Source organism: Pleurodeles waltl, chromosome 1_1 (assembly GCF_031143425.1).
Source record: "Pleurodeles waltl isolate 20211129_DDA chromosome 1_1, aPleWal1.hap1.20221129, whole genome shotgun sequence".
In the NCBI taxonomy this organism is placed as follows: Eukaryota; Metazoa; Chordata; class Amphibia; order Caudata; family Salamandridae; genus Pleurodeles; species Pleurodeles waltl.
This window is the reverse complement of record NC_090436.1, coordinates 223,418,782-223,490,870: the sequence shown is the minus strand read 5'-3', so window position 1 is coordinate 223,490,870 and position 72,089 is coordinate 223,418,782.

The following is a 72,089-nucleotide window of genomic DNA, read 5'->3' as shown; positions in this document are numbered from 1 at the left end:
CTTGGAGAGCACTTTTCAGCAGAGCCAGAGGCTAGCAAGGCAGCAAGGCAACAGCAAGTCATCAGTCCTTCAAAGCAAAGCAGTCCAGGTGAGTCCTTCGGGCAGCCAGGCAGCTCCTCTTGGCAGGTTGCAGCGTCTGGTGCAGAGTATCTGTCCCAGGAAGTGTCCAAGTTGGTAGGGTCAAGGACCCAGTTTATATACCCAAAAGTGCCTTTGAAGTGGGGGAGACTTCAAAGAGTGGTTTTGAAGTGCACAAGGTCCCCTTTCAGTACAACCCTGTCAGCCATGGTCCCAGTAGGGAGTTTGGCAGTCCATTGTGTGAGGGCAGGCCACTATCCTTTGAAATGTAAGTGTCAGGCCCTCCACCCTTCCAGCCCAGGAAGACACATTCAGTAGGCAGATGTGTGCAGGTGTGACTGAGCATCCTGTGTTTGTGGTTGTCTGGGTGAAGTGGACAAGGGAGCTGTCAACCAGCCCAGGCAAGGATTGGAAATAGGCTGTAAGGCACAGAAGGATTTTAAGTGCAGAGAAATGCCCACTTTCTAAAAGTGGAATTTCTAAAATAGTAATATAAAATCCAACCTCACCAGTCAGCAGAATTTTGTGCCTCCATGTTGGCCATACTAAATATGACCTGTCTACTCTTTTTTTATCAGAATCTACCACTCAAACAGTATATGAGGGTAGCCCTAATAATAGCCTATGAAAGGAGCAGGCCTCACAGCAGTGTAAAATGAATGTAGGAGTTTTCCACTACCAGGACATGTAAAAAACACAGGTATATGTCCTGCCTTTTGTCTACACAGCACCCTGCCCTATGGGTTACCTACGGTCTACCTCAGGGGTGACTTATATGTAGATAAAGGGGAGTTTTAAGGCTTGGCAAGTACTTTTAAATGCCAAGTCCAAGTGGCAGTGAAAATGCACACACAAGTCTTGCAATGGCAGGCCTGAGACAAGGTTAAGGGGCTACATATGTGGGTGGCAAAATCAGTGCTGCAGGCCCACTAATAGCATTTCATTTACAGGCCCTGGGCACATGCAGTGCACTTTACAAGGGATGTACAAGTAAATTAAATACGCCAATTGGGTATGAGCCAATGTCCCCATGTTTTGAGGGAGAGAGCATATGCACTTCAGCACTGGTTAGCAGTGGTAAAGTGTGCAGAGCCCTAAAACCAGCAACAATAGTGTCAAAAAGTGGAGGAACGAAGGCAAAAAGTTGGGGTGACCACCCTAAGGCTGTCAGGTCTAAAAATTCTTAAATTAAACTGTACAACAGACAAGTTGTTTAGACTTAGCAAAAATTAAGGAACTGTCCATAGCTAAATTTAACAAATGGCAAAAGATATTAAATGTCACGGAAGAATAGCTCGACGGGTGGGTCCAAAATGCAACATTTAATTTGACACTTTCAGGTCCAAATGGTTGGTTGTTGTGGCCAGTGGACACAAATGGTTGTCATGCGAGTTTTGTAAACTCCATGGGGTTTTAGAGCGAGCTGACCTGACCCTTGTTACACCTCATCACAACACTTCGATATTGTCACCACATATATTGTGGGTAAATTATGTCAACAATGGTTGAAATCTTCCACATTAACAACCATTAAAGATCACCTTAGTCTCCTGTCAGAAAACACAGACTTACAGGAATTCTTGTTAGGTCCAAGAAAACCACTCACAAAGTGCTTCTTATATGCAATATGTAACGAAATATGCAAACTTTCACAAAAAGAAGCTGCCGCCAGGTTAAGGCAAATAGTTCAGGAATACCTAAAGAAAGCTCTAGAAGTTGTAGATAATGGCATGAACATTTTATCTAGCAGCATTTACACTCTAAGTAACATTGTTTCATCTGCAATTAACAGCATACAAAATGACATGTCATTTGTACAACATGCACAGAGTAAGCTTAGGTCCATTTTATGCAGTTAGGCAGGACATTACAAGTTCTGAAAAGTGGTGGTGTGCCCTGACAACACATCAGCTCCAGTGAATTGTTTGCCGCATTTAATTTGACCCTACAGCAACAAATAATGGCTAAGAAAGAAGCAACATATATTTTGTTAAACATCGAAAAGTTCTGAAAGTTGTCATTCACTGTGGCCATCTTCAGTTTGGTTAATACACAAAGTTATTAATCTGACCATTTCAACACTTCAATTAACCTCGTGTTTGAAGCACATTCCTGTTGGCAGATTTGAAAAGCTAGGAGATAGTTATATCTATTAGGTGTGGGATTTTTCCGTACAAATATTTCACTGGCATGAAGGAGGTCTCTTTTAGCGGAAGCAAATGTGAGACTTCTGTAAGTCATTCAATGATTTGTAAACAGCTGTCCTTGCACGGAGCATGTAATGCTTGAGCTGTGAATTTAGCTTATCTGAAGGGGGATCCCGGTCCCTTTGATTTGTCCTGCGTTCCAGGTGCTCCCGAATGAGAGTTATATGATGTTGAACAAAATCAGCTGTTATAGTATGAGAGTCCGAATTGCGTATGTAGTTTTGGTCTCCCAAATTGTTACATGTTGCGAAAATGTGCTTTCCCCCCCAGGTGAGAGATAAAAGTAGCAGACTAAAAGCTTTTTTGTTTAAAAAAACATGTGGTGCTTACAGCTGCCCGTGAGACCTATGCTCTCCAAGTGGCGACGTCATTCACAGAGATACAGTCCCTTTTAAATACACATTTTTCTGAGACATATCGGTGTACTCATAGGTCGCATTTTTAGTGCATCTAACACCACTGGGATTCTTGGGGCGTGGCTAGGCTGACCAGCAAGATGGCCGCCACTCCTTGAGGCTCCGCTGGGCTGGGGACCCGATCTGCTCATTTATCCTGGTGAGTGGCCGCCTGGCTCCTATGACGGGTCGGAATAGGCACCAGCGGCTGTGGGGTAGTCGCGGATCGCTTCGGCGGACCTCCTGGACAGCTGGAGGTGCCCGGCTTTTCAGGGCGGGCCTAGCTGCGCATGAAGTGCCCAGCAGTTGCTGGGTCGTATTGGGTGAGTGCCCCTGGAGCAGCCCGCACTATTGTACTCCTGCAGCTCCTGTTACCTGGAGCTGGGGCCTGGTGGCGGCCTTGTTGGCCCACTTGCACAGCACCCCGTATTCCTCTCCCCTTGGCGGTTGTGTCGGACCGCGGGCTCCCGAGGGAGTTAGGGCCTCATTTTGCGCTGGTGCTGGCCCCTCTGCTTTACCTACCTGCAACGGGGCATTTTTTGGAGGGCTTACCGCTGCCCCGGGGCTATTAGGACGCCGTGATCTGGCACCCTGGATTGGTTTGGGTCCCGGCTGTGGTCTCTTGACGGGCCTACCTGGTGATGGGTCCTGGGTTACTTGGCCCTGGGGTGGATGCCGGGTAGCCGCCCAGGACTGCAGAGACTGGTTATATCCAGCAGTATCAGACCGCGTGGGGCAGACTTTGGGATCTGTCGCCCTACCTCTTCTCCCTGCTGAGACGGCCCATCACTATAGCTCCGGAGTGAGTGATTGCGTGGTGCCATCTGACCTGGTGGACCACTCCTCCCCCGGTGACTGCTATTGGCATGGTACGGCACATTATTCTAGACGCTGGCTTGGTCGACGGAGCTGAGGATGGGGAAGGCCGACCATGAGCAGCCTAAGCTTACTTTTGAAGGGGGCAAGAGGAGGGGTGGCATGACTGGCCCTCCGGTGGAGGATATGCCGCCTGAGGAGGGGTCCCTGGCTTCTTCAGTGAAGGCTATGTTCCTAGACCTTAAAAGTAGCCTCGCTGGCATAGAGCCTAAGCTTGACCACCTGACAGACCAAATGGACCGTATAAAGGAGCGGGTGGATGACCATGATGCCTGTTTTGAGCAGCTGGAAGCACACACGTCGGAGCTGGAGGATAGGCGCCGCGGAGACGGAGAGCACCTGTTGCGTATGGAGCGTGTACTGGAAGTGATCTGCAGCAAAAACGAGGACTTGGAGGCTCAGTCATGCCGTAATAACATTTGCATACTCGGCCTCCCGGAGTCGACAGATAAGGGGCGTATGGAGGACTATGTGGAAACCATGCTGGCTGAGCTTTTCCCTGGTGAGCTCTCCCGGATGCTGATGGTGGAGAGGGCCCACTGATCTCTGGGTTCGCCCGCCACCGGGTACGCCGGCACGCCCTATCATTGTGCAATTCCTGAACTATTGAGATAGGGACACTATACTTAGGCTGGCCAGAGAGCGGAGACCTGTGATCTATAAAAATGCTGAACTGAGCATCTTCCCTGATTATACTCCTGGGGTGCAGGCGACACGTAGAGCTTTCTTACATATCAAGCGAACTCTGAGCCAGACCAACGCTAAATTCTCTCTTATTTACCCTTCTAAACTGTGAGTGCAGCATAAGGGCAAACTGCATTTCTTTACCGATCTGAAACTGGCTGCCAGGTTTGCTAAATCTGTCCCTAAAAAGGTGTAGTTGGAGAGCCAGAGAGACACTGGTGGAGAGAGAGGTGCTCTAAGTGACAATTACTAAATGTTTCTTACTGTTCGGGTCCCCGGTAGCACTTCTTGAGTCTTTATGGAGGGCACCATGTCACTGTTACACTTGTTCATGTTGGCTGCTCTACTATATACCCTGTTAGCGAGTCACCTCACCCCGCCATCCCGTTCGGGATGGTGTTTCGGATGGCCTGGCTCGCGCCCACTGGATGAGTCCTCTCATATTGTGTATTATTGTTTTCTGCGATGTGCATTCTGGGTTGGTTGGGGCTGTAGCTCTGACCCGTTTGAGGGGTCAGCGTGGGTAGGGGATGGCAATGTTCTGCTTCTGGTTCATTATCTCTATTCATCTTCCCCCCTTCATGCTCTTCTACATGCATGCTGCTGACACCTTAACTGAGATGGTTTTGGAGGGTGTGTACCCTGCTTGGATATCGAAATGGCTGTCTTACTTGGAATGAGCGCGGACTGAATAATGGGCACAAGATGAGACTGCTGTCTGCCTATATGCAGCGCTATGCGATTGATATTTGCATGCTGCAGGAGACCCATTTAGCTGAGGAGATCAAAAACCGGATAAAAGCTGGCTGGATTGGAGAGTATCATGTTGCGATGTATTTGCGATACGCTAGAAGGGTGGCGATTTTGCTTCCGAAAGGGCTACAGTGGCGAACCGAAAAGGTAATTGCGGACCCTAATGGCCGTTATGGTATGCTGCACGGCACACTATTGGATAGAACTTGCAGACTAGTATCGATTTACGGCCCTAATACTGATGACCTGAGTTTTTTTGGGGAAGTATGGCGGTTGATTGAATCATTGGGGAATGGGCCTTTGCTCTGGGAGGGGACTTCAATGTGATATTGGACCCTGTGGCGGACCGCGAAAGCCTGGCTCGGCCCCAGCATGTGGCGGCTGCCAAGGTTCTGTCGCATGTGATGGCTGAGGGTGCTTTAGTAGATATATTGAGGGCAAAGCACGGAGCTGCCAGGGAGGGCACCTGTATCAATTATGTTCATAGCAGCTGGTCCCGCATTGATAGATGGCTGGGTACCAGGGATATTGAGCTCTGGATGCAGTCGATTGAACATATAGCGTGTACCTTGTCGGATCATTCGCCGGCCCTGCTGGAGCTAGCTGTACCCGGGGGTCCCGGACATGCCTTTATGTGGAGGCTGGCTCATGGTGCACTGCGTGACCATGTATTTAGGGAAGAGATCCGTGAGGCTATTGTCCATTACTTTGAAGAGAATCGGGGGTAGGTGACCTCGGCTGGAACCCTCTGGGAGGCTTTTAAGGTGGTGATTCGTGGTATATGCCTCTCTAAACAGCATGGTATGCTGAAAATGTTGAGGCGGGATCTGGCGGATCTGGAGGTCAAGCTTGTTGATATGGAAAAACATGTAGTCGAAGACTGGTCTGGGGACCTTTTGGCTGCCCTGAGAAGCACTATGATGCAGTATGAGGATTCAGTGTTACATGAGGTCTGCTTTCTGGGGAGACATGCCACGGCGAGGAGATACGGCGAGGGGGAGAGGGCTGGTCGTACGCTTGCAAACATGCTCCGTAAGCCATGGGCAAGTAATTATATTGTTGAGCTGTCAGATTTGACCTGAGAGCGGTTCACCTGCACTGATGAGATCAGGCATGTCCTCACTGATTTTTACGCAGATTTATATGCGGAACCTCCTGGGTTGGACTACACAGTGGCCAATGACTACTTCTCTTAGATTAGTTTGCTGTGGTTTGAGGAGTCTCATAGGTCATATCTAGATGTCCCTTTTTTGGTGGAAGGTGTGATACAGGCTATTCGAAGTCTGCCAGGCAATAAGGCACCTGGGCTGGACGGCTTGACTCTGTCCTTCTATAAGGAATAATCATATATCCTTGGGCCGCACCTCTTGGAGGTTTATGTGGAATCGCTTGTGACCAGGGTCCTCCTTGCTTCATTGCGAGAGGCTCTGATTGTGACTATTTTAAAGCCCAGAAAGGACCTGTGCAGTTGCGATTTATACCGGCCGCTTTCCTTAATCAATATAGACAATAAGATTCTGGCTAAGATGATAGCTGCTCGTTTACAGCCTTTGCTCCCGACTCTGGTGTTGCCGGATCAATCCGGCTTCGTGCCGGGCCATTCTACCTTGCATAATCTCTGTACGTACTTTGTGGTAGGGAGTACGATTGACCTTGATGACCTTGTGGCGGCGGTGTTTTTAGATGTCACTGAGGCTTTTGACTCCTTGGCATGGTCATACATGTTTGCCATGCTGGCTCGGGTGGGACTAGTTGATCCGCTTGCTGTATTCAGAACCTTCAGCTCGGTTGCATGTAAATGGGCCCATCTCTGACCCCCTTCTGATCACTAGGGGCACTCGTCAGGGATGCCCACCCTCTCCATTGATTTTTGCAATAGCGATGGAGCAGCTGGCGGTGCACTTGAGACAACACCACAACCATAGAGGACTGGCATTTCGACATCGTCCAATATTAATTTCCATGCATGCGGATGACATTGCTTGATATGTCCGCGATCCGCAGCATCACCTCGATACTCTGCTGGATGAAATTGTGTGTTTTGGCCGGTTTTCCGGCATCACTATCAACTGGTCCAAATCGGTAGTGCTGCCTCTCTCTGAGGCTATGGCGCAGTTCTCCTCCGAGTACCTTATTGGCTGGGCTGATGGCCCGGTGCGCTATTTAGGTGTCTGGCTTAGCAGGGACGCGGCGACACTCTGGTCCGCAAATTATGGCAATGATGTGGCTAGAGGACAAGGTGGAGATGTTGCGCTCGCTGCTGCTTTCGCTTAAAGGTCGCATCGCGATAGCCAAAATGGTAATTTTGCCCAAATTCTATATCTGTTTGTAAATTTACCTCTTGTCCTTACAGTGAGCTTTCTACAGAGGCTTTGGTCTGCGCTGATAAAACTGGCTTGGGCTGGGGGGCAGCTCAGAATATTGTGGGAAAAACTGACACTTCCATTCGAGTTGGGAGGTTTAGTTGCTCCAGACTTAGAGCTCTGTTATCACTGTGCGCAGGCACATTTTGTGCATTTCTGGCTCCGTCCCACCAGATACCTGCCACACTTGGCACCTGAAAGTGATGCTGTGTGGTCGGATAGATTATCGTGGGTGCTTGGGAGCCCATTTAGACCCAGACCGTGTGGGGTGGACACTGTGGGGGTCATTCTGACCGCGGCGGTCGGCGCCCGCCAAGCGGTTCCCGCCGAAAGACCGCTCCGCGGTCAAAAGACCGCGGCGGCCATTCTGGCTTTCACGCGGGGCCGGCGGGCGACCGCCAGAAGACCGCCGGCCGGCCCAGCGGGAAAGCCCCTTCAACAATGAAGCCGGCTCGGAATGGAGCCGGCGGAGTTGCAGGGGTGCGACGGGTGCAGTGGCACCCGTCACGATTTTCACTGTCTGCAAAGCAGACAGTGAAAATCTTTGTGGGGCCCTGTTAGGGGGCCCCTGCACTGCCCATGCCAGTGGCATGGGCAGTGCAGGGGCCCCCAGGGGCCCCACGGCACCCGTTCCCGCTATCCTGGTTCTGGCGGTGGACACCGCCAGAAACAGGCTGGCGGGAAGGCGGTCGGAATCCCCATGGCGGTGCTGCAAGCAGCGCCGCCATGGCGGATACCCTGGGCCAGCGGGAAACCGGCGGGAAACCGCCGGCTCCCCTTTTCTGACCGCGGCTTTCCCGCCGCGGTCAGAATCGCCCAGGAAGCACCGCCAGCCTGTTGGCGGTGCTTCCACCGCCCTCCGCCATGGCGGTCATGGACCGCCAGGGTCAGAATGACCCCCTGTGTCTTGTACGGCAAGGGCCAGGACTGCACTGCTGCACCAGACCAATGTGCATGAGCCTTTTGCTCCTGAGATGCCGGTGTTGGATGTTGCAGATATGCAGTTGTCCGAGGATGCCCGTGTGCGTAAATTCCTTCATGAGTCGAACTTAACCACCTTGGCTACTTGGTTTTCTGATGGGCTGTTTATCTCCTCGGAGGCAGCGCTTGGCGATTGGTGAGATACTGCGCTGCACCGGCTATATGTACTTCGAATCAGCGCGATGCTTCGCACTCGTTTCCCCTGCTTTCCTGGGATGCCGCTGGTGTGCCGAGTGCTGGAACTGATGTACCAGGCGCAATCCCCGTGCAGACTTATTACCAAGCTATACACTTGCATGCAGAGCGAGATGCCTGAGACTTAGATTAAAGCTAAGGTGCGCTGGGAGGTGGACATCGGTGAGACCATTCCTGATGAGGTGTGGTGATAATGCTGCGCACATATGAGGGTGCTGTCCCCTAATTACAGACTGCGCCTTATTCATTTTAAGTTTCTACATCGTTTGTATTACACACCCTGTGGCTTGCACGGTATGGGTCTGCATGCTGATGCGTGTTGTGCTAGATGTAAGGCCCGGATGCAGATTTTTTGCATCTCGCGTGGAACTGTGTTGCCTTGCGCGCCTACTGGACAGAGGTGCTCCAGATGATTGAGGCGATGGCTGGTCTGGACCTGCCATACACCCCTAAACTGGCTCTTCTGGGCTATGTGGTGAAGATGCCCTGTGCTCATAGGAGACTAGTGGGCTTGCTGCTGTTACTGGCTAAGCGCAGAGTCACGATGTGCTGGGGACGTAGTCACACTCCCCGTTGTCAGAGTGGCTGCGAGATGCCTCGTTCTGTCAAGAACAACTAATGATATACTGGGAACTGATGCCTGAGGGATCGCAGCCGAGAGACATAGGGCCCCCTGCGCTCATTCTTGGAGTCCGAGATCGGAGGGCTAGGCGTTCTTCCTCGTGAATATAAATTGCTATGCTTCCTTCCATGCTATCGATCACACTCTGCAGATATACTGTAGTTGGACGGCTGCATTGTTTCTATGTGTTTCCCTCTTTCATTGGTATCCTTATTCCCTCCTCTTGTCTATATCTGTCTTCTTTTCTATCGTCATCTTTCTGCTCCTAGCATTCTGCTGTTCTATGTTTATTGCATTCCTTACTGTGCTTACTGGGAGGCCGCAGGATGTCGGTATGTTATGCTGCATTTGGTGAAATCCTGGCTCTACTTATTACTATATTGTATGTTGATGCATACATTTGTTATTGTCTACACCTTATTCAGTGCATAAGATGTAAGCGTTGGCCTCCCAGATGGGATGCAATGGTTGTGTTATTATAAATGCTTAATAAAAAAAAAAATACATTAAAAAAAAAACACTGGGATTTTACACTTATTTAATGGTTTTAGTTCTAGTTTTGTCAGCACTTCTCCATATTTGGCATAATACTTTCAGTCATACACTCTATTTTTCAAGTATCTTTGGAGGAATTCCCTGTTACTTTGGCTTCAATTGACAGCATTATGCTGTTGCTACTTTTCATTTGCAATGGCATACCCATCTCAACAGGGAGGAATGATGGCGCTTCCACCAGCCCAACTCTGTTGTGACCACATGATGCAGTATTTTGGCGCACCACTCTTGGAAGACCTGGAGTCCAACTGATCTTTATCATTCAGACCGGTTCTGAATTGCATGCAGCCAGTCTTTCGATGTTTGTGGTACCCATTCGAACATGCACTGGAAGTGTGTCTTACCATGCAGTGCATACCTTGTTTGGGCGCTGATCTGTTGGTGTTCTCGATGAGTGTTCATTACCAAACATGCACATTGAGATTGCAATTGCTACGGGAAGCTTCCTATGAGCCACTCTTTGTGGATCAAGTGGCTCTTGGTGCTACAACATCTGCCACTGCACGGGAAAACGTCGCCTCGGCTGGACCTATGGCTGTGGCAACAGAACATGAATGCTCTCTTGCTTTCCTTGTCAAGGAACTGGTTACCTTACCATCTGCCGAGTTGGGGTCTTTCCTGGAGTCCATAACAATTGATGATATTGCAATTTTTTGAAAGATCATGATTATTGTTGATTTGCTGACATTTGGCTTTAACAGATGTTCAAGTTTTAGAAATTCTAAATTGACCATTTTAATTTGCCTCAGATTTTGGTCTGTTTTGCTTGTCAGCATGGACATCATGGGCCTCTGTCCGCCAAACTCGTTCCTCCATTAGGCCACCTGTGCTGCCTGAACACCTCCGGCCCTAATTAGAGTTCACGGCAGGGCCGGAGGGTGGAAACAGCGTTTCCTCCCGCCAGTCCTATGGTGAACAGGGCCTTAACATTGGCAATGGAATGCATGGCGGGTCGTGCATTGGGGCCCCTGCCCTGCCGATGCCAAGTGCATGGGCAGTGCAGAGGCCCCCCGACATCCCCATCCTGCCAGCCTTTCCATAGCGGTGTAACTGCCATGGAAAGGCTGGTGGTATGGGGACTCATAATCCCCCAGGGCAGCACTGCTTGTGGATTATAACCACCGGGACCTCCAGGCTGGCGGCAGCCTGGCGGTTTCGGCTGTCATACCATTGCGGCTCCGCCACCATCCTAATAGGACAGTCAGACCCCCCTGTCTGCGGCGGTCCGACCGCCACCGCAAGTGTGGCGGTCTTAAGACCACCACACTCGTAATGAGAGCCTATATCTCATTCAATATATTTAGCTTGCTTTTAGTGATTAATGTAGGAAATGTGATTTTGGTTTTCGGTTTTAATATAGACCTCTGCACCAACAATGAGGAGAGTATTCTGACGTTATTGTTGCATTTACACAGGCACATTATTTAGCCCTGGGGCTGAGGCCTGCACCCTCTCAACAAGGGCTCATTTCACTTTTATTCCTTTTAATATTTTAGCAAAGCTTAATTTTAGCAGAGATGTTTTTCATTCTTTTATCAGTTGCCGTTCCACGCAGAATTTGTTTTTCATTTCTTTGTACGACATTTTTATCCTGTGCTCGACCCAAAGCTGTACATGATATTTACCAGCTATTGCCAGTTCAAAGAGTGCGTTGTTTACAAAACATAGAAAAATATGTTGCTGTGTCAGGGCAGTTCTTGGAATACCGGATATGTTACTTTAAAACATCACACTACCCACACCTTCTTAGAGGGGACGTTCCAGCCAACCTACCATCTCTTGTTGTACATCATCCCAGTTTCTGCTAAAACCCTTTGGTTCCTCTTCGTCTATGTGGGAGGATCCCAACAAACTAAGAACCTCTTCTTCACCTCTGAGCACAGGCATGCAGGTCTTCCTTCCAGGACAGAAGGGCAGATTAGGGTTACCACTGCTACTTGCTCACATGTGGAAACTTAGTAGTGTAGGTAGGGCTGTTAGACACTCTATTGTGACAACATGGTGGGACTCTTCTTGTGTTTCACTTTCCTGGTCACTGTTGTAATACCATGGTTTCATTATCCTTATAATTGCAATTCATGCCTTTTTAGGTAAAATGCAGTTGCTTTCATAAAATATATAATGAACCACAATCCTTCTTCTGTTTGTCTTCGCATGTATGAGACTTGACTAACTGAGAGAAAGGGGTATGATCTGTTCCACTACGATTTCCTGGAGGAGTGTCATGCTATGGGCTGCCACAAATCACTCTTACCTTTGGTGTTGGTGAGGTGCTGCTAGCTAGCTGGAATGGTTAGGTTGACACCTGTCACACATTGTGGGATCAGACTCAGTCTTCCATACTCTGTGGTGCTGCCTCCCAAAGTCCAGCAGTCTTGTTACTACAACGGGAGTCTATGATACCCCCACAAGAATTTGTGTTTTATGGTGTGTCCTTTGGAGTCTATGAACCCGTTAAGGCACCAGTAGTGTAAGTATTCATTAAAGGACTGGACACAGTAATACAAATCTCACACAATCAAAGTAGAAAGTTCAGGATCCATGTGTTCTAGTGCCAAAATTAGATCCTTAAGCTCTGCAAGTTTTGATGTGCAGTCCCCTAGGGTCTGCGTGTAGGTTTGTTGAGGGTGGCATTTACCATCCCTCATCACTCCACAAACAGCTGCGCAAGCCGCAGATTATTGATGTTTGGTACCTACAGCCGATTGAGCTGAACCATTGGTGTAAATGATAATTCGATATTGATCAAGAGGCAGAAAGTTCATACTGAAGGAATTCCTGGGTCTGAAGTTTTGGATCAAAAACATAAATCAACATCAGTGGCAGTCAGGGAGGTAGTCCATTGAAACTAACGTGGATGCTTTCACATTCTGAACCCTTGCTTTGCTGACCCCCTTTGAGGGCCGGTATTGGGATAGTGACAATAATGTGTTTCCCTTGAGCTAGTGGTCTTTACTTTATGACAGCCAGTTGGACAGCAGTCAGTATTTTTTCTGTTGGTGAAAATGCTGTTAGGCATTGGAGTACAAGTGTGATTTAAATGCAATGGGTACAATGCCCCCTTCATTGAATGTGACATAGGTGAACCCGATGGCACCAGTAATTACCCGGATTACCAAGTTTGTTTCATTGTCATATGTGTGCAAGTGTTTTGTTTCAAGTCTGTCAATCTGTAACGCTCTAAGAATTTGTGTGTGTTAATGTGTCCAATGTTTGCTTGAGAAATCTGGACAGATTAAATCATAAAGTGTTTTTTTGCATTGCACATATTCTGAAATGTACTTTCTGCCAAAATTAAAGAAACCCAGCAAAGATGGTAGTTTCTTGATGGTATTTGGAAGTTGTAATTGCATACATTCTCTAGGGACTGTGGTGCCAGGTTCTTTCCCTCATTCGATAGTTCTTGTCCTAAGAATAGGACACTTAGAAAAGTTTTTGTTTTCTTAAAATTTTATTTGAAGCCCTGTGTGGCAAATCCCAAAACAATGCGATCCACCCTGGCTAAATGTGTGCTTAGATCATCATCTGTCAGATAGATGTCATTGACATAAGACAACGCTTCAGGATCAATATCATGCAATATTGATGTTACACAGACTAAGAACAATCCAGGACTGTCCTTATACCCTTTAGGAGTCTACAAAATGTTCTTTAAGGCGCGAGTGCTGAGAAGGCACTTAAGTCCCTGCTTTCAGGCAGGAAATAACCAAGGTTGTTTTGTATTTTTTGCACACTATGTTGTTGATAAGTGTTGTACTATGTGAATTTTGTACTGCAAATATGTGTGTGTGACTGTTTAAATGTCTGTAATCTAAGCCTATTCTATATGAATGGTCTGGCTTAGCTACAGGAAAAAAGGGTTATTCATAGTTGAGACAAGGTTCAATTACTCCCTGGTGCTCAAGTTGTGGGATAATTTTCCTCACTGGTGCCTCATGTTTAATGGGATATTTAAATTGGATCTGTGGCGTGGATCTTATTGGTACAACGTGGTGAGGGAATCCCAATCTCAAACCACTTGGTTGCGGAACAGCGCTGGTGCCTGCTCTAAAGCACAATCTGTGGTGCAAGCTTCTTTTGCTGTGTCTGGAACAAAGACTGAGAAAGAAGGGAAAATGACATCTTCCCATTGTGGGAGAATATGGACAAATTCAGGAGGCTAATCTTGTTCTGTCAATAGTATGTTGTAACTTAGTGTTAATGTTCCCCAGAAGATCACTTTCATGGTGCACTCAATGTCCCCTTCAATTTGAATTTATAGTTTCTAAACCCTGTCGGGTGGGGAGACGTCACTGTCCTCAGTTTCATCTTCAAGGAAGTTGTTAGTTGGTGTCACATCTAGAAGTTCTATTTTACCTTCTGTTACACTGTCTAACAGAGTCACTACCCACACCATTTTCTTCAGTAATGTTCTCTATATGTGTAGCATGTTTAGCCAAAATTGTTCCAACTTTTTTCTTTTTGAACTGGGGTTTTTGTTGTGGAAGTTTCTCTTTCTTTTTGACTCAAATCTCTGAAGAGCGTTGACACTCCTTTCTCGGTTTCACATACTTGTTTCAGTGGCTGATCTGACCTCTGTCCTCTCTCACGGTGTTTGTCGGGTGAGTCCTGAAAGGCACGAGATGGGAGAGCATCAGTATACTGATATCTGTCAGGAGTTTTTAAAGTTTCCCTATTTCTCATTTGTAACATTTTTTTCAGGTCTTCAAACGGAGAGATTCTTCTTTTTGCTTTTGTTTGTCCTTGTTATTTTCCTGTTTAGCCCAGTATTTTTTAGAACTCTCTTGTGTGTGTTTGGTGTTATCCTTACTGGACTTACCTTGTAATTGTTGTTACCTGGTCTGGCACCCAGAATATCTCGACCTGTACTAATATAAGTCGCAATAATCTTAGGCAGTTTGCAATCCTGTTCCTGTTGAGGAACATCCCAGAGCTGCTGGTGTACTGTAAATGCTACTGCTTCCGCTTTAAGATTACTTAATATAAGTTAGGACACTGTGGCAAAATTGCCCATTAATTGATTCCCCAAATCCAGGGCAGATGCTCTCCCGTATTCATCTTGAATTTGTTTTAACACTTCCGGAAGATGTGCAAGTGTTAGTGTACCGTGTGCGGTAGTGTGAATTGCAGAAAGTACTGTACCCCCAATATAGTACAGTTATCTACTGAGGGAATCATTCCAAAGGTCAAGCACATTCTGAGAAGTCTATGTTTGTCTTGGAGACCTGTGTGGGGAAACACTGCTTTCAGCGTGTTTACTTTTTTGTGCTGACCTAAACGGAATTTCTTCACAATTGGTGGGTACCTTACCCGCTATTGAAAGCACGGTTGCAGGATTTATCACAGTTGTAGCCAAATGAGGTGCTACCGGAGCAGCCCTCGCTGGGGCGGTATTTAAAGTCCACATTGCAAATTGTATTAAGCGTCTCTAAATATATGTAACTATTAAATTATTATATAAGCCACATATGTCAGTTTCTGGCATATTTGCTACATAGGGATGTGGTGTATATGTGGCTAATTCAGGACATGTAGGTCCTTCATTACTTAAGGGACCCTATCTAATGTTTTGTATAAAGTGTGGTAGGGTGCATGTAGGAAAATACCCTCTTTTTGGCATGGTTACCCCCCACCTTTTGCCTGCTGTCAGTGTGTTTTGACTGTGTTCACTGGGATCCTGCTAACCAGGACCCCAGTGACTGTGCTCTCTCCCTCTAAATTTGGTTGCTTGGGACTATACTCACCCCACAATTGTGCCACCATATAAGTCCCTAGTATATGGTACTTAGGTTCCCAGGGCATTGGGGTACCAGGGGTTCCCCTATGGGCTGCAGTACTTATTGTGCCACTCATAGGTGCCCCTGCAAAATGTGTCTGTATGCCTGCCATTGCAGCCTGCGTGAAAAAGTGGATGCATCCTTTCACTACAGGTCACTGCACCAGGTCACTGTAAGTCACCCCTATGGTAGGCCCTCCTAGTCCGGAGGGCAGGGAGCAGGTACCTGTGTGTGAGGGCACCCCTGCATGAGCAGAGGTACCCCTATGAATTCCAGCTTCATTACCCTGGACTTCGTAAGTATGGGGAAGCCATTTTACCCGTGTACTGGACACTACCTGTGCCAGCATCATAATGGTAATTCTGAACCTGGGCATGTTTGGAATCAAACATGTCAGAATCATACCCCAATACTGTTGCCAGTATTGGTTGTATGATTCCAAGCACTCTGGAGGCTCCTTAGAGGAACCCTAGCAATGCTCCTAATTGGTATTCTGGGGTTTTCCGGACAGCCTGCACTGCTGCCACCCTTCAGATAGGTTCTACCCTCCTGCAGCTTGACCAGCTCAGGCAGAGGAAGGCAGAACAAATAATTTCCTGTTGGAGAGGGAGGTAACACCCTCTCCCTTTGAAATAGTGACAACTCCCCTGTCCATCACCACCACAGGGGTGGTGCCCAGAGTTCTCCAGGTGGCCACTAGATTCTGCCATCTTGAACCCAAGGTGGACAGACGCCCCTCGGAGCATTTGAGTGGCCAGGTCAGGCAGGTGACGTCATAGCCCCCTCCAGATAGGTGGTCACCCTGATAGGTGACCAATCTCACTTCCTGGGCTATTTAGGGTCTCCCTCATGGGTGGGTCCTCAGATTCAACGTGCAAAATTCCAGCAGGACACCTCTGCATCATTTACTTCATCTTCTGACCACCAGCCTGCAACTGCACCCTCCAGGAACGGACAATCTGCAACTTTAGCGATGACTCCGCTCTGCAACTTTGCTTCTCCAGCTCCTTCCAGCAACCTCAACTGTTCCATTGCTGTACATCCTCTGAGGGTGCCAAGTCTTCAGCCTGCACATCAAGCAAGAAGAAATCTCCCTTGGAGTCAAGGAGTCACTCCCCTGCATCCGCAGGCACCAACTGCAACAACGTCCTGCTGCATGGATCCTCTCTCCTGCAGAACTGGGTGAATCCTGCAACACAGGTGGGGGTCTGGAGTGGTCCCCTTGGTCCTCTTAACCAGCTTTCCAACTTGGGAGACAGTGAGCCCTTGCCTCTCCTTGCAGGACAGTGCCCCTGTGCACCTTGTCTCTTGCAGCTACCGAGGCTTGTTGGCTTCTCTTTCAAGAGATCTTAAGGCTCCCTGTAGCCCCGGCCTCCAGCACTCTTCTCTGCAAAGCACAGTCTCCTTTCTGCTGCTCGAGCAACGTGGATTCCTCTCCAGGTGTGCTGAGTGGGCCTCACTGCGACTCCTGTGCCTGCTGCCTGTGAGGGCTGCATCCTCATCTTTTGACTCTCTTTACTGCCGAGGATCTCCTGGGACTCCCCTCTGTGGGTTGAGTCCCCCTGGACCTTGCTGGTCCCTGGCAGCTCTGCAACACTTCATCTGCGACTTTTGCCTTTGCCAAGGCTTATTGGTGGTTTTCCAACACCACTGACTAACTGCAACTCTTCTTCCATTGTGGTAGATCACAAGCATCACTTCTGGAACTCCTCTCCTGCTCTGGTGCTGCACAGCTGACTCCTTGTTTCCACTGTCAACCTGGTCCTGTATCCTCCGAAGATAGGTTGTGGCTCCTGCCACAACCGGACACTCCAATGTGAAGTAGACTTGGTCCCCTTTTTGTGCAGGACCTCTCCTGTCAGGATCCACCTTTGGTTTCTTCCAGTCTTGTTTGGGTCTTGATGTATAGAAAACATTATGTGGCGCACACAAATATACAAGTAATTCATTGTCTGAGTCGATGGATTCAAAGGATCTATAGTCAATTCAATATGACAAATTTTCATTTGTGCACAAAACATTAAGTAAGTCATACAACTAGTATGTGGCAAATATTCAATAAGAAAAAAGAAACTTTAATGTACAAATAACAATTATAATACAGGTTGCCTCCCTTGTAAGCAGATCAATCCCCAACGTTAAAAGCCAACCTGTTTAAACCAAAAACTCCATATTTAAATCCTAGAACACATATACCAAATATAAAGAAACAAAGTAAAAGTAAACAATTGAGTCCAAAGTAAATTCATCCAAGAGCATTCATGCTTGTAACTGTGAAATTCAGTCAAATAGACAATTGAGTCCAAGGTAAGTTCATCCAAGAGCATTCATGCTTGTGACTGTGAAATTCAGCCGACACATGTTTCGTCCTGATGCGGACTTCCTCAAGGCTATTTGAGGATGATTTAGGTCCAAAAAGTTTCACAGGGTCACTAAATAAATAGACTTAGCTATATAACAAATGTTCTCCATGTCCATGCCCACAATGTTTCAATCATGAAGAAAGATCAGCTCTTCCAATAGTCTTCCAGTCTCTCAAATGAGACCCCCCTTGATGAGTTCCAAAGTTTCATAAAGAACCTCCGGCATGCCCGATAACTGCCAAACCAGGGTCTTGCACGGTCCTTTTCCAAAGTTCACCTGTGGGTTGTGTGGAAAACACAGGTACCTACCTCTTCTCTCCTGGTCGCTGGGGGGAACCCTGGTACTTACCTTTTGGGGTTCCTAGTTCCTCCAGCTCCCCTCTACTGATCGCATTTCCGTGGGTGTGGGACTGCCTTTCGCATTACACTTAGTATATGGTTTGGTCTCCCCCAGGGCCTTCACTATTTTCTATTGTGTTCACTATTTGCTATTGCTTTCTATGCTAATGTGCACATAATAGTGTACTTCTAATGTACATAATAATAGACTTCTAATGTGTACATAATAGTGTGTTTACTTACCTTCTATTGTAGTATTGCCTATTCAGTATTTTATTATTTGTGTTACCATAATAAAGTACCTTTATTTTTGTAACACTGTGTGGTTCTTTCATGTGTGTATGTGCTGTGACACTGTAATGGTGTTGCATAAGCTTTGCATGTCTCCTAGATAATTCTTCGCTGCTCATCCACAGCTCCCTCTAGAGAGCCTTAGCTCCCTAGACACTGACTTCACCTCACTAATAGGGGATACTTGGACCTGGTATAAGGTGATAACACCATAGGTTCTCACCACACACCAGGCCAGCTTCCTACAGGGCATTTAAACCAATTTTTATGTTCTTGTTAAGAAAGAGGTATTTCTAAATATGCATAAGCCCTGTATTGTGCAGGTGTATTTGCCATGGTGTAATTGTGGAAAAAAGTTTGTATTTCCATCCGCTGCTGGAAAGGTGACACAGGAATAGAAATGTTCATGTACCTCTACCACGAACGTAACATCCCCACCTTCATCTATGAGTCCATGAGCTAAAAGATGTTGTGTGAGAGGTTGTCCCATATTTACTGGAATTGCTTCCCTTTGAAGGTCTGCCATATTTTGGAACGGTAAGTACAGAGATAGAAACACCAATTTGGGGAATCCTTTTCAGGTTCAAGGTTGAACAACCTATAGCCTAAGATAAGTACTACCTATGTAGCTGAGGAGGATATTGATCTAATACCACGGATGTCTCCATATAAGGTAATTAGGGTGTCTTTAGTATGTGAGCGATAGAGATACTCAGAAGATCCATTAAATTAGTGCCTGACCATCATTGGTGGCGCCATGTGGTAGGACTCTTACCATGGGGGTAGGACTACTAAGTTTAGGGCGCAGCACCACTGAGCGTGGGTGACTAAGTCAGTCCCACACCGACTGGAAGCTGTTGGCCTGACCTTGTTGGCTAGCTAGCAGCAGCTCATCAAAACCTAGAAAGTAAAGGTGAGTTGTAGCAGCCTAAAAACATGACACTCTGACACCTCAGGTAAGTCATGGTGGAACAGATCATACCTCTTTCTCTCAGTTGCACAAAGTCTCACACATGCAAAAGACAGACAAGGAAATGCAGGATAAGTTTCAATATCTTTATTGAGGAAACTGCATTCTATGATAAAAAGCATGAGCTGCAATTACCAGGAAGACAAAACATAATACAGTAATGATTGTGACCATTAGAGTGTAACATATAAACAGTCCCAATATCCTGACATAATCATAAGTCTAAGAATTCCTAACTACATCCTAGCATCTAACATGAAACCATAGCAGTATTAGCCATTCTGCAAGTCCCGGTTTTATGGAATGAGCCCGACCCCAAACCTGAAATGAAGGCAAGGGTCTGCCTGTTGTTCTGCTGGCAGTCGTCCCAACTGGCTGGAAAAACAAGGCCAAGATCAACTAAGCTGTTGACGAAGTGGCATACAGCAGAAGATGGCTGGCTGGAATGTCCCCTCTACCCTTCTTCGGCCTGTGTGGTGTTTATATAACAAAACATTTTGTGTTCTGAGAATAGGCCTGATGTGATAATACGTCTTTGGTTAGAAGGTTGACTCAGTAACTCTTAAATAGGCAATACCCGGTAAACTATCTTGCACAGCCTTGAATGGGGCACAGAATGAAATGTGTGCAAAGGACAGATAAATGTGGAACAAGAACAAGCATGTTTTCTAATAAAAGCAGCTGATAAAATATAAAACAACAAACTAAAGGTAAGGAGTGCTAAAATGTAATAAAATGAAATAAAGCGGATAAAATGTGTTTGTTTTTCAAAGGCACAGGATATGGGCCTAAGAGCTAAAATATGGGTTCCCAATTTAGGTGCTGAAAGGAACCCAGGATAGTAGGAGGGAAGCTTTGCTACAGGAGTTTGATACCTCCTGAAATTATCAACAGTCCTGAGAGGTAGCTTGGTCTGCCAGTATGAAGTGCTTTATAGATAATGCATCCAATTTTCAACTTAATCCATGTTCTAATGGAAGCCAGTTTGGTCATTCAGTATGCGTGAGATGTGGTCAAATTTGTTTTGTCTGAGACAAGGCGTGCTGCAGTTGAGTGGAGAATCACTTTCAGTGGGCGGAGAGCGTTTGCTAGTAGCCCAGAAATTATGGCTTTTCCCCATCAATTATGGAGGCCACTAAGGCTTGGGCAGCAGTTTTCAGTTACTCGCTGGAGACATGATGTTTTATTCTTTTTAGTTGTCTTATGTGGACTGTTTGGCTAGTTTACACATGTGAGGTTCGAGAGAGAGCTTGCTGTCTGAGAATTGACCAAAGGAGCTGGTGAAGGTGGGCATCCATAGTCTGTCAGGAAGGAGCTAAGCAGGGGATCTATTTGGTTGGTTGATTTGCATGAAAGGAGAATGAACTCCGTTTTTTGGGGGGTACAGCTTCAGGGAATTCGCAGATGCCCAAACGAAGACTGAATCCAGGCCATCTTTAAATACGTTGAGATCTTTAGGAGAAGAGATTTTAGGTAGATTTGAGTATCGTCTGCATTTTGGTGTAGTTTGATATTAAGCTTTCCAAAAGTAAGGCTGATAGTTCGATATAAAGCTTAAAAAGGACAGGTGAGAGTATTGATCCTTGGGGGATGCCACATGTCATCTTTTCCCATCTGAAAACATTGGAGCCTACTTTGACTAGGTTAGAATGATCCTTGAGGAAAGACTTGAACCATTTTACAACTGTATCTTTTATGCTCATTTTGAATTTGAGTCAGTCTTTAGTAGCATTTTGTAGTCCACTGTGTCTACCACTGCTGAAAGCCAAGAAGATTCGAAAGGCAAGAATTGCCTTTGTCCGTCATTTTCAGAAGGTCATCTAGAACTTTATAATTGTGTTTCTGTGCCATGACCCATTGTAAATCCTGAATGGCTGGGTGCTAGAAGTTGATTGTTTTCTATGAATTTGTTGAGGTTTGAAGCAACACATTTTTCAATAGTTTTACTAAGTCAGGGCAAATTGGTTATTGGTCTGTAATTATCAAGTACATCACAGTCATATTAGTTTTTTTAGATTTGGTGAGATTTGCCTGACTTTAAGGATGCTTGGGAGTGTACCTTGGTGTAAGCAAGAGTTGAGGAGGAGCCAGAAGGGGTGCAAGAATGTGAAAGCTGGCTTGTATTATGTTACCTCAACCCCGTAGATAGTGTCAACCATAAAGGTGGCACCCTCCTTACAAAACTTTCTAAATCTGCAGAAGATTGGAATAACCCTGGACTCTATATCTGTGACCTGAGAGGAGCCCCGAGGACTCAACCTGCTCACTTTTGTACCTAGGACATGGATGTTGACTAGAAGGGTCAGTTGGCTGACATCCTATGTTGTTAAGGGACAAAACAAGCTGCAGGAGGCTTTTTCCTGGATGTACCTGGTCTGGACTTTGCTGTGAGCCTCTACCTGACACCCCAAGAGTCTCAAAGTGCCCTCCAAGTAGCTCCAGTCAAACAACCTGCTTCAAGTATCCAGCCTACAGTTCCATGGCAGCTGCTACAAGTTCAGCAGCAGCCCTGGTAGGGAGGTTTTCTGTCTCAAAAAGAGACAAAGTTAATTTCTGCATTTTGACTCATACAGTTTTTTTTTTTTTAAACTGTTTTGACTTCCAGACTTTCACTGAGACTAATCCAGATCCCCTTGTTGTATTTGACTAGGGTTCCATTGAGATTTGCCTCAAATCACTCGTACGTCCCGGTCCATAGACAAATATTGGCTTCTTGTGCTTTTTGGCACTAATTTGGTGTTTTATGTGACTCGTGTACTGTGTATGCACTGCTTAAATCCTTTTCAAACTGCTTTTGGTATAAGCCTGATTGCTTTGTTTCCCTTTATCAAGAATTGAGTACGGGTTTATTTTATTTAATTTGTGTGACATCTAGCAGGTGGTAGCCTTATCTTTTGAGGCAGACACTTGTTCACCTCAAATAATAATCCACTTTCCTACAGTATGATTCTGTCAACATGCCACCTACGAAAGGAATTCCAGTGTCACACATGCTTTATAAAGTCAGCGGCCTCTGGGACTGCTTCAACCATGAGGATAAGCCAAACTTTCGTAATTCAAAATGGCACCAGAGAGTCAGCATCTTTGCCTTTCCTTTTTTTGATCTTGGCAAACTTACAAGGGCAGAGGAGAAATGGTGTTCATTCAGGGAACCACACGTTGGCAAATCCAGAAAAAAAAATACACTTAAACCCAAGAATCAAAACAAGCATTGGCAAAGCCAATAGGTTTCGCCTGTGCAAGATCTGTTGGCTTTGTCAATGTTTTTTTTACATCTTATACAGCAGCGTGAGCCACTGTGCATCATGGCTTAAAGGAAAAAAAATCTGCTATGCAGGGAAAACCTAACAAGAACATATAATCCTATCACACATAGAATTCCCAAAAAACATCCTCACTGAGGTACAAGCATCCATAATGTATGCCAATGTTAAGACAGTGACTGACCTAAAGCATGCTATCAATTTGACCATGGTAAATAGTTATTTCAGTAACTTTCTTTGCATATGAAGCTCTATTCCTTGACCCTTATTCCTACAACTCTAGCAATTCATCCAGCTAGCTCTTCATGATCTTGGTTAGGCCATGGAAGCACCCCAATATTCATCAGCTCCCTTGGCAATATTTGGTATATGATTGAAAGCGTGTTGTAGAGTGACATAGGAGGGAAAAATTGGGTGCAGTGTGGTAGGTTTTGTGTATTTGCATTAGCAGCTGTGTTGGTCATGTATATAACTCGTAAATGCCTTAAACTGGATATTGACCTTTATTGAGTATGTTAACTAATGTGTTAGGTTGTACTGGAAAACAAGAATCACATCCCTCCCCTCCTCCAAGTACTACTTTGCTGCTTGACCACACCATTGGAGTGTCAAGGAGACTGAGGGAGCCCTGGTAACCTTTGTAAGCCACACTGTCCCCTTATTTTGCTAGTGAGGATCCCAGACAGTTTCACCTCTGAACCTGGCCAGTTCTCCCTTAAAAATCACGATTTGGAACCAATCTACACAAATATCTCAGCTCTGTGTAGATCACTACCACCTGGGTTTGTTGGTCACTACATGGTTTAACAGTGCCCTTGCCAGGATTGGAGGTGCCCTCTTCTGGGTTTCTGGGGCCATATATAGAGGTTAATGTCTGTGTCTAGGTTTCAGGATGCACTACCTTCACTCAAGGCCTTTGCCTGAGTTTATGGTCCCTCACCTGGTTTCATGACAATCTGAGCTGTATTTGCAGCACACTTATTCTGGTTTGGAAGTACCTAGTCGGGGTCTGGAAGCAAAGACAAGGTACTTTCTGTTGGATCCCAATACTTCATAGGATCCAGGTGTTGTTGCCCTAGTTGAGGACACTTTTTTTAAGGTACAGGATGTCGTAGTTTGGGTCTGGGCTGCATATTCACCAAGTTTCCCAGGTCAATGTGCGATGTGCTGCTCCACTCCAGGTTTTTTCATTGGAAGGACAAAGAATAGCAGGAGGTAGGGGAGGGCTTTGAGATAGAGTATAGAACACGGGCGCAATGCCTAACAAATCAAGGGCTGCCAATGCAGAGCATTTGCTGAAAGGAAATCGTTCTTTTTCATTACCTCAAAAAGAAAACTCAGCAAAAAATTTCAAAAAAGTCAAAACCGGGTCTAAACCTAATCAACATTCAAATGTGATGGACCTAAGTATGTAGGAGTAAAGGGAAGACATTGGGCCATAGGCAGCCAGAATGAGAGCAACGTTACGCTAAGATGAGAAGGGCGCTACTGTTAGCATAAACTTAATGCACACAGATCCATGCACCCTTCTAAATATTGGCGCCCTGTGCCTGGGCCCAGATCGCCCATACTAAAGGCAAGCCCTGGTGTGAACAGTCAATACTTAAATCTGACACAGAACTAGCAATTTTCTATATCAAACATCCGCAATTTACAAATTCTACTGATCCCATCATTCATTCATAACAGCTAGCTTGGCAGAAAGCACCTAAACTCATGAATATTCATAATCGCTTACATTTCCATGCGCCACACATTGTTCATAAAGGAGATGAGTTCAACTGGCCCCTTTGGGCCAAATATAAAATAAACCAAGTTAATAATTTATTCATGCCACAACACTCTTTAAAGCCATTCTCACAAATACAACAAGAATTTGGACTCCCTTATTTACAATTCAATAGATGTATTCAGCTTACAGGGGCCATTTCATCAAAAATGTCGCAAAATCAGGACATAACCTTCCAATCCTCAATTGCACAGTACATCCAAAAATGGAACATTTTCAGGGCAATAATCTCTGGTCTCTATGTCATCTTAATTGAATACTCTATCTCTACAGATACCTCTTCCTCTCCGTTGGTGGTCTTCATGACTAAGGCCCTGATTACGAGTTTGGCGGATGGGAACACAGGGTGGCTGCCACTGTGGTGGAGACCTCCACGCCCGCCCCATTAAGACTTTCCCATTGGGGCACCAACACCCTCATAATGTGCACTCTATGCACAGCTGTTCCTTCCCAGGCTGGTGAAAACCAGGTTGTAATCAGCAGGGCTGCGCCGCGCTGGCTGATTGCAACCTGCACCCCCCATCAGCATCATAGAGGGGGAGACGGCAGTCCCCTGGTCGTCAGAGCGCCAGACGCATAATTAGGCCTTAAATGTAAAATTATCGGGCAAGGGTTGGGGTGCCTTTCTCGAAAACTGCAATAGAGGACTCAGAGATTCCTGCCTTAAATTTAGTCATTTAAACATACTACATCACTGGCACTGGAACTTAGTACCAATTCCCTTGGATAGAGACACCAAGAACCTGATTGCGATATAGTTCATATACTGTGGGAATGTAATTTTTTTTGTTCTTTTTGGTTCCCGATTGTGAATTATTTGAAAGAATATTCTACAGTTACTTTTTCCTTAACAGCACCAATAGAACTTTTGTGTAATGTTTCAGACATACCCACATGTCCATACACACATTTAAATGGCTTTCCACAGCACTGGATCTAGCCAAAGCCATATATTACGTTTTGGAAGACAGATGTACTTTCAATAAGTCCATCCTAGCTGGAGGATCTATACGAGGGCAAAATGTGAGAAATTGATTTATAACCTAAATTATAATTTGCTACAACTTCATTGTATTTCGGGGTCCTTTTCTAGATCTCCAATAGTTTTAAGTTTGTCACCCCATATATATTCAGGAATATAACTGCCTAGGATGTTTAGTTCACTGAAGTGTTATTTTCCATATTCATAGGGTATGTTGAGACCATTGATCTCATATACCTGTAACTGACATACTTGATTGTTCTTTGTTCTCCCCTTTTCTTACTTGGATTATCTTCACATATAATTTGCATTTTATACATGATGATACTTATATGCTCAATATATACTGTTTCCTTTTGAAATGGCAATAAAAAAATGGAGAAAAACTAGATTCCATGAACATCCAAAATGGAGAACAGCAGGATGGTGACCCCAAGCTGGTGAACCTCCAACTTAGAGAACAGAATTTCCAAAATGTGGGAATTTCACTTTCATAAAAAAATTAAAGACTGTTTAGGAAAAACAAATACCAGAAATAGGATAGAATCTCCGGAATATATTTGAATAAAAATCAAATCATTTTGCAATTCCTAAAATAGAAAGACATTCACAAACACTGTTTATTACACTTAAGCCTGACTGACTGGCTTTGCCTATACTGGGAAAAAGCAGCAAAAAAGGTTTCTTTGTTTTCTGACTAGAATGCATATAGGAAATAAAGAACTGAATGTGACAGAGTGATGACTGGGTGTAATTTTCAGGGGCAAAATAGTCACTCACACACAAGTACTTCCTGGAAGGAGGAACAATACACCAAACAGCCAAAATGATGAAGTGAGAGAGTAATAATCTCGTTGGTAGACCCAAAGTTCACTCTAACTACATGTTAAAGAAATAGTAATAATATGTCTTACATATAGTTGTGCTATCAAGCTAAACGTAAAATGGGTAAAGATCTATATCTATTGAGGGCAAGATGAGAAACAGTGCAAAAGGCCAAGCTTTAAGAGACAAAAGACAACAAACAAGAAGTGAAAACGGTAGGTAAAAATAAAAGCTATGGGAAGACAAAAAAGATATATGTGAAAAGGTAGCATGGCACAAAACAAACAAGGAGGGGGCAACAGAGGTAGGATAAAAGAAGCAATGCAGAATGAAATACAAAGGACTTTGTATGGGGGGAACCCTCAAAATATTCTCATAAAATGGCAATAAAAGAAGAAGGGGTCTGGGTGAACGGGGCAGACCAAAAACACCTACCCAACAAGAAGAGCTTTCACCAGGATGGGTTCATAAGTCTGCTGTACATCATGTGTGGTGTAAAATCCAAGAAAATGTGTTCAACAAAAAGAAGTCACATTCATTTTTACCACTTTTCTCTTTGAATACGTTAACAACCACATCTCAACCCAAAAACCCAAAATTCAAGCCTGAAACACAGCTCTGTCAGTGCTTTGGACCAGCATGGACAATGTGTAATCGTTCAAACAACTTGAGAAGTCCTGAAGGTGGATGAAATATAATAGTGATAACAGGTTAGCTAAAAGAAATGGAAAAATTGTAAGATGCTTTGTGGCCTGGCATGAATGTTTAGGAAACACTCTCACATTCTAGCTTTCAAACACCAGAATGTTTGCATGTTATTGGTCTCCCATTAATCGGCAACTTCATGGAATAAGAAGTTGGCACCATCATTGTTTCTATGTTAAAAACGGTCCTCGCACATTTATTGTACACTGGAAAAGAAAGAGATTTGCATATGTTTTTAGTCTAGGGAATAACACTTCCATTGTGAGAATAATTTTCAATATTTGATAGCAAATTGTATCACAAGTACAAAAATGCGTACCTTTTATTTGAAGGTTCTATACACTGCCCCACACAACAAAATACTTGAAACGTTACCAAGTACAATATAGGTGAGGGGAGTAAATTCCCAGTGTCACTGTAGAAAACACATGAATATTTCACATAAGAATATGATTTTTTTATGTTGCATTATTAAACCACTTATGCATGTTATGTGCATGCAAATATTTGAATCTCAAAGTGTTTTGGTAGTATAAAACAGACTTATACCTTTTCAGATATAAAGTATCATATTTATAATTTCTCTTTGAGGCTTGACTTGTCTGCCAAAGGTGTCATGGAACTAGTGAATTTCTGAAGTACACTTCTAGAGGTACACCACTAGTTTTCTTGTCTGTCCATCCATTTTCTCTTTAACTCCACTTCCATAGGTGGAGGAAGTCCCTGCGGTCAACCCCCTTCAAGCTCCAAACCCCGCACCAAACACGGGTGAATGGGTTTGGAGCTTAAAGTGGGCTACATTAAATATATATATATTTAGGGGTGCTGCACGGGCCACCGGGGACCTGGGCACCACCACCTCCCCGGGGATACATAATAAAACGATTAGGGGGGCTGGGCAGACACCTCCCCACCAGGTCCCGGGAATCACCACCTCCCCTGAACATAAACAAAATATATGGAGGGGGCCGCACGGCCGCACGGACAGTCTGGCCCCCCTGGGACGACCACATCCTCAGGGCTTCACAATAAAAAAACAATCGGTGGAGGACACACAGACCTCCCTGGGTCCTGGGCCCACCACCTCCCTGTGAAAAAATAAAAAAAATATATGAGGCGGACCACATGGCCCCACCCCCCGGGCCCAGGGACCACCACCTTTCTGGGGCTACATTTTAAAAGTACATGGGAGGGACACACAGACCCCCACCTCCTCGGGGCTACTTAAAAATATATTTATAAGGGGGGTGCAAGGATCCCCTCCCCCCCAGGGACCACCACCTCCTTGGGGCTACTTAAAAAAATATTTATAGGGGGAGGCGCAAGGATCCCCTCCTCCCAGGGAGTGTCACCTCCCCGGGGTCAAATGCTTTTTTTCACAAAGGGAGGGGGCCATGGCCCTCCCTCCCTTGGCCTATTTGGGCCCTGGGGGCCCCATCTTCAGGGTCCGTCAATATATGCAATGATGCCCAGTGCACCCTTAACAACCTGGGGACTGCCTAGGGAGCCTCCATAATGCTCCCGACATCTGGCCCACCCATGGGTCACAACATTTTGAAAATTTAAATGCAAGAGACCATGTTTTTTTTTTCATTTACAGTGAAATTCGTAAATATTTGCCATGAATTTAAAAGAAAAATGCTTTTTTGCCCTAGGGTCCCAGGGGTACCCCTGCAGGATGCTAGGGGGGTTAGAGTTACTGTAACATTTACCTTTTCTTTTTTTTATTAATTTGTGTTTGAGACTCGGCTAAAGTCAAGTTGCAAAATGGCTCGCAACACTTCCTGGTTTAAGTGTTGGCAGCCAATTAGATCTCTGCACGAGATTGGCAGTATTTGTGAAGTTGTAGCAACCCTATATATGCAAAATTGGATTTCCTTTAATTTCTCTTACACTACTGAACTGATATACACCTAATAATAAAAAAGATCATCTGCAGGTCAAAAGCTACTGCCAAATTTGGTGTAATTCCGTCCAGCGGTTCATGCTGCAGGCGTGTCTAAAAAGCCTATAGGAAATTAACATGGGAAACACACTCTTTTACCCCCCCTTTTTCTCAGCTCCCGCTTGACGAATCACTCTGAAATGTTCCATGCACAACAAGACCCTAGAAGGCATTTTTTGGGGAAAATTGTGTGCAGATCCGTCAAGTGGTGTCAAAGATATAGTCAAGTCAAAAATGCTTTTTCTATGACAACAAGTTCCTAACTATACCTACCTACTGGCAACCACCAGCAATATCTTGAGCTGCTTTCGGTAGCCCTTAAGAGAAGTGGTTGTGTGCAGGGGGAGGTTGTTCCAGGATTTGGGGGTGAGGTGGGAGAAGGAGCGCCCTCCAAAGGGTTTGCAGAGGATGTGGGTAACGTAGTCCTGGATGAGGGTGGCTGAGTGGAATTCTCTGGTCGTTCAATGGAAGGTGAGACAGTAGTTGATATAGGTGTGTCCAGCGGTGTGGAGGGCGTTGTGAGCATGCATGAGGAGTTTGGAGAGGCATCTTTGCTGTATGAGGAGCCAGTGGAGGGCCCTGAGGTGGTGAGTGATGCTGGTTCTTCTGAGGAGGTTCAGAATGAGTCTTGCTGCAGCACTCTGGATGGTTTGGAGATGGTTCAAGAGCTGTTTCGTGGTTCTGGGGTACAGTGTGTTGCCGCAGGCAAGGCAGCTGGAGATGAGGGCCTGGGTGACTGTCTTCCTGGTGGAGTTGGGCATCCATCGGAAAGCCTAGCAGAGCATGCAGAGAATATGGAAGCAGACAGAGGGGACGCTTTTGTTGCTTCATGGTCAGTTGGGTGTCCAGGATGATCCTGAGGTTGCATGCACAGGTGGGGGACCAAAGGCGACAGGCCACCACGAGGGATGGCTTTGTTTCCAAAGATGAGGATCTCTGTTTTGTCTGAGTTTAGCTTCAGGCAGTTGGTCCTCATCCAGGAAACAATGTTGGTCATGGTGTTTTGGAAACTGGCTCGTATGGTGGTGGCATTGTCTGTGAGGGAGAGGAGGAGCTTGGTGTTGTCGGTGTAGGAGATGATGTTGAGTCTGTGGGTGCATGCAACATCCACTAGAGGAGTCATGTAGGCATTGAAGAGGGTGTAGCTGAGGGAGGAGCCCTGGGGGATGCCACGAATTATGTCTTTGGGGTTGGAGAAGAAGGGTGGGAGGAAGATCCTTTGTGTTCGTCCAGAGAGACAAGAGGAGATCCAGTCGAGTGCGATGTCTTGGATGCCGATGCTGTGGAGTCTGGTGATGAGAGTGTGGTGGAAGATGGTGTTGAAAGCTGCAGATAGGTCAAGGAGGATGAGGGCATTGTCCCCTCAAGGTCGAGGAGGCATCTAATTTCATCAGTTGCTGGGATCAGGGCAGTTTTGATGCTGTGGTGTGGCCGGAAGCCGGAATGGGATGGGTCGAGCAAGTTGTTGTGCTCGAGGGAGTCCGCAAGCTGGCAGTTGATGGCCTTTTCCAATACATGGGCGAGAAATGGGAGAGGCGAGGTGGGGGCGATAGTTTTTGAGCTTATTGGGATCGACTGAGGGTTTCTTCAGAAGAGGCTTGACCTTGGCGTGTTTCCAGGTGTTGGGGACAGTGGCTCTGGCGATGGAGGTGTTAAGGATTTCTGTGAGGGATGCTCCAATTACTTCTTTTCCTGGGTTGCAGAAGTGATGCGAGCATGGGTCCACGGGGACACAGAGTGGCTGGAGGTCATAATGGCAATGGTGTCTTCAGTAGAGCACTGATTCCATTCAGTGATCTTGTGGGGGTGGGTTAGTGTGCAGGTACTAGGTTGTGGACTGGGGGTCAAAGTTACTGTAGATATCAGAGATCTTGTGGTGGAAGTAGTCTGATAGCTTGTGGCAGGGGGCTTGGATGTGGTGGATCATGTTCTCAGTGGCGGAGGGGCAGTAGAATTCTCTAACGATGCTGAGGAGTTCTCTGGAGCGGCTGGCGCTTGCCTCGATGTGGGTGGTGAGTGCTTATTTCTTGGTCTCCCTGAGTCGATAGTGGTATATGGTGAGGGCGGACCTGAAGGAATCGAGGTTGGCAGGTGTCTTGTCAGAGCGCCAGTGTCTCTTTATGAGGGTCTGAAGTTCTGTGGTGAACCATGTGGCTTGCTCGGTGGGTTTGCTGCAGGTGATGCTCTTCAAGGGGGCAACAGTGTGGGTGGCAGATGAAAGGAAGTTGGAGAGGTTTTGGACGCAGAGCTCGAGGGTGTCTGCAGGACTGAGGGTGGTGATCCAGGAAGTTTCTGTGACTTTGCCCCAGTTGTGGTGCGGGATGGAGGTGGCTCCCATTGAGGCATCATGCAGTTGATCAATGGTGAAGTGTACAATGTAGTGGTTGGTCCATGTTACCTCGGTGGTGTGGGAGAATTTAGCTGTGTCGCTCATGGAGAAAATGGGGTCCAGTGTGTGTCCTGCGCTGTGGGTGGGGGCAGTGCTCAACTGGGAAAGGCCAATGATGCTTGTCTTTTCGAAGAGTGAGGTGAAGTTGGTGTCGTTAGGGTCCTCTAGGTGGAGGTTCTGGTCTCCCAGGAAGATGTAGTGGTTGGAGTCATTTGCCAAGGGGGTGATGAAGTCCAAAATAGAGTTGCAGAAGTTTAGGTGGGCCCCAGGGGTCTGTAGGCGAGGGTTCCTTTGATGTTGGTATTTGCGTCAGGTTTGATCTGGAAGTTGAGGTGTACCATGATCTCTGTTGTGTCATCGTCTGAGGCAGTGCAGTGGAGGGCGTACTTGTGGATGACAGCGATGCATCCGCCATGTCTGTTGAGGCAGTCATGGTGGATCACCTTGAATCCGGGGGATGGAGTCACGGTGGTGATGCCTGGTGTGGATGCTGGGGAGAGCCAGATTTCAGTGATGAACATTATGTCGGGAGCGAGGGTGGTACTGATGTTCCAGATTTCTATGCGTGCTTGGAGAGGGATTGGACTTTTATTAGAGCACAGTGGAGTTGTGGTTTATGGCTTGGGGTCCGCTGTGTGGGGGTTGTGGTGGTTCCTATGTCTCAGGAGAAGTGGCAGTTGTGGCAGGAGAAGGGGCCTTCAGTGGACCAAAGTGTGGCAATGCTGCAGTTGGTGTTCTGGGTCTTCGTCCTGAGGTTTCTGATCTCGTCAGAGGTGTACCGGTATTGGGCAGTAGATCCAGGGGACTTGGAGATGGACGCGGTCCAGGCGCAGGTGGGCTTGCCTTTGGCACAGCAGCAACACAAATTATGAAAGTCCTGGGAAGGGCGGGGCGCAGTTCCTCTCAGCTGGGGCCCATTGGTGGGTGAGGGGCCCGGTTACTTACAAACACTGTCTGACACAGCACAGAGTGGAGTTGCGTACTCCGGTGTGAATAAATCCAACACTTTTCAAATGTATTAATGTGGAGAGAGAGAGAGAGAGAGAGAGAGAGAGAGAGAGAGAGAGAGAGAGAGAGAGAGAGAGAGAGAGAGAGAGAGAGAGAGAGAGAGAGAGAGAGAGAGAGAGAGAGAGAGAGAGAGAGAGAGAGAGAGAGAGAGAGAGAGAGAGATTCAAATAATACTTACCAACTAACGTGGGAAGTTATGGCAGTCCCAATATAAATGATGTACTTACTGATGTAACGGCTAGTGAAATAACAACTGCTATTAGCTAGATTCCTCAGTTTTCTTGCTGAAATGCATCCTCTTAAAATTAGCTGTTCCCAAAATTCCATCTGTTCCCAAGGTGAACTCCATCTGGCTCGTTTGCTAGACTCTTCTTCCATGGCCTGAGAGGAAGCGGCTCTGTCAAAACTGGTGCACTGCAAAGTGGAGGGCAGCAATTGTTTATAGATATGTTTTAAACAGTTATAATGTTCCATAGGAGCAGAAGTCGGTGAAAGTCCATGTTGATTGTTATTTTTGATAACATTCAATAAGAAGCCTGATCTTTTCAAAACAGTGTGGAGGAGTAGTTAAGCTAAATAGGAACAAGTGGTAAAGAGAGGAATCTTCACGCGTCATGAAGTTGACAGGTTGGGCTCGCACAGACAGGAGCTGTAAAACCTCTATGAAGACCACCATCAGGAATCTCAGGCTTCCAGACAGGGCTGGGACTGGGCCATTAGCTCTCTTCATATGGAACAGTATCGCCATTATTCCACCAAGGTATGCAGGAGAAAGGCAAGGCCACCTAGAAAACAAATACATTTAGAGGCAAGTAGAAGAGGTGGGCTGGAGAACAAATGCAAACAAGACCAAAATTACCATAATAATGTCACAACTCTTTCTAATACTCTGTTTATTAGCCGCAATTGTTTCCACTAGTTTGTTTGTTTTTGTAGTCACTACTATACACATTGTAAGCACTAACAATAAGTACTCCTGTGAGTCTCACCGGACTGATTATTGCCCAGAGCGCATCAACCTCATGTAATGTGCAGGTGGTTTGTGGGTTACAGTCCACTGAGTTCTCTGTCCCAAACTGGTATTCTCACTAAGTCTCCGCTGCCAGTGGCCCTAGAGATCCCAAAGCTCCGGCGGCATTCTGAATAGGTATCAATTCCTGGGACCAAAACAACTGTTCTGCGACCTCAGAGAGCAGCAGACAGGCTACTGCATTGATACTAGTCACCAGCTGAGACTGAAGCGAATTCTGATTCAGAAAACTTTGGGTGGCCTCAGATGAATTATAAATTTAGAGGATTGGAACACATTTGTAATCTGAATATCCTTCAGGATGAGATCACTTCAATCACTAGTATCCAATTCACCGTGCTGACTATTTAGCTTCCATGGACGCACAGGAAACCTATGTACCCATGCCAGTATAAGCAGATTCACGGAGGTTTCTATGGTTTCTTGTCAGGAAGTGGAATTTCAGTCCCACCACCTGCCTTTTGATCTGTGTGCATCGCCAAGAGTGCTTTAAAGTTGTTTGAAAAATTATTGTCTTACTATATAAAGAAGGTCTTCAGGTTTTGCTGAATTTAGGCAGAGGAAATTGTCCAATAGGAGTGCAGGACCTTGAATTAAGATTTTTAGATTTTCAATCAATTTTTCTCGAAGTCCAAACGCCAAAATCAAGCCTTTGAATCAATTTGTTCTTGCTCTATTTTGTGAAATCTGGCAAAGTGTTTGTACGTACGCAAAATTGCCACCTGCCCTCTACTTCACTTTGCATCAGCTAAAAGGGAACATTTTTGATGAATACCAAAGGTGGCTGTAGCTCTAGGGCTTCTGCAACCCGACCTTGTACAGTTCCACGGTAACAGAGCTCAAAAGTAGCAAAGTGTTAAATGCTTCCTAATGCTTCCAATAAGAGCATGGACTTGGTGCTAGTTATGTTTTTGGATTCAATATTGTATTAGTAAAAAAATCAGAGCAATTTGATGGGTTTTATGTGCATACATCAAGATAGCGGTGCAGAATAGTTTGTACATAACTGAACATGTTTATAAACATTAATTTCAGGGCAGCTGGACGGGACATTTGGGTACTTAAGTATTTCCTTGGTAGGCTACAAGCTAGACAGCTGCTTTCAGGAATGGATAGTCTGTCATGTGGCTTCATGCTTACCTAATATACCTGAAAAACTGTGCTGCTATTTGGACTCTTTTATTTTATGACGTTTTGGGGGCAACACTCCCTACGCACACTCACAACCACCAGGGACAGATTTCCTTGCTGCACTCACTTGTATGAAGCAATGTGGGACTGATCTGAACATTTTTGCCTGGGCTGATTTTGGTTCCCAGTCGGGGCATGAATTTTATTAAGACACAAAATAGGGAATAAAGACTGGAAGGTTAAGGGCAAGATTCAGTATGGATTTCCATTCACACATGTCAATCACTGAGCTGTACATCTCCAAGTGCCTAGATTAAATTCATAGGAGGCAATAGCATGGAGTCTGCACATTTCAGTGCCTATTGCAGTCCTATAGAGACTACTACTACTTTTTTCTTGTTCCCCTTGCTAGTGCAACTGTACTAGAAATGTGCAGCAAGTAATGTATTTACATTTGATCATACAATCTACATTTTTGTAGTTTACATGTTTTGCTTTAGTTTATGCTCACTAAAGCCTAATTCCAACCAGAGTTGCCAAATTACGAATGTTCCCAAAGACAAGCACTGTCAAAGCAGGCTCTGGGCAGCTTCCTGGCCCTTACCCAAGCTGGAGCTGTACCCTTCGGTTTGGGTAAGCAGGTCAGTGGGAGGAGCCATTTTCTGTTAAAGAGGCAGATGTAGGAGGCTGGCCCTCAATGTAGTGTGCAAACTAGGCGCATTGTGTAGGGAGTCCAAGCAACCACATGTTGGTTTCCAGAGGCAAAAAGTAGATCATCGAATCCTCTAATTTTTTAGGTAGCTTGGTTGAGCAGTTAGGCTAATCTTGGATACGTGCTGAGCATTTATTGTACTCACAGTATCAATCAGATTTTTGTAACATTTTTAAGACCAAGATACTTTTTGAGTTATGATTTTTCAAAGTTTTAATAAAGTTAGTCTTTCTGTGCATAATCACGCACCATAGGAATCAATAGGCAGTCACTTTTAAAACTGCATTAAAATCTTAGAGTTGGTTTACCACTCTCTTCTTTTGCAGGATGGTTGAAGCAGTTGGTGGGCATCTTGAGTCAGCCTGAGAACCTCAGACGGCTCCCGGTTCCGGCAGGAGCAGAACTGGAATGTCCCTTGGCACAGGGCCACTTGGAGGGCCTCCTGGAAAAGGAGATGGTTTGCAAACTTAAATGTGGTGCCTTGGGGTCCCCTTGAGCTGTCAAGGTCACAAGGGGTTAGGGAGCTGTGGAGCACACCTGGTTCCTCTTTGCAAGGCACACAGCAGCCGGAATCAGGGTGAGTTGGTTATCCAGGAACTGTGTGCAATGAAGCCCTTTGGAGCTGGAGGTAAGGTTCTTTGAGGGTGGCTGTTAGAAATGGGGTCTCTAGTTGGCAGTCGGTTTGCACCCTGTAGGGACCCTCACTCCAGTCAGGATAAGGGAGATACCCGCTCAGATAACCACTGCTCACCCCCTTGGTAGCTTGGCACGAGCAATCAGGCTTATCTCAGAAGCAATGTGTTAAGCATTTGCATATAACACACAGTAATAAGTGAAAACACTACAAAAGGATACCATACCAGTTTTAGAAAAATAGCCAATATTTATCTATATAAAACAAGGCCAAATACAATAAAAATCCAACATACAGTAAGAAAGATATGAATTCTGCAAGATTTACTCAAAACTACAGTTCCTTGAAGTCGATAGCTCCACCTGGGGCTATCACGGCGTCATGATCAACAAAACCAACAGTTCAGGCCGGCCGCGGTGTTGCGGGCCAGCTACGGTGTCGGGAAGACCCGCAACCAGTACCTTGGATTTGCAGGGCGTTGTGATCCTCGCGGTGAGCTCCGGAGAGCGTCGTCACTGACGTCGCGGTGTCGGTTCCGGACTCGTTGCAGGAGTCGTCGGGCCCTTGAGGTCACACGTGTTGCAGATCGAACTCCAGGCTGATGAAGTCAGGTGCGCCGGCGTGGATGGCGTCGGGGCTGCGGTGCGAAGTGGGGCGATGCGATGTGTGGTGTCCACAGGTCACGGTGCAGGCAGCGGCTTGGTGACAGCATCCAGTGGCGTCGGTGAGACCAGGGCTGCGGTGTGAAGCGGGGCGATGCGATGTGCGGTGTCCACAGGTCACGGTGCAGGCAGCGGCGTCATCGTTGCTGAAGCACTGTCGTCGGTAGGCCCAAGCCAGCGGTGCGGGACGGGACGGTGCTTTGTGACCCTCACGAGCAGTGTCCACAGGCCACGGTGCAGGCAGGATGCCTGGTGACAACACAGGAGTCAATGGTGCTGGCGTCGGTGGATCGGGGCTGTGGAGCGGGATGGGACGGTGCTTCGTGTAACTCACGAGCGGTGTCCACAGGCCACGGTGCAGGCAGCGGCGCCGGTGTCAGCAGGAGCGACGGCGTCAGGGATGCCCAGGCTGTGGTGTGAGCTGGCGATGCCAGAGTGCGGGGCCCATAAGTTGCGGTGCAAGCAGCGGGTCAGTGAAGTCATCCGATGACGCCGTTGGTGAGACCAGGGTCACGGTGCGCAGCAGGGCAATGCGACTCCGTGTGGCGTCGGCAGGTCACGGTGCAGGCCAGCACCATCACTGGCGGCATCGCAGTGGGTTCTCCTCTTCAACAGCACAAAACACACAGTTCACAGTGCTGCAGGTCAAGGAAACTGAAGTTTTTGAGACTTAAAACAGGAGGCAAGCTCTACTCCAAGCCCTTGGAGAATTTTCTCAAGCAGGACACACAGCAAAGTACACCCATTGCACTTTTTTCAGGCAGAAGCAGCAACTGCAGGCCAGTCCAGCAAAGCAACACAGCAAAGGGACAGTACTCCTCCTTCAGCTTTTCTCCTGGGAAGAGGTTCCTCTTGATTCCAGAAAGATTCTAAAAGTCAGGGGTTTTGGGTCTTCTTCTTATACCCAGTTCTGCCTTTGAAGTTGGCAAACTTCAAAGCAAAGTCTCAAGTGTTCGCAAGATCCTTCCTTGTCCAGGCCAGGCCCCAGACACTCACCAGGGGGTCGGAGACGGCATTGTGTGAGGGCAGGCACAGTCCTTTCAGGTGTGAGTGACCACTCCTCCTCTCCCCTCCAGCACAGATGGCTAATCAAGATATGCAGGCTACACCCCAGCCCCCTTTGTGTCACTATCTAGAGGAGAGGTGTGACAGCCCAACTGTCAAACTGACCCATACGGGGAATCCACAAACAGGCAGTCACAGAATGGATTAAGCAAGAAAATGCCTACTTTCTAAAAGTGGCATTTTCAAACTAACAATCTAAAAAACAACTTCACTAAAATATGTATTTTTAAATTGTGAGCTCAGAGACCCTAAACTCCACATTTTTATCTGCTCTCAAAGAGAATTTGTGCTTTAAGGATATTTAAAGGCAGCCCCCATGTTAACCTATGAGAGAGATAGGCCTTGCACAGTGAAAACCGAATTTGGCAGTATTTCACTGTTAGGACATATAAAACACACTAGTATATGTCCTACCTTGAACATACACTGCACCGTGCCCATGGGGCTACCTAGGGCCTACCTTAGGGGTGCCTTACATGTAGTAAAAGGGGAGGTTGAGGCCTGGCAAGTGGGTACACTTGCCAAGTCGAATTGGCAGTTTAAAACTGCACACACAGACACTGCAATGGCAGGTCTGAGTCATGTTTACAGGGCTACTAATGTGGGAGGCACAACCAATGCTGCAGGCCCACTAGTAGCATTTGATTTACAGGCCCTGGGCACCTCTAGTGCACTTTACTAGTAAATCAAATATGCCAATCATGGATAAACCAATCAACAGTACAATTTCTATGGGGAGCACTTGCACTTCAGCACTGATTAGCAGTGGTAAAGTGCGCAGAGATAATACACCAGCAAAAACAGACCTAAAAAAATAGGAGGAAGAAGGCAAAAAGTTGGCGGATAACCCTGCAAAAAGGGCCATTTCCAACAGTGTCTCACAGGACAACAGAGCACTCTGGCGGGAGGGCCAGGGTGTTCGTGAAGTCCCTCGACTGGGGCTTCCTCCTGGTTCAGTTGCATCTCTGGGGGAGCTGTTTTTCTTGGAGTCCTATGTGCACTTGTGCCAGTACCTGGGGCATTGGCACGACTCGGCCACTGGAGAGCACAGTGCCACCAAAGTTGGCAGACTTGTAGGTCTCATCTGGGCTATTGTTGGTGTTTTGTTGGGTCTGGCTGCGACTTCCAGTTGTGGAGATATTGGCCAGTCAGTGAAGTGACTCTCACTGGCTTGTTGATTCTTGCTGCCTTCTTCAGTGGTGCCTCCACTCAGGAGGGAGATCTTGAGCTATTTGGGAAGCCTGGAGGTCCTCTGGGTCTTTTGATGTCAGTCCAGTGGTCAGCTCCTCTGCTGCTGCGATTTTCGGATCCTGGGTGCAGCATGCAGGGTTTGCTGCCTTTTCTTGATGCAACAGGTCCACAGTTCTGTTGCTTTGGATCTTCTTTGGTGCTAGTCTTATTTGTCCTTTTGAATCTGCTTTAACCCCTTCTGTGCCCAGGACGTAATGGTTACGTCCTGAGGCACAGTGCTGCTGTGCCCAGGACGTAACCATTACGTCCTGTGCACAGAGCCCAGAGGGAGCGCTCTCGCTCCCTCTGTGGGGTTCCCCCCCACCCCCCAAGTCAGGGATGGAAGGGGAAGCCCTTCCCCTCCCACCCCCGACCCCCCCAACCCCCCCTGTGACGTCAGCGCGCGAGCGCGCGCTGATTAGTCACAGGGTCTCCCCCATCGCGCTGGAAGCAGAGCTTCCAGCGCGATTGAAAAAGAAATGCTTTTGCATTTCTTTTTCAATCCCATGGGGGAGGCCCCGAGAGGCTTCAAAGGGAAGGAAATGTATTTCCTTCCCTTTGAAGTCTCTCACAGGTTTCAAAAGCCGGATTGCTTGCAATCCGGCTTTTGAAACCCCACTAGACACCAGGGATTTTTTTTTCTTTTCTTGAAATTGGCAAAAGGGAGCGACCCCTTGGGCAAGGGTCGCTCCCAGGGGGGCATTTTTTTAGGAAGGCCTTTTCTGCCCCCCCTGGGGGCAGATTGGCCTATTATTAGGCCGATCTGCCCCCAGGGGGGGTAGAAACCTCTAGGCACCAGGGACCTTTTTTTTTTTTTTTCTTTTTTTTGTGATGAATTCTTTTTTTTTAGGTGGGGAGCGATCCCTTAGGCAAGGGTCGCTCCCCTACGGGGCAATATATATTTAGGCCATTTCTGCCCCCCTTGGGGGCAGATTGGCCTATTTTGATAAGGCCAATCTGCCCCCAAGGGGGGCAGAAACCATTAGACACCAGGGAGTATGTTTTTGCGCGCGAATGTCACGCAACAAAGCGACCCCTTTGGCAAGGGTCGCTCCCAGGGGGGACAATTTTTTGGGAAGGCCTTTTCTGCCCCCCCTGGGGGCAGATCGGCCTATTATTAGGCCGATCTGCCCCCAGGGGGGGAAGAAACCTCTAGGCGCCAGGGCAAATTTTTTTTTGGTGTTTTTTTTTTTTGTTCTTTTTTTTTTTTTAGAGATGGGGAGCGACCCATCAGGCAAGGGTCGCTCCCCTGGGGGGCAAATTGTATTTAGACCATTTCTGCCCCCCTGGGGGCAGATTGGCCGATTTTAGGTCAATCTGCCCCCAAGGGGGCAGAAACCACTAGGCACCGGGGATTTGTTTTTTGGTGCCAATGTCACGCAGGGGGAGCGACCCCGTAGGCAAGGGTCGCTCCCGGGGGGGGGTGTGGGGGTTGGGGGGGCAAATTTATTTTAGGCCATTTCTGCCCCCCCGGGGGACAGATCGGCCTATTATTAGGCCGAACTGCCCCCGGGGGGGGGGGGGGCAGAACACTCTAGGCGCCAGGGCAATTTTTTTTTTGTGTTTTTTTTTTTTTTTGTTTCTTTTTTTTAGAGATGGGGAGCGACCCATCAGGCAAGGGTCGCTCCCCTGGGGGGGCAAATTGTATTTAGACCATTTCTGCCCCCCTGGGGGCAGATTGGCCAATTTTAGGTCAATCTGCCCCCAAGGGGGCAGAAATCACTAGGCACCGGGGATTTGTTTTTTGGCGCCAATGTCATGCAGGGGGAGCGACCCCGTAGGCAAGGGTCGCTCCCGGGGGGGGGGGTGGGGGTTGGGGGGGCAAATTTATTTTAGGCCATTTCTGCCCCCCCGGGGGACAGATCGGCCTATTATTAGGCCGAACTGCCCCCCCGGGGGGGGGCAGAACACTCTAGGCGCCAGGGCAATTTTTTTTTTGTGTTTTTTTTTTTTGTTGTTTCTTTTTTTAGAGATGGGGAGCGACCCATCAGGCAAGGGTCGCTCCCCTGGGGGGGCAAATTGTATTTAGACCATTTCTGCCCCCCTGGGGGCAGATTGGCCAATTTTAGGTCAATCTGCAGAAACCACTAGGCACCGGGGATTTGTTTTTTGGCGCCAATGTCACGCAGGGGGAGCGACCCCGTAGGCAAGGGTCGCTCCGGGGGGGGGGGTGGGTGTTGGGGGGGCAAATTTATTTTAGGGCATTTCTGCCCCCCCCCCCCTGGGGCCGGCTGAGCTACAGGCCAAACACCACAGGTAGGCACCTTGCAAAAAACACCTCTGTTTTCTGTGAAAAAATATGTTGTGTCCACGTTGTGTTTTGGGCCATTTCCTTTTGTGGGCGCTAGGCCTACCCACAGAAGTGATGTACCATTTTTATCGAGAGACTTAGGGGAACGCTGGGTGGAAGGAAATTTGTGGCTCCTCTCAGATTCCAGAACTTTCTGTCACCGAAATGAGAGGAAAAAGTGTTTTTTGGGCCAAATTTTGATGTTTGCAAAGGATTCTGGGTAACATAACCTGGTCAGAGCCCCGCAAGTCACCCCATCTTGGATTCCCCTGGGTTTCTAGTTTTCAAAAATGCACTGGTTTGCTAGGTTTCCTCAGGTGTCGGCTGAGCTACAGGCCAAAATCCACAGGTAGGCACTGCTTTTTATAAAAAAATGTGATGTGTCCACGTTGTGTTTTGGGCCCTTTACTTTCGTGGGCGCTAGTCCTACCCACACAAGTGAGGTATCATTTTTATCGGGAGACTTGGGGGAACGCTGGGTAGAAGGAAATTTGTGGCTCCTCTCAGATTCCAGAACTTTCTGCCACAGAAATGTGAGTAACATGTGTATTTTTAGCCAAATTTTGAGGTTTGCAAAGGATTCTGGGTAACAGAACCTGGTCCGAGCCCCGCAAGTCACCCCTCCTTGGATTCCCCTAGGTCTCTAGTTTTCAGAAATGCACAGGTTTGGTAGGTTTCCCTAGGTGCCGGCTGAGCTAGAGGCCAAAATCTACAGGTAGGCACTTCGCAAAAAACACCTCTGTTTTTTTCCAAAATTTAGGATGTGTCCACGTTGCGCTTTGGGGTGTTTCCTGTCGCCGGCGCTAGGCCTACCCACGCAAGTGAGGTATCATTTTTATCGGGAGACTTGGGGGAACGCTGGGTGGAAGGAAATTTGTAGCTCCTCTCAGATTCCAGAACTTTCTGCCACAGAAATGTGAGGGACATGTGTTTTTTTAGCCAGATTTTGAGGTTTGCAAAGGATTCTGGGTAACAGAACCTGGTCCGAGCCCCGCAAGTCACCCCTCCTTGGATTCCCCTAGGTCTCTAGTTTTCAGAAATGCACAGGTTTGGTAGGTTTCCCTAGGTGCCGGCTGAGCTAGAGGCCAAAATCTACAGGTAGGCACTTCGCAAAAAACACCTCTGTTTTTTTCCAAAATTTAGGATGTGTCCACGTTGCGCTTTGGGGTGATTCCTGTCGCCGGCGCTAGGCCTACCCACGCAACTGAGGTATCATTTTTATCGGGAGACTTGGGGGAACGCTGGGTAGAAGGAAATTTGTGGCTCCTCTCAGATTCCAGAACTTTCTGCCACAGAAATGTGAGTAACATGTGTATTTTTAGCCACATTTTGAGGTTTGCAAAGGATTCTGGGTAACAGAACCTGGTCCGAGCCCCGCAAGTCACCCCCCCTTGGATTCCCCTAGGTCTCTAGTTTTCAGAAATGCACAGGTTTGGTAGGTTTCCCTAGGTGCCGGCCGAGCTAGAGGCCAAAATCTACAGGTAGGCACTTCGCAAAAAACACCTCTGTTTTTTTCCAAAATTTAGGATGTGTCCACGTTGCGCTTTGGGGTGTTTCCTGTCGCCGGCGCTAGGCCTACCCACGCAAGTGAGGTATCATTTTTATCGGGAGACTTGGGGGAACGCTGGGTGGAAGGAAATTTGTAGCTCCTCTCAGATTCCAGAACTTTCTGCCACAGAAATGTGAGGGACATGTGTTTTTTTAGCCAAATTTTGAGGTTTGCAAAGGATTCTGGGTAACAGAACCTGGTCCGAGCCACAAAAGTCACCCCTCCTTGGATTCCCCTAGGTCTCTAGTTTTCAGAAATGTACAGGTTTGGTAGGTTTCCCTAGGTGGCGGCTGAGCTAGAGGCCAAAATCTCCAGGAAGTCACTTTGCTAAAAACAGCTCTGTTTTCTGTGATGTGTCCACGTTGTGTTTTGGGGCATATCCTGTAGCGGGCGCTAGGCCTACCCACACAAGTGAGGTATCATTTTTATCGGGAGACGTGGGGGAACGCTGGGTGGAAGGAAATTTGTGGCTCCTCTCAGATTCCAGAACTTTCTGCCACAGAAATGTGAGGAACATGTGTTTTTTTAGCCAAATTTTGAGGTTTGCAAAGGATTCTGGGTAACAGAACCTGGTCCGAGCCACACAAGTCACCCCTCCTTGGATTCCCCTAGGTCTCTAGTTTTCAGAAATGCACAGGTTTGGTAGGTTTCCCTAGGTGCCGGCTGAGCTAGAGGCCAAAATCTACAGGTAGTCACTTTGCTAAAAACAGCTCTGTTTTCTGTGATATGTCCACGTTGTGTTTTGGGGCATATCCTGTCGCGGGCGCTAGGCCTACCCACACAAGTGAGGTATCATTTTTATCGGGAGACGTGGGGGAACGCTGGGTGGAAGGAAATTTGTGGCTCCTCTCAGATTCCAGAACTTTCTGCCACAGAAATGTGAGGAACATGTGTTTTTTTAGCCAAATTTTGAGATTTGCAAAGGATTCTGGGTAACAGAACCTGGTCCGAGCCCCGCAAGTCACCCCTCCTTGGATTCCCCTAGGTCTCTAGTTTTCAGAAATGCACAGGCTTGGTAGGTTTCCCTAGGTGGCGGCTGAGCTAGAGGCCAAAATCTACAGGTAGTCACTTTGCTAAAAACAGCTCTGTTTTCTGTGATATGTCCACGTTGTGTTTTGGGGCATATCCTGTCGCGGGCGCTAGGCCTACCCACACAAGTGAGGTATCATTTTTATCGGGAGACGTGGGGGAACACTGGGTGGAAGGAAATTTGTGGCTCCTCTCAGATTCCAGAACTTTCTGCCACAGAAATGTGAGGAACATGGGTTTTTTTAGCCAAATTTTGAGGTTTGCAAAGGATTCTGGGTAACAGAACCTGGTCCGAGCCCCGCAAGTCACCCCTCCTTGGATTCCCCTAGGTCTCTAGTTTTCAGAAATGCACAGGTTTGGTAGGTTTCCCTAGGTGGCGGCTGAGCTAGAGGCCAAAATCTACAGGTAGTCACTTTGCTAAAAACAGCTCTGTTTTCTGTGATATGTCCACGTTGTGTTTTGGGGCATATCCTGTCGCGGGCGCTAGGCCTACCCACACAAGTGAGGTATCATTTTTATCGGGAAACATGGGGGAACGCTGGGTGGAAGGAAATTTGTGGCTCCTCTCAGATTCCAGAACTTTCTGCCACAGAAATGTGAGGAACATGTGTTTTTTTAGCCAAATTTTGAGGTTTGCAAAGGATTCTGGGTAACAGAACCTGGTCCGAGCCCCGCAAGTCACCCCTCCTTGGATTCCCCTAGGTCTCTAGTTTTCAGAAATGCACAGGTTTGGTAGGTTTCCCTAGGTGGCAGCTGAGCTAGAGGCCATAATCTACAGGTAGTCACTTTGCTAAAAACAGCTCTGTTTTCTGTGATATGTCCACGTTGTGTTTTGGGGCATATCCTGTCGCGGGCGCTAGGCCTACCCACACAAGTGAGGTATCATTTTTATCAGGAGACGTGTGGGAACGCTGGGTGGAAGGAAATTTGTGGCTCCTCTCAGATTCCAGAACTTTCTGCCACAGAAATGTGAGTAACATGTGTATTTTTAGCCAAATTTTGAGGTTTGCAAAGGATTCTGGGTAACAGAACCTGGTCCGAGCCCCGCAAGTCACCCCTCCTTGGATTCCCCTAGGTCTCTAGTTTTCAGAAATGTACAGGTTTGGTAGGTTTCCCTAGGTGCCGGCCGAGCTAGAGGCCAAAATCTACAGGTAGGCACTTCGCAAAAAACACCTCTGTTTTTTTCCAAAATTTAGGATGTGTCCACGTTGCGCTTTGGGGTGTTTCCTGTCGCCGGCGCTAGGCCTACCCACGCAAGTGAGGTATCATTTTTATCGGGAGACTTGGGGGAACGCTGGGTGGAAGGAAATTTGTAGCTCCTCTCAGATTCCAGAACTTTCTGCCACAGAAATGTGAGGGACATGTGTTTTTTTAGCCAAATTTTGAGGTTTGCAAAGGATTCTGGGTAACAGAACCTGGTCCGAGCCACAAAAGTCACCCCTCCTTGGATTCCCCTAGGTCTCTAGTTTTCAGAAATGTACAGGTTTGGTAGGTTTCCCTAGGTGGCGGCTGAGCTAGAGGCCAAAATCTCCAGGTAGTCACTTTGCTAAAAACAGCTCTGTTTTCTGTGATGTGTCCACGTTGTGTTTTGGGGCATATCCTGTCTCGGGCGCTAGGCCTACCCACACAAGTGAGGTATCATTTTTATCGGGAGACGTGGGGGAACGCTGGGTGGAAGGAAATTTGTGGCTCCTCTCAGATTCCAGAACTTTCTGCCACAGAAATGTGAGGAACATGTGTTTTTTTAGCCAAATTTTGAGGTTTGCAAAGGATTCTGGGTAACAGAACCTGGTCCGAGCCACACAAGTCACCCCTCCTTGGATTCCCCTAGGTCTCTAGTTTTCAGAAATGCACAGGTTTGGTAGGTTTCCCTAGGTGCCGGCTGAGCTAGAGGCCAAAATCTACAGGTAGTCACTTTGCTAAAAACAGCTCTGTTTTCTGTGATATGTCCACGTTGTGTTTTGGGGCATATCCTGTCGCGGGCGCTAGGCCTACCCACACAAGTGAGGTATCATTTTTATCGGGAGACGTGGGGGAACGCTGGGTGGAAGGAAATTTGTGGCTCCTCTCAGATTCCAGAACTTTCTGCCACAGAAATGTGAGGAACATGTGTTTTTTTAGCCAAATTTTGAGATTTGCAAAGGATTCTGGGTAACAGAACCTGGTCCGAGCCCCGCAAGTCACCCCTCGTTGTATTCCCCTAGGTCTCTAGTTTTCAGAAATGCACAGGTTTGGTAGGTTTCCCTAGGTGGCGGCTGAGCTAGAGGCCAAAATCTACAGGTAGTCACTTTGCTAAAAACAGCTCTGTTTTCTGTGATATGTCCACGTTGTGTTTTGGGGCATATCCTGTCGCGGGCGCTAGGCCTACCCACACAAGTGAGGTATCATTTTTATCGGGAGACGTGGGGGAACACTGGGTGGAAGGAAATTTGTGGCTCCTCTCAGATTCCAGAACTTTCTGCCACAGAAATGTGAGGAACATGGGTTTTTTAGCCAAATTTTGAGGTTTGCAAAGGATTCTGGGTAACAGAACCTGGTCCGAGCCCCGCAAGTCACCCCTCCTTGGATTCCCCTAGGTCTCTAGTTTTCAGAAATGCACAGGTTTGGTAGGTTTCCCTAGGTGGCGGCTGAGCTAGAGGCCAAAATCTACAGGTAGTCACTTTGCTAAAAACAGCTCTGTTTTCTGTGATATGTCCACGTTGTGTTTTGGGGCATATCCTGTCGCGGGCGCTAGGCCTACCCACACAAGTGAGGTATCATTTTTATCGGGAGACGTGGGGGAACGCTGGGTGGAAGGAAATTTGTGGCTCCTCTCAGATTCCAGAACTTTCTGCCACAGAAATGTGAGGAACATGTGTTTTTTTAGCCAAATTTTGAGGTTTGCAAAGGATTCTGGGTAACAGAACCTGGTCCGAGCCCCGCAAGTCACCCCTCCTTGGATTCCCCTAGGTCTCTAGTTTTCAGAAATGCACAGGTTTGGTAGGTTTCCCTAGGTGGCAGCTGAGCTAGAGGCCATAATCTGAAGGTAGTCACTTTGCTAAAAACAGCTCTGTTTTCTGTGATATGTCCACGTTGTGTTTTGGGGCATATCCTGTCGCGGGCGCTAGGCCTACCCACACAAGTGAGGTATCATTTTTATCGGGAGACGTGGGGGAACACTGGGTGGAAGGAAATTTGTGGCTCCTCTCAGATTCCAGAACTTTCTGCCACAGAAATGTGAGGAACATGGGTTTTTTTAGCCAAATTTTGAGGTTTGCAAAGGATTCTGGGTAACAGAACCTGGTCCGAGCCCCGCAAGTCACCCCTCCTTGGATTCCCCTAGGTCTCTAGTTTTCAGAAATGCACAGGTTTGGTAGGTTTCCCTAGGTGGCGGCTGAGCTAGAGGCCAAAATCTACAGGTAGTCACTTTGCTAAAAACAGCTCTGTTTTCTGTGATATGTCCACGTTGTGTTTTGGGGCATATCCTGTCGCGGGCGCTAGGCCTACCCACACAAGTGAGGTATCATTTTTATCGTGAAACATGGGGGAACGCTGGGTGGAAGGAAATTTGTGGCTCCTCTCAGATTCCAGAACTTTCTGCCACAGAAATGTGAGGAACATGTGTTTTTTTAGCCAAATTTTGAGGTTTGCAAAGGATTCTGGGTAACAGAACCTGGTCCGAGCCCCGCAAGTCACCCCTCCTTGGATTCCCCTAGGTCTCTAGTTTTCAGAAATGCACAGGTTTGGTAGGTTTCCCTAGGTGGCAGCTGAGCTAGAGGCCATAATCTACAGGTAGTCACTTTGCTAAAAACAGCTCTGTTTTCTGTGATATGTCCACGTTGTGTTTTGGGGCATATCCTGTCGCGGGCGCTAGGCCTACCCACACAAGTGAGGTATCATTTTTATCAGGAGACGTGTGGGAACGCTGGGTGGAAGGAAATTTGTGGCTCCTCTCAGATTCCAGAACTTTCTGCCACAGAAATGTGAGTAACATGTGTATTTTTAGCCAAATTTTGAGGTTTGCAAAGGATTCTGGGTAACAGAACCTGGTCCGAGCCCCGCAAGTCACCCCTCCTTGGATTCCCCTAGGTCTCTAGTTTTCAGAAATGTACAGGTTTGGTAGGTTTCCCTAGGTGCCGGCCGAGCTAGAGGCCAAAATCTACAGGTAGGCACTTCGCAAAAAACACCTCTGTTTTTTTCCAAAATTTAGGATGTGTCCACGTTGCGCTTTGGGGTGTTTCCTGTCGCCGGCGCTAGGCCTACCCACGCAAGTGAGGTATCATTTTTATCGGGAGACTTGGGGGAACGCTGGGTGGAAGGAAATTTGTAGCTCCTCTCAGATTCCAGAACTTTCTGCCACAGAAATGTGAGGGACATGTGTTTTTTTAGCCAAATTTTGAGGTTTGCAAAGGATTCTGGGTAACAGAACCTGGTCCGAGCCACAAAAGTCACCCCTCCTTGGATTCCCCTAGGTCTCTAGTTTTCAGAAATGTACAGGTTTGGTAGGTTTCCCTAGGTGGCGGCTGAGCTAGAGGCCAAAATCTCCAGGTAGTCACTTTGCTAAAAACAGCTCTGTTTTCTGTGATGTGTCCACGTTGTGTTTTGGGGCATATCCTGTCGTGGGCGCTAGGCCTACCCACACAAGTGAGGTATCATTTTTATCGGGAGACGTGGGGGAACGCTGGGTGGAAGGAAATTTGTGGCTCCGCTCAGATTCCAGAACTTTCTGCCACAGAAATGTGAGGAACATGTGTTTTTTTAGCCAAATTTTGAGGTTTGCAAAGGATTCTGGGTAACAGAACCTGGTCCGAGCCACACAAGTCACCCCTCCTTGGATTCCCCTAGGTCTCTAGTTTTCAGAAATGCACAGGTTTGGTAGGTTTCCCTAGGTGCCGGCTGAGCTAGAGGCCAAAATCTACAGGTAGTCACTTTGCTAAAAACAGCTCTGTTTTCTGTGATATGTCCACGTTGTGTTTTGGGGCATATCCTGTCGCGGGCGCTAGGCCTACCCACACAAGTGAGGTATCATTTTTATCGGGAGACGTGGGGGAACGCTGGGTGGAAGGAAATTTGTGGCTCCTCTCAGATTCCAGAACTTTCTGCCACAGAAATGTGAGGAACATGTGTTTTTTTAGCCAAATTTTGAGATTTGCAAAGGATTCTGGGTAACAGAACCTGGTCCGAGCCCCGCAAGTCACCCCTCCTTGTATTCCCCTAGGTCTCTAGTTTTCAGAAATGCACAGGTTTGGTAGGTTTCCCTAGGTGGCGGCTGAGCTAGAGGCCAAAATCTACAGGTAGTCACTTTGCTAAAAACAGCTCTGTTTTCTGTGATATGTCCACGTTGTGTTTTGGGGCATATCCTGTCGCGGGCGCTAGGCCTACCCACACAAGTGAGGTATCATTTTTATCGGGAGACGTGGGGGAACACTGGGTGGAAGGAAATTTGTGGCTCCTCTCAGATTCCAGAACTTTCTGCCACAGAAATGTGAGGAACATGGGTTTTTTAGCTAAATTGTGAGGTTTGCAAAGGATTCTGGGTAACAGAACCTGGTCCGAGCCCCGCAAGTCACCCCTCCTTGGATTCCCCTAGGTCTCTAGTTTTCAGAAATGCACAGGTTTGGTAGGTTTCCCTAGGTGGCGGCTGAGCTAGAGGCCAAAATCTACAGGTAGTCACTTTGCTAAAAACAGCTCTGTTTTCTGTGATATGTCCACGTTGTGTTTTGGGGCATATCCTGTCGCGGGCGCTAGGCCTACCCACACAAGTGAGGTATCATTTTTATCGGGAGACGTGGGGGAACGCTGGGTGGAAGGAAATTTGTGGCTCCTCTCAGATTCCAGAACTTTCTGCCACAGAAATGTGAGGAACATGTGTTTTTTTAGCCAAATTTTGAGGTTTGCAAAGGATTCTGGGTAACAGAACCTGGTCCGAGCCCCGCAAGTCACCCCTCCTTGGATTCCCCTAGGTCTCTAGTTTTCAGAAATGCACAGGTTTGGTAGGTTTCCCTAGGTGGCAGCTGAGCTAGAGGCCATAATCTACAGGTAGTCACTTTGCTAAAAACAGCTCTGTTTTCTGTGATATGTCCACGTTGTGTTTTGGGGCATATCCTGTCGCGGGCGCTAGGCCTACCCACACAAGTGAGGTATCATGTTTATCGGGAGACGTGGGGGAACGCTGGGTGGAAGGAAATTTGTGGCTCCTCTCAGATTCCAGAACTTTCTGCCACAGAAATGTGAGGAACATGTGTTTTTTTAGCCAAATTTTGAGGTTTGCAAAGGATTCTGGGTAACAGAACCTGGTCCGAGCCCCGCAAGTCACCCCTCCTTGGATTCCCCTAGGTCTCTAGTTTTCAGAAATGCACAGGTTTGGTAGGTTTCCCTAGGTGGCGGCTGAGCTAGAGGCCAAAATCTACAGGTAGTCACTTTGCTAAAAACAGCTCTGTTTTCTGTGATATGTCCACGTTGTGTTTTGGGGCATATACTGTTGCGGGCGCTAGGCCTACCCACACAAGTGAGGTATCATTTTTATCGGGAGACGTGGGGGAACGCTGGGTGGAAGGAAATTTGTGGCTCCTCTCAGATTCCAGAACTTTCTGCCACAGAAATGTGAGGAACATGTGTTTTTTTAGCCAAATTTTGAGGTTTGCAAAGGATTCTGGGTAACAGAACCTGGTCCGAGCCACACAAGTCACCCCTCCTTGGATTCCCCTAGGTCTCTAGTTTTCAGAAATGCACAGGTTTGGTAGGTTTCCCTAGGTGGCGGCTGAGCTAGAGGCCAAAATCTACAGGTAGTCACTTTGCTAAAAACAGCTCTGTTTTCTGTGATGTGTCCACATTGTGTTTTGGGGCATATCCTGTCGCGGGTGCTAGGCCTACCCACACAAGTGAGGTATCATTTTTATCGGGAGACGTGGGGGAATGCTGGGTGGAAGGACATTTGTGGCTCCTCTCAGATTCCAGAACTTTCTGCCACAGAAATGTGAGGAACATGTGTTTTTTTAGCCAAATTTTGAGGTTTGCAAAGGATTCTGGGTAACAGAACCTGGTCCGAGCCACACAAGTCACCCCTCCTTGGATTCCCCTAGGTCTCTAGTTTTCAGAAATGCACAGGTTTGGTAGGTTTCCCTAGGTGGCGGCTGAGCTAGAGGCCAAAATCTACAGGTAGTCACTTTGCTAAAAACAGCTCTGTTTTCTGTGATGTGTCCACGTTGTGTTTTGGGGCATATCCTGTCGCGGGTGCTAGGCCTACCCACACAAGTGAGGTATCATTTTTATCGGGAGACGTGGGGGAATGCTGGGTGGAAGGAAATTTGTGGCTCCTCTCAGATTCCAGAACTTTCTGCCACAGAAATGTGAGGAACATGTGTTTTTTTAGCCAAATTTTGAGGTTTGCAAAGGATTCTGGGTAACAGAACCTGGTCCGAGCCCCGCAAGTCACCCCTCCTTGGATTCCCCTAGGTCTCTAGTTTTCAGAAATGCACAGGTTTGGTAGGTTTCCCTAGGTGGCGGCTGAGCTAGAGGCCAAAATCTACAGGTAGTCACTTTGCTAAAAACAGCTCTGTTTTCTGTGATGTGTCCACGTTGTGTTTTGGGGCATATCCTGTCGCGGGTGCTAGGCCTACCCACACAAGTGAGGTATCATTTTTATCGGGAGACGTGGGGGAATGCTGGGTGGAAGGAAATTTGTGGCTCCTCTCAGATTCCAGAACTTTCTGCCACAGAAATGTGAGGAACATGTGTTTTTTTAGCCAAATTTTGAGGTTTGCAAAGGATTCTGGGTAACAGAACCTGGTCCGAGCCCCGCAAGTCACCCCTCCTTGGATTCCCCTAGGTCTCTAGTTTTCAGAAATGCACAGGTTTGGTAGGTTTCCCTAGGTGGCGGCTGAGCTAGAGGCCAAAATCTACAGGTAGTCACTTTGCTAAAAACAGCTCTGTTTTCTGTGATATGTCCACGTTGTGTTTTGGGGCATATCCTGTTGCGGGCGCTAGGCCTACCCACACAAGTGAGGTATCATTTTTATCGGGAGACGTGGGGGAACGCTGGGTGGAAGGAAATTTGTGGCTCCTCTCAGATTCCAGAACTTTCTGCCACAGAAATGTGAGGAACATGTGTTTTTTTAGCCAAATTTTGAGGTTTGCAAAGGATTCTGGGTAACAGAACCTGGTCCGAGCCACACAAGTCACCCCTCCTTGGATTCCCCTAGGTCTCTAGTTTTCAGAAATGCACAGGTTTGGTAGGTTTCCCTAGGTGGCGGCTGAGCTAGAGGCCAAAATCTACAGGTAGTCACTTTGCTAAAAACAGCTCTGTTTTCTGTGATGTGTCCACGTTGTGTTTTGGGGCATATCCTGTCGCGGGTGCTAGGCCTACCCACACAAGTGAGGTATCATTTTTATCGGGAGACGTGGGGGAATGCTGGGTGGAAGGAAATTTGTGGCTCCTCTCAGATTCCAGAACTTTCTGCCACAGAAATGTGAGGAACATGTGTTTTTTTAGCCAAATTTTGAGGTTTGCAAAGGATTCTGGGTAACAGAACCTGGTCCGAGCCACACAAGTCACCCCTCCTTGGATTCCCCTAGGTCTCTAGTTTTCAGAAATGCACAGGTTTGGTAGGTTTCCCTAGGTGGCGGCTGAGCTAGAGGCCAAAATCTACAGGTAGTCACTTTGCTAAAAACAGCTCTGTTTTCTGTGATGTGTCCACGTTGTGTTTTGGGGCATATCCTGTCGCGGGTGCTAGGCCTACCCACACAAGTGAGGTACCATTTTTATCGGGAGACTTGGGGGAACATAGATTAGCAAAACAAGTACTATTGCCCCTTGTCTTTCTCTACATTTTTTCCTTCCAAATATAGGAGTGTGTGTAAAAAAGACATCTATTTGAGAAATTCCCTGTAATTCACGTGCTACTATGGTCACCCCGGAATTCAGAGATGTGCAAATAACCACTGCTCCTCAACACCTTATCTTGTGCCCTTTTTGGAAATGCAAAGGTTTTCTTGATAGCAATTTTTTACTCCTTATATTTCAGCAAATGAATTGCTGTATACCCGGTATAGAATGAAAACGCACTGCAGGGTGCAGCTCATTTATTGGCTCTGGGTTCCTCGGGTTCTTGATGAACCTACAAACCCTATATATCCCCGCAACCAGAGGAGTCCAGCAGACGTAACGGTATATTGCTTTCGATAATCTGACATTGCAGGGAAAAGTTACAGAGTAAAACGTAGAGAAAAATTGATGGTTTTTTCACCTCAATTTCAATATTTTTCTTTTTCAGCTGTTATTTTCTGTAGGAAACCCTTGTAGGGTCTACACAAATGACCCCTTGCTGAATTCAGAATTTTGTCTACTTTTCAGAAATGTTTAGGTTTCTGGGATCCAGCATTGGTTTCATGACCATTCCTGTCACTGACTGGAAGGAGGCTGAAAGCACAAAAAATTGCACAAATGGGGTATGCCCCAGTAAAATGCCAAAATTGTGTTGAAAAATTGGGTTTTCTGATTCAAGTCTGCCTGTTCCTGAATGCTGGGAAGCTGCTGAGTTTAGCACCGCAAACCCTTTGTTGATGCCATTTTCAGGGGAAAAACCACAAGCCTTCTTCTGCAGCCACTTTTTCCAATTTTTTTGAAAAAAACGAAATTTTCACTGTATTTTGGCCAATTTCTTGGCCTCCTTCAGGGGAACCCACAAAGTCTGGGTACCTCTAGAATCCCTAGGATGTTGGAAAAAAAGGACGCAAATTTGGCTTGGTTAGCTTATGTGGACAAAAAGTTATGAGGGCCTAAGCGCGAACTGCCCCAAATAGGCAAAAAAAAGGCCTGGCACAGGAGGGGGAAAAGGCCTGGCAGCGAAGGGGTTAATGGTCTAGGGGTGCCCACTAAATACTGAATTTAGTGGGCATTTTAGGGGGAACCTGGTAATATCCAATGGGACACTTACCCTTGGGTGGCTACACCCACTATAGTGACCACTTCCTATGGGAAGGGTCACTTCCCTAAACCTCATTGGCTATTTTCCTCCATTACAAGATGGAAGAAACTCAACTTGATGGTCCACCATACAGGCAACAACTTAGGGGTGGTGCATGCTAGGTGAAGCCACTCCTCCTACCCTTTGTTAGGCTTCTCACCTTTGCTCTCACCAAAAGTGGGGGGATGCAAAGGGGATGCCAGCTGCTGCTAGCAGCAGGCTTGCGGGTCGAGTTTTAAGTGTGGTAAGCCCTTTGAAGCTCACCGCCAGGACAGTGCACTTTCCTGAGGTAGGGGGTTTTAACTCCTCCACCCAGGAAGGGCTTTGTCTTACAAATCGGAGAGGCAGGCCTCTCCCCCAAGGTTTGTATATTGGCTGCCAGGAGGTGGCAGCTGGATAAGAGCAGTCAGCAACCATGCCAGGTTAGGTTAGCTTTTGCACGGGGAACCTCTAAGGTGACCCCTGGGTACATCTAGGGATAAATCCAGTACTGGCACCAGTATAGATGTATCACTCTGAGTTGTTTGATGCCAAACAACCCAAGGTTCAGAGTGGCCATCATGCAGTTGGGACACCAGTGTTTGACCAGTGTCCAGTACATGTATTAAAATGTCTGCCCTGTTCACTCACTATGTCCCAGCTTTTGCAAGGACACAGTGGGGGCATATTGCTCATGCAGCTATGCCTTCACATTTAATGCGGAGCACCCCGCCTTAGGGCTGTAAGGCCTGCCAAAGGGGTGTCTTACGCATAGTAAATGAAGTGTATGGTGGATAGGGCACACAGGCAGTGTGCCATGTCAAGTTTGTATTTTAGGTTTGCACTAGGTGACACAGCCTGCAATGGCAGTGCTGGGTGATTCTGGATGCAGGGCCCTAGAGGAAGGCACAATCAGTGCTGCTGCCCTCAGGGGCCTACCCATAGTACCATATGCCCTGGGTACCTACGTACCTTTTACTAGGGATTTATAGTGGTAGCTAAAGGTGTATCCAATTACCACTACAATGTTTTAGGGAAAGAACATTGGCACTGGGAACCTGGTTAGCAGGATCACGGTGCACTCCAGTCCAAGTTGCATTCAGAAACCAGGCAAAAACTGGGGGGTATTGCAACAAGGTGCCAGTTTCCCACAGCAGACCAGGCCTTTACTAAATCTGTATTAATCGCCTGACTCCCTCTAACACCTAAAATATTCAAAACCATTCTGCTGCCAGATAATGTAATAGCCTCTTAGGACACTAATACAGCATCACCAACAGTGCCTTTCCCTTCATCTTCCTCTGTCTCACCTTACATTTCCCTTCATTATTCAATACTTTATCTAAGGACTGAGCAATAGTGTCAGATGTATGTAATTATGATCAATAGAGGAAACGTGCAAGGAAGGATGGTGAGACAAGAGAGAGAGCAAACCAGTGGTTGCTAATTTAGGAGGACAGCCAGTGGCGAGGTGTGAATGGGGAAAAGGGCCGGGAGGCACTTCAGGATTTTTCTCCTTTTACGTCAGGCTTATAAGTGAGTTAATTATGTACAAAGAGAGTAAGAAACACAATTTGAAAATCAAAAGAGGCAATCCTCGGTTCAAAATGAAAAGTACCAGAACTGAGAAAATAGCTTCAAAAAGGTAGTGGAACTAATTAGCAGTAAAGCTAAAAGTAATAGTTAATTAGTGCATCTGAATTTCCCTTAACTTAAACCACTAAGAACAGAAAATTACATTATTACATTTCAGGTTAAAAGCATGAACAGTTTTGGAAGGCGGCAAAGTACTTAGATCCCTTCAATTAACCATGGGTAAGCAGTTCCACCTGTTTTTTTTATTTGTTGTCTGTTAGCCCATTTTTAGGTCGAAGCCTACCAGACACGGCAGCTGTCTGGATAAAAAGACGTATTGGGGGCATGTTGAAAGCTACCCTAAGAATGCATTCCACCCATTGCCTGGATTAGTGTTTTGCAACTCACATTTGCTTCCTTTCTATTTGCTGGTTTTATATGTTTTAGGCTGCCCAGTATCTCTTTCTCCCCCTCGTGAAGCATAGCCTATTTACCACCTTTCTGATTGGCTCCTTGTATTCTTCTATAAGTTGCCGCTTTCTGGAACTTTTTTCTTTTTTTGTGAGGAAGTCCAGGAGAGTACATATGTTTTCATTTGTCTCCTGTATAGTTCACAGCAGTAAACAACGTGCTGTGTTTCTTTGAAAATATTTTCTGATGCTTACCTTTCTGCTTGACAGATTCTTCTTATTTCTGCCAGTACATCAATTTTGCATGCCTCTAAGGAACAATTTTCTGTCCACTAGATTATTTTTTGGTCAGTGTTTTATGCTATTAGCATAACTTAAACAATCCTCTTCCTCAATTTCACGCTGTGCCCCAAGTATGGGAATGGAGGGTGCTGAAGTACCCCAAAAAATAACCATGCAGGACTACAGAAGTGAATGAGCAACAAACAGGCCTTTCAATTTTGTTTTATCTTGTCAGATTTGCTGTGCTAACCCAGAAGTTGGAATGTTATGCTTTGTCTAACATTTGCCTTCAAGGGCGCTTGGTGTTTACTTTTCTTTCTCTGGCTGCAAAGTGAGAGGATTTATGTGCTGGGTACTAAGGATGTGAAAGGAAAGGCTTTAGGATGCTATTTTTTCTAGCACACAACAAAATGGAAATGCCAGCAAATGAACTGTACACATATTTCAGAATATATCAGAATAAGGAAAGCACAAATGAAGTACATTTATTGTAACTCTGAAGTTTGGTGGACACAAACATTTTAATAGGATCAAAACAAATCAATAAATTAGGTGAAGCCGATTTCCATACATTATTGTTTGGATGCTGTATAGTTTTAGCAGTGAAACAGAAAGCATCATGCATCATGCATATTCTACTTTATGCCACTCCACTACACTTCACTCTACTTCACTCAACTCTATGCCACTCTATGGCGCTCCATCTTACGCCCCTTCACAGCACTCTGACATTCTACTCCACTCTATACCACTCCCCTCTGCACCACTTCATGCCTCGTCACTCCACTCTACAACACTCAACTCCACTCTTTGCCCCTCCACAACACTCCATTCTGCTCCACACCACTATATTCCACTCTACAACACTCCACTCTACGATATCTAAACCACTACGCTACTCCATGACACTGTACACCACTTTATCAATGGATGCATTTAGTGTCAATAAAACCATTCACATGTACAAATGTATTTCTATCTGGCAGTGAAAGTGAGGATGATGGGAAAATGGGCTATGCAATATGTATATGTACAACATAATGTCACACTCCGTCAGGCTCAGGAGTAAAAAACTACACTAAACCTAATTACTACAATGAGTTATCGAACCATCACTACTTCCCTGAAGGCTACATTCACAATGGTTGTTTTGAGAATATGTGTTTTTTTCAATTAACCCCCGTTACAGAAGTACTCTGAGCACTAATATTTCATGCTTCAGATTTGTTTCGATTGGTGAATCTATAATCAGTGTTACACTTGTGTCTTTAGCATAATATTGGCCCGAACTCTAGCTCAGTTATTTTGTCTTTTTGAGACATTGCCCAGAACATACATATTTGCGAGGATTGCACATGAAATGATCTGGCATTTTTAAGAAATGGATTGTTTTTGGCTTGCTCTTAACCCCTATTGGTACAAGCTTACCTACGTATAATGGTTAAAATGTGTATCTTTAATATTTAGGCCCTCCTGTACAAAGATTCAATTTAAGGAATTATAAATTGCAATAAATAATTTGCAATTTCTTAAATTGAATGTCAAAAAATAGATTTCTTAGAAGTGGTTGCAATATGTATACGGACTTCGAGCGAATCCATTGGTATTTTGGTTCTCAAAATACTAATTCATAGTGGGTCGCAATTCAACCAACCCACATTAATATGCATGAGGTAGGTCATAAATTGAAGTCTACTATGATTGGTTACAATGAGAGGACTGGTAGCCTGCTGGGATCAGCAGTCCACCTTATGTCTGTGATTGTTTTTAAATAAAGCTTTTTTTTTTTTTTTTTAATGCAGCCCCTTTTTCTTTAACCCCTCGGGTGCCCTGGGCAGCACTGCTCGGGTGCCTAGGACGTAACCGTTACATCCAGACTGGGGTCCATGAGGGAAGCGCCAGTGCTCCCCCCGGGTGCCTGGCAACCGCCTCCCCTGGGCAGGGATGGATGGGGAATCGCTTCCCCTTCTACCCGCCCCCGACCCTTCCATGGCATCTGATGACGTCAGCGTGCTGACCTCATCAGAGGCTGCCCCCACGGAGGAGAAATGGGAGGGGGCGAGAGAGGCATGGAGTGGAGGGGGTGAGGGAGGCATGAAAGGAGAGGAAAGGCCCGGACGGGGCAGAAACCACTAGGCACCAGGGATTTTTTTTACAACAATTTCAGCAAAGGGGAGCGACCCCTTAGGCAAGGGTCGCTCCCCTGGGGGGGCACATTTATTTTAGGCCATTTCTGCTCCCCTTGGGGGCAGATCGGCCTATTTCTATTAGGCCGATCTGCCCCCGGGTGGGGGTCAGCAACCACTTAGGCACCAGGGATTGATGTGTGTGTATATGTGTGTTTTGTTTGAAAGGGCAGGGGGGGCACATTACTGTTGGCCATATCTGCCCCCCCTCTGGGGGCAGATCGGCCTATTATTGGAAGGCCCATCTGCCTCCAAGGGGGGCAGAAAGCCCACCAGAGACCAGGGAAGATTTTTTCCCAAAATAAGAGGGTGGGGATATGGCCATACCCCGACCCCAAATAAATGGGGCCAGAGCTGTTCTGCCCACTGGTGGGCAGACGGGGCAATTACCCTGGATCCACTCCCTGGGGGGGAGGGGTCAGAAAGCATACTACATGCCAGGGAATTAAAAACAAATATAAAATAGTGGGGTGGTGGTTACCAACCAGTATGGGCCTGGTTATGCCCCCACCCCAACTGAAGGGGGTAACAGTCTTTCAGCTCTCCCCCACACACTAAAACATCTTATCCCACGGCAAGCAAGAGGACATTTGATTATTGTGGGTTTTGGTTTTACATTTGGGCCTTGAGAGCTTGGCTAACTCTGAAAATCGTCCCACTTGGAATGGTGAGGGCTGCACTTTATGGACTTTGGACACCGCCATGTTGAAAAATCCACAAGACCTAGACACATCTGAAAACTAAACAACTGGGTGATTCCAGGGTGGTGTGCTTCACATGCACCTGCACCATTTTATGACCCACAATGCACTGCAAACCTCCAACTTTGCAGGAAATCACACATTTTCCCCAAATTTTTTGTGATGGAACCTTCCGGAATCTGCAGGAATCCACAAAATTCCAGCCACCCAGCATTGTCTCATCTAAACCGATAAAAATTCTGCTGCACTTGTCAACCTAAAAAATGTTTTTTTCAAACTGCCCTTTTGGACCCGCTTGGGTTTCCCCCTTAATTTCAACATGTTTTTGGCTCTTCCCTGTCACAAGCACATGGCCCACCTACACAAGTAAGGTATCATTTTTGCCAGGAGACTGAGGGGAACGTTGGGTGGCAGGAAATTTGTCCCGGTGCGGTGATCCTACACAGAAATGTGGGGAAAAATGTGATTTTTTTAGCTACATTTGAGGTTTGCTGAGGATTCTGGGTAAGAAAACATTGGGGGATCCACGCAAGTCACACCTCCCTGGACTCCCCTGGGTATTTAGTCATCAGAAATGTCTGGGTTTGGTAGGTTTCCCTATATGGCTGCTGAGCCCAGGACCAAACGCAGGTGGCCCTGCAAAAACAGGTAGTTTTGCATTTGATAATTTTGATGTGTCCAGATAATGTTTTGGGGCATTTTCTTTCGCGGGCACTAGGCCTACCCACACAAGTGAGGTACCATTTTTATCTGGAGACTTGGTGGAAGGACATTTGTGGGTCCTCCCAGATTCCAGAACTTTGTGTCACCAAAATTGTTTTTTTAGCCAAATTTTGAGGTTTGCAAAGGATTCTGGGTAACAAAACCTGGTGAGAGCCCCACAAATCACCCCATCTTGGATTCCCTAGGTGTCTAGTTTTCAAATAAGCGCAGGTTTGGTAGGTTTCCCTAGGTGCTGGCTGAGCTAGAGGCCAAAATCCACAGCTAGGCACTTTGCTAAAAACAGCTCTGTTTTCTTCGGGAGAATGTGATGTGTCCATGTTGTGTTTTGAGGCATTTCCTTTCACGGGCGCTAGGCCTACCCATACAAGTGAAGTACCATTTTTATCAAGAGACTTGGGGGAGCGCTGGGAGGTAGGAAATTTGTGGCTTCTCTCAGAATCCAGAACTTTCTGTCACCGAAATGAGAGCAAAAAGTGTTTTTATGGCCGATTTTTGAGGTTTGCAAAGGATTCTGGGTAGCAGAGCCTGGGCAGAGCCCCACAAGTCACCCCATCTTGGATTCCCCTAGGTGTCTTGTTTTTAAAAATTTGCAGGTTTGGTAGGTTTCCCTAGGTTCCCGGCTGAGCTAGAGGCCAAAATCTACAGCTAGGCACTTTGCAAAAAACATGGCAGATTTCAATGTAAAAATGTGATGTCTCCTTGTTGTGTTTCCTGTCGCGAGCATTAGGCCTACCGACGAAAGTGAGGTATCATTTTTATCAGGAGATTTGGGGTAACACAGAATAGCAAAACAAGTGTTATTGTCCCTTGTCTTTCTCTACATTTTTTCCTTGCAAATGTAAGACAGTGTGTAAAAAAGACGACTATTTGAGAAATGCCCTGTAATTCACATGCTAGTATGGGCACCCAGGAATTCAGAGATGTGCAAATAATCACTGCTTCTCAACACCTCATCTTGTGCCCATTTTGGAAATACAAAGGTTTTCTTGATACCTATTTTTCACTTTTTCTATTTCAGCAAATGAATTGCTGTTTACCCGGTAAAGAATGAAAACCCATTGCAAGGTGCAGCTCATTTATGGCCTCTGGGTAGCTAGGGTTCTTGATGAACCTACAAGCCCTTTATATCCCCACAACCAGAAGAGTCCAGCAGACGTAACTGTATATTGCTTTAAAAAATCTGACACTGCAGGACAAAGTTACAGAGTAAAACGTGGAGAAAAATTGCTGTTTTTTTCACCTCAATTTCAATATTATTTTATTTCAGCTGTTATTTTCTTTAGGAAACACTTGAAGGACCTACACAAATGACCCCATGCAGAATTTTGTCTACTTTTCAGAAATGTTTAGCTTTCCAGGATCCAGCATTGGTTTCATACCAATTTCTGTCACTAACTGGAAGGAGGCTAAAAGCACAAAAAATGGGGTATGTCCCAGTAAAATGCCAAAATTGTGTTGAAAAATTGGGTTTTCTAATTCAAGTCTGCCTGTTCCTGAAAGCTGAGAAGATGTTGATTTTAGCAACACAAACTCTTTGTTGATGCCATTTTCAGGGGAAAAACCATGAGCCTTCTTCTGCAGCCCTCTTTTCCCATTTTTTTAAAAAAAACTACATTTCTGCTAAATTGTGACTAATTTCTTGGTCTCCTTCAGGGGAACCCACAAAGTCTGGGTACCTCTAGAATCCCTAGGATGTTGCAAAAAATTGAGGCAAATTTGGCATGAGTAGCTTATGTGGAGAAAAAGTTATGAGGGCCTAAGCGCGAACTGCCCCAAACAGCCAAAAAAAGGCTCGGCACAGGAGGGGAAAAGGCCTGGCAGCGAAGGGGTTAATCGCGGTTCCTAAGTTGCCCTCCAGTAAGTCTGTTTTAGGATAATAGATTTGGATGCCAAGATATTTAAAAGTAGTGTGGCACCATAGTAACTTATAGATTGTGAGAGCATACTGCATGTTCTCCGGTATCGGAGTCAACGCAAAGAACAAGCAGGATTTCGAACAGTTTACGTACAATACAGATAAATCCCCAAATTGATCTAAAAATTGTAAAAGCTCCGGAAGGGACGACGTGTATTTGTGTAGATATATCAACGCATCATAAGCATACAGAGATACTGTGTGTTTTCTGCCACCTTCAGGTATCCCCTATTGTTGCGCCCTTAGTCTGAGCTGGGCCGCTAATGGCTCTATTTCTAGCGCAAATAACAGTGGCGATAAGGGACACCACGTCTGGTGCCACGACAGATAGGGAAGCATTCAGAAATTACCTGGCCTGTTTTAACTAGGGAAATGGGGTTGGACTACAATATATCGATCCAACTTAAAAATCCTTGACCAAATCGCATGTTCCATAGAGCCTCCTTGAGGAAAGGCCAACCAAGGGTATTAAAGTCCTTCTCAATATCCAACGATACCGCAACTCCGTCGCGGTCACCCTCAGGAGTGCCCAACATTAACCACAAAAGTCGTGTGACATTCGAGAAGTTGCTTCGTCTTGGTATGAAACCTGATTGGTCTTCATGGACCAAATGAGTCATTAGCGGAAGCAAACTGTTTGCCAGGACCTTGCCTAATATCTTACAATCCAAGTTAAGCAAAGATAGGAGTCTGTAGGACCACACATCAAGGGGGTCCGACCTGGTTTTGGCAAAACCACAATCAGTGCTTCACGTAGTGAGTCTGTAAGTTGCCCACACATTTGTGCCTCACGTAGTACCTCCAGGAATGGTGCAGTTAATTGTGTGGTGAACGTTGTGTAATATTCCACTGGTAACCCACCTGTACCGGGGGTCTTGTTGTGGGCTAATTGACGCAGTGTCGTTTGGATCTCGTCAATCTCTATTAGTTCATCCAACGGTATGCCTTGTACTGGAGTGAGATGTGCAAGGGGGAGCGAGTCAAAAAAATCTGCTAGTTGTGTGGCTGGGAGGGTCCGGTCTCGCCGCTTAAAGCGTGCTGTAATACCATTGAAAGGCATCATATAGGACCAGTTGAGTATTGACCACAATTTCCGAGTCTAGTCTCAACGCCCCAAAGGGGGTGCCGTGCTGCTCGCCCCAGATTAACCACGCCAACAGCCTGCCGGAGCGATCACCCTCCGCATGTGACCTAGAGATGTAATGTCCATAAACATAAATGCGCAGTCGCTTGTCTACCTCTCTATGTCTTGCGTGTTGTACGCAGAGAACAACTGGGTCAGTTGAGCCCAATGCTACCGCGCATTCTACACTGCGCAGGTCTGTTTCGAGTGAGGCCAGCTCCTTCCCAGCATGCGCTGTGCACCTACTGTGCTGCGAGGCAATCGCTCCGCACAACCACCTTGTGAGCATCCCACTCCACTCCGCGTGTCGAGGCTGTACCTCCATTTAATTCAAAGCATTGGGCAATGCATGCCATCACTTCCTGATGAAAGGAGGAACCGCCAGCATGTCAGGCTGAAGGCACCGGGTGGGTATGGAGGTGAGATTCAAAAGAATCGAGAACCCACCTTGAAGAAATCAAAAGCATTGTTATGTTTCAAATTACATTCAGGCAATAAAACGTCGAGTCCACATTTTCAATTTCAGTGTTTATATCAGTCCCATACACAGTGATATTGTCAGAGAGTACAAAGAAAGACAGCCGACACGTGTTTCGCCCCCTTGTGGTGCGTTCACCTGAGGCTTTTTTAAGGCATTTGTGTTGTTCATCAAGGAAAATTAATTTCTTAGTGCAGATAGTCTAGAAGGAAGAACATAGCTTATCACAAAAGTAAGTGGCTCTTTTAAAACCAATCTGTGGAAAAGACGAGATGTGTTGAGTAATACAAGGGTTTTTGTGAAGTAAATACCAATGTTTGCGAAGTAGTTTGCGGATATGTTGTTGGCCATTGTGAAAATGTGTGATGAAACGAATTGGAGTCCTCTGAGTGGTTGATTTAGTCTAGTTAAGAATTGTGCTACGATCTGTTTTGGCAAAGTGTTCCATAGTGTTTTTTAGACTGGAGGGATTATAACCTCTAGTAGAGAGACATTCAGCAATTTCAGAGGATATTGTCTCATAGTCAGCTTTGTTGCTACAACTGAGTGTAGCCCGTCTAAATTCTCCGGCTAGTATGTTACGAATTCTACTATATGGGTGGCAGCTTGAAGCGTGCAAGATAGAATTAGCTGCTGTACTTTTTCTATGAAATCGGGTATGTAATCTGTTATTGTCGATATATAATGTAAGATCCAAATATTCAAATGGGGTTTTGGAGATTTGATACCTTATTTCAATATTCCACCTATTCGGTGTGAGAGAATTGAGAAAAAGTTGGAGGAGTGACTCTTGACCCTGCCAGATAAGAAGAATATCATCAATGTACCGGCCCCAGAAGATGATATGTTGTGAGAGATATTCCAGGTCATCATTCGAGAGCCAGTGACATTTGAATGCGCCCATAAGGATACATGCGTTCGGTGGCGCAAATTGAGCTCCCATCGCTGTACCTTGTAATTGAAGAAAGTATTGTCCTTGGAAAAGGAAACAATTGTTTGTGAGACAAAAATATAGCATTTCAATAATCATTTTGTTTCTTTCAAGTAGATGTACTGATCGTGTTGATAGACAGCTCTGGAAAGCTTCAATCCCATCCTGGTGTTTAATAGAAGTGTACAGACTGACTACATCTATAGTTGCAAGTATATAGGGCCTCATTATGACCCTGGCGGGCGGCGGAGGCTGCCCGCCAGGATCCCGCCCTCCATTATACCGCTCCGCGGTCAGAAAACCGCGGAGGGTATTATGAGTTTTTCCCTGGGCTGGCGGGCGGTCTCCAAAAGACCGCCCGCCAGCCCAGGGAAAAACTCCCTTCCCACGAGGATGCCGGCTCGTAATCGAGCCGGCGGAGTGGGAAGGTGCGACGGGTGCAGTGGCACCCGTCGTGTATTTCAGTGTCTGCAAGGCAGACACTGAAATACTTTGCGGGGCCCTCTTACGGGGGCCCCTAATGGCATGGGCACGGCAGGGGCCCCCAGGGGCCCCGCGACCCCCCCTACCGCCATCCTGTTCATGGCGGCTTTCCCGCCATGAACAGGATGGCGGTAGGGGGGGTCAGAATCCCCTCAGCGGCGCAGCGAGCTGCGCCGGCTTGGAGGATTCTAAGGTCAGTGGAAAACCGGCGGGAGACCGCCGGTTTTCCCGTTCTGACCGCGGGCAAAGCGCCGCGGTCAGAATGACCAAGGGAGCACCGCCGGCCTGTCGGCGGTGCTCCCGCCCCCGTTGGCCCTGGCGGTAGAGAACCCCCAGGGTCAGAATGAGGGCCATAGTTTGGTTGCCAGTCAATGTTTTCCAATTTCTGCAAGATGTCTTTAGTGTCCTTGATAAACGAGGGGAGATTCTTCATATAAGGTTATAATTCTGAGTCAACAGGGATACCCAAATTAGAACAAATGGAACTGATACCAGAGAAGATGGATCGCCCTTTAGGAGGATGACCACCCTTATGTATTTTGGGTAAGAGATATAGAGTGGGAGTAGTTGGATGTTGAATGAATAGAAAATTTCTCTCCTCCGGGGTAAGGATTTGCCTTGAGCACCAGTGATCCAAAAGATCCTTGAGTTTGACTTGAATCTCCCTTGTAGGATTTGATGGCAGTTTTTTGTAACAAGTGGTGTCATTAATTTGTCTGTATACTTCTTGCAGGTAATCCCCTTTATTAAGAATAACAATATTGCATCCCTTATCTGCCTCTTTTATAAGAATGGTAATATCCTTTTGTAATTCTTGGATTGCCTTTCTTTGTGCAGGATTAATATTGGGAGAGAGATATTGTTGTTTTTTGGCATATTTTCGGTATTCTTGGTAAAGATCCTCCATCATAGCTGTAAAAAACAAATCTATAGAGTTGCCTGCAGGAAGTATGGGAGTAAAAGTTGATTTGATTGGTAAATCAAAATGTTGATGAAGTGCCGTATCAATGTTGAGTTAATTTGCTATTTCAATAAGTGACTGTTCTTGCTCCTCATTTCTCGAAAGATTACTAAGAAGTTGTATCGTCTCTAGATCCTGAACTGTAAAGTCACTTGAGATTTGTTGTTGTTGGGGTGGATCAGAATTGAGCTGTGAAGTAGAGAAATAAGCTTTGAGTTTAACTTTTCGTGTGAATTTGAACAAGTCTATTTTAGTTTGCACTATATCCCAACAATGAGGTGGGCAAAAGGAAAGGCCCTTGCTGACGATATCAACTTGAGGTGTTGATAGATTCATGACGGATAAATTGACAATTAGTTCTTTGTTTGATCTTTGTGTCTGGCTTCCTTGCTGCGAGCTCTTGTCTGTATACCAAGCATTTTTGGCTCTTGTGTTGTAATATCTGGTGGTTTTGTGCAACTGTCTTGTGCTGTACCAAGACGATGTCTTCTGACTTCTTCGCAAAAATGTACTGTTGGTTTGCTTGGTAGTCGTTTTTCCGTTTCTTCTGGTGATTCTATCTCAGATGAAGGTAGTGTCTCGGAGCAGCTAGGTAATTCTGGAGCCAGATTTGGTGTCTTAATATTGTCATATTGTTTGCCAAAAGTATAGACTCTGCTGTGTTGGTAATCAGTGAGACCTCTTCTAAAGTTCCTGTTTTTTCTCTGGATGATGTCTTCTTCATATTGGTCAATGATTTTGTTGAGGATTTCGTAGTTTTTCATGGAGGTGAGCAGTATGCCCCAGTGCATGTTGACCTTCAATGGGGAATGATCTGACTGCGTCTTAGCTAAGTAGTCTGCCCTGGTAGCATCATGGGCCAGACCAGCCGGGCCTAACAGCAAGTCTATCTGGATATGTAACCCATGCACTGGGGAATAGAAAGAGTATTCTCTGTCCTGGGGGTGTAAAAGGCGCCATATGTCATAAAGCTCTCTTTTGGACATCCATTGGCACAACTAATTCGCCATATTCCTACTGGGAGCTCCCGATAGTGGTGGGTGAGATCTATCCAAATCTACATTGGGTACGCAGTTGAAATCCCCACCCCATATGCAATTGGCCATTGGGTCCTGGAAGAGTGTTGGCTTGATCGACCTCAGGAAATCCCCTTGCTTTGAATTGGGGGCATATATTCCAGCTATGGATAGGAAATTCCCATCTAGGGAGCCCTCTGTCAGCACATATCTGCCCTCCTTGTCCACCACAGTACGCTTGATCGACCTCAGGAAATCCCCTTGCTTTGAATTAGGGACATATATTCCACCTATGGATAGCAAATTCCCATCTAGGGTTCTCTATCAGCACATATCTGCCCTCCTTGTCCACCACAGTACGCTCGACTACGTAGGAAACCTCTGGTGCTATCCATGTAAACACACCTTTAGCAAATACTGATGTCATTATACATGCGCTTGTCCGCGCCATTTAGTTTTAATACCGCACAAGTCTCTATCTGTGAGGTGTGTTTCTTGCAGAATCGTTATGTGGACCCTGTGCCACTTCAAGAATGCATGAGTCCTATGACGTTTGACAGGATTGGGCATTCCATGTTACTATGTTGTAGCTGTCAACCTTCATGTGTGTGTGAGTATGTGGTAACATGCGTGGAGCACAGTCCCATAAGCACTTGCTATAGCTGCAGCAAGAGACTTTAGAGTCAATGGGTTCCTGTCCCCCACCCACTGTGTCCCCCTCCTCCAGCCCTCAGCGTCAGTGTTGAAAACCCATATAGTATCAGAAAAACAGTAAACAGTGTTCAACTCACGGGTCACGGCCAACAGGGCCTACCCCTCCTTGTAACATGTTGGCACAACAGGTGCAGTTAATAATCATGGCTTGAACAGTCTCCATTCGGGAATCCATTCAAAGTGAAGGGGCGTAAGTCTGTGAGGTTGTCATCATGTCTCCACCAGCCCTTTTTAAGTACCATGATCGCTTCATCCACCCAGACACCCCCTTTCACCGGGAGGTAACGTATGCCCCGGATCACCAGTTCCTTCATGGTGACAGCATCCAGTCAGGCGAGTGTAGGTGCATGCTGAGTAGCAGAGCCGCTCTAAACGCACAATTTATCCAAGTCCTGATTTCCAGAGACCATGCTTCCTAAAGCATGTTTGTTCCGTGCTCGCGGTTAGAGACCTAACTACTGTCGCCTACAGTTTATGTATAATATTAGAGGTCATCAGCAGTATGTGGGGTTACATCTGGACCCAACATCGAGGGAACTGTATGTAGGAAAGTACCATCTTGCCTGGCATGTTACCCCCATATTTCACTGTATATATGTTGTTTTAGTTGTATGTGTCACTGGAACCCTGCCAGCCAGGGCCCCAGTGCTCATAAGTGTGCCCTGTAGGTGTCACCTGTGTTATGACTAACTGTGGCTCTGCTAATCTCAACCTCAGTGGTTATGCTCTCTCATTTCTTTCCAAATTGTCACTAACAGGCTAGTGACCAATTTCACCAATTTACATTGGCATACTGGAACACCCTTATAATTCCCTAGTATATGGTACTGAGGTACCCAGGGTATTGGGGTTCCAGGAGATCCCTATGGGCTGCAGCATTTCTTTTGCCACCCATAGGGAGCTCTGACAATTCTTACACAGGCCTGCCACTGCAGCCTGAGGGAAATAACGTCCACGTTATTTCACAGCCATTTACCACTGCACTTAAGTAACTTATAAGTCACCTATATGTCTAACCTTTACCTGGTAAAGGTTGGGTGCTAAGTTACTTAGTGTGTGGGCACCCTGGCACTAGCCAAGGTGCTCCCACATTGTTCAGGGCAAATTCCCCGGACTTTGTGAGTGTGGGGACACCATTACACGCGTGCACTACACATAGGTCACTACCTATGTGTAGCTTCACAATGGTAACTCCGAACATGACCATGTAACATGTCTAAAATCATGGAATTGCCCCCCCAATGCCATCCCGGTATTGGGGAGACAATCCCATGATTCCCCGGGTCTCTAGCACAGACCTGGGTACTGCCAAACTGCCTTTTCAGGGGTTTCACTACAGCTGCTGCTGCTGCCAACCCCTCAGACAGGTTTCTGCCGTCCTGGGATCCAGCCAGGCTTGGCCCAGGAAGGCAGAACAAAGGACTTCCTCAGAGAGAGGGTGTTACACCCTCTCCCTTTGGAAAAAGGTGTTAAGGCAGGGGAGGAGTAGCCTCCCCCAGCCTCTGGAAATTCTTTCATGGGCACAGATGGTGCCCATTTCTGCATAAGCCAGTCTACACCGGTTCAGGGATCCCCCAGCCCTGCTCTGGCGCGAAACTGGACAAAGGAAAGGGGAGTGACCACTCCCCTGACCTGCACCTCCCCTGGGAGGTGCCCAGAGCTCCTCTAGTGTGCTCCAGACCTCTGTCATCTTGGAAACAGAGGTGCTGCTGGCACACTGGACTGCTCTGAGTGGCCAGTGCCAGCAGGTTACGTCAGAGACTCCTTCTGATAGGCTCCTTCAGGTGTTGCTAGCCTATCCTCTCTCCTAAGTAGCCAAACCTCCTTTTCTGGCTATTTAGGGTCTCTGCTTTGGGGAATTCCTTAGATAACGAATGCAAGAGCTCATCAGAGTTCCTCTGCATCTCTCTCTTCACCTTCTGCCAAGGAATCGACTGCTGACCGCGCTGGAAGCCTGCAAAACTGCAACAAAGTAGCAAAGACGACTACTGCGACCTTGTAACGCTGATCCTGCCGCCTTCTCGACTGTTTTCCTGGTGGTGCATGCTGTGGGGGTAGGCTGCCTCCTCTCTGCACTAGAAGCTCCGATGATATCTCCAGTGGGTCGACGGAATCTTCCCCCTGCAACCGCAGGCCCCAAAGAACTGCCTCACCGGTCCTCTGGGTCTCCTCTCAGCACGACGAGCGAGGTACCTTGAACTCAGCAACTCTGTCCAAGTGACTCCCACAGTCTAGTGACTCTTCAGTCCAAGTTTGGTGGAAGTAAGTCCTTGCCTCCCCACGCTAGACTGCATTGCTGGGAACCGCGTGTTTTGCAGCTACTCCGGCTCCTGTGCACTCACCGAGGATTTCCTTTGTGCACAGCCAAGCCTGGGTCCCCGGCACTCTAACCTGCATTGCACAACCTCCTGAGTTGTCCTCCGGCTTCGTGGGACCCTCTTGTGCAACTTTGGGTGAGCTCCGGTTTACTCCACTTCGTAGTGCCTGTTCCGGCACTTCTGCGGGTGCTGCTGGCTTCTGAGTGGGCTCTTTGTCTTGCTGGATGCCCCTCTGTCCCCTCACGCAATTGGTGACATCCGGGTCCCTCCTGGGCCACAGCAGCATCCAAAAACCCTAACCATGACCCTTGCAGCTAGCAAGGCTTGTTTGCGGTCTTTCTGCGGGAAAACACTTCTGCACGACTCTTCACAACGTGGGACATCCATCCTCCAAAGGGGAAGTTTCTAGCCCTTGTCGTTCTTGCAGAATCCTCAGCTTCTACCATCCGGTGGCAGCTTCTTTGCACCCACAGCTGGCATTTCCTGGGCATCTGCCCACTCCCGACTTGATCGTGACTTTTGGACTTGGTCCCCTTGTTCCACAGGTACTCTCGTCTGGAAATCCATCGCTGTTGCATTGCTGGTGTTGGTCTTTCCTGCAGAATTCCCCTATCACGACTTCTGTGCTCTTTGGGGAACTTAGGTGCACTTTGCACCCACTTTTCAGGGTCTTGGGGTGGCTATTTTTCTAACCCTCACTGTTTTCTTACAGTCCCAGCGACCCTCTACAAGGTCACATAGGTTTGGGGTCCATTCGTGGTTCGCATTCCACTTCTAGAGTATATGGTTTGTGTTGCCCCTATCCCTATGTGCCCCCATTGCATTCTATTGTGACTATACATTGTTTGCACTGTTTTCTATTGCTATTACTGCATATTTTAGTATTGTGTACATATATCTTGTGTATATTTGCTATCCTCATACTGAGGGTACTCACTGAGATACTTTTGGCATATTGTCATAAAAATAAAGTACCTTTATTTTTAGTATATCTGTGTATTGTGTTTTCTTATGATATTGTGCAAGTGACACTAGTGGTACGGTAGGAGCTTTACTCGTCTCCTAGTTCAGCCTAATCTGCTCTGCTAAGCTACCTTTTCTATCAGCCTAAGCTGCTAGACACCCCTCTACACTAATAAGGGATACCTGGGCCTGGTGCAAGGTGTAAGTACCCCTTGGTACTCACTACAAGCCAGTCCAGCCTCCTACATTGGTTGTGCAGCGGTGGGATAAGTACTTTGCAACTACTTACCACTTTTGTCATTGTACTTTTCATAAGAGAAAAATATACAAAACAAGTTCAGTGTATGTACACCTAACCAAAACGTTTTGCTTTTCTTCTCTCACTTCTTTTCTAAGTGCTGAAAAGTACCTCTAAACTTTCAAAAAGTTCTTAAAAAGTTTTAAAAGTTTTTTTTCTGTCCTTTAAAAAGTTCTGAAAAACATTTTTCTCACTTTTTCTGTCCCTTAAACACTTTCTATAATGTCTGGTACAGGCCAAACTGTTGATCTGTCCAAACTTGCTTATGATCACCTTAGCTGGAAAGGAGCAAGGAGTCTCTGCATTGAAAGAGGTTTAGGGGTAGGGAAGAATCCCTCAAGAGAACTATTGGTTAATATGCTCGTTGAACAAGATAAGACCTTAGTTGGCACTTCTGTTGAGAAATTAGCTGATGGTTCCCAATCTGACCCTGGGGCACCCCTAGCAAAAGATTTAGAAGGGAACCTTCCCAACCTGCCCCTTAGCAAGCCACCTAGCATAGCTGGTACTGATCTGAATTCACATCACAGTAATAGTGTTGTTTCTCATCACAGTAGAAGTGTTACTTCTGTAGGCCAGAATGTTAGAGTGTCATCTGTTAGGGTCAGGTCTCCTTCTGTTCATTCTCACCATACTTCTGTTTCAGGACATGCCTCACCCACCCACCCTGATGACAGAGTGTTAGAAAGGGAGCTCAATAGATTGAGAGTGGAACAATCCAGGCTGAAGCTCAAGAAGCAACAGCTGGATTTAGATAGGCAGTCCTTAGAGATAGAAAGAGAAAGACAGAAATTGGGGTTAGAACCCCATGGTGGCAGCAGCAGTATTCCAAATAGTAATCCTGCAAAAGAGCATGATTCTAGGAATCTGCACAAGATAGTTCCCCCTTACAAGGAGGGGGATGACATTAACAAGTGGTTTGCTGCACTTGAGAGGGCCTGTGTTGTACAGGAGGTCCCTCAAAGGCAGTGGGCTGCTATCCTATGGCAATCTTTCAGTGGAAAGGGTAGGGATAGGCTCCTTACTGTAAAGGAAAGTGATGCCAATAATTTTACAGTTCTTAAGAATGCACTCCTAGATGGTTATGGCTTAACCACTGAACAGTACAGGATGAAGTTCAGAGAAACCAAAAAGGAGTCTTCACAAGACTGGGTAGACTTTGTTGACCATTCAGTGAAGGCCTTGGAGGGGTGGTTACATGGCAGTAACGTTTCTGACTATGAAAGCCTGTATAACTTAATCCTGAGAGAGCATATTCTTAATAATTGTGTGTCTGATTTGTTGCACCAGTACCTGGTAGACTCTGATCTGACCTCTCCCCAAGAATTGGAAAAGAAGGCAGACAAATGGGTAAGAACAAGGGTGAACAGAAAAGTTCATACAGGGGGTGACAAGGATGGCA